The sequence below is a fragment of the Protobothrops mucrosquamatus genome, unplaced genomic scaffold (genome assembly GCF_001527695.2).
Source record: "Protobothrops mucrosquamatus isolate PMUCROS unplaced genomic scaffold, P.Mucros_1.0 scaffold655, whole genome shotgun sequence".
NCBI lineage: Eukaryota > Metazoa > Chordata > Lepidosauria > Squamata > Viperidae > Protobothrops > Protobothrops mucrosquamatus.
The window spans coordinates 394,718-452,849 of record NW_015386944.1 but is presented as its reverse complement, the minus strand read 5'-3'; the positions used below and the strand labels follow the sequence as shown (position 1 = coordinate 452,849).

The 58,132-nt window shown below is 59.1% G+C and overlaps 5 protein-coding genes across 5 annotated transcripts in view; 2 read left to right on the top strand and 3 right to left on the bottom strand.

Moving 5' to 3' along the window:
- Positions 1 to 6,455, bottom strand: part of MAPK8IP2 (mitogen-activated protein kinase 8 interacting protein 2) — a 25,115-nt gene extending 18,660 nt beyond the window's left edge. Inside the window, exon 1 of the mRNA XM_015817914.1 lies at positions 6,391 to 6,455. Coding sequence (XP_015673400.1) covers positions 6,391 to 6,455 — 65 coding nt within the window. The remainder of the gene's footprint in view (positions 1 to 6,390) is intronic.
- Positions 6,456 to 13,333: 6,878 nt separating this feature from the next.
- On the top strand, positions 13,334 to 21,784 carry CHKB (choline kinase beta). Its single transcript, XM_015817913.1, is given in 13 exon segments — positions 13,334 to 13,354; positions 14,248 to 14,289; positions 14,292 to 14,386; positions 15,252 to 15,360; positions 16,029 to 16,142; positions 17,371 to 17,504; positions 17,712 to 17,816; positions 18,156 to 18,214; positions 18,340 to 18,427; positions 19,458 to 19,566; positions 21,100 to 21,206; positions 21,465 to 21,546; positions 21,728 to 21,784. Coding segments are annotated over 13 exon segments (1,122 nt in total).
- Positions 21,785 to 28,777: 6,993 nt separating this feature from the next.
- On the top strand, positions 28,778 to 37,874 carry CPT1B (carnitine palmitoyltransferase 1B). Its single transcript, XM_015817923.1, has 18 exons — positions 28,778 to 28,918; positions 29,357 to 29,496; positions 30,050 to 30,227; positions 30,409 to 30,510; positions 31,095 to 31,232; positions 31,386 to 31,463; positions 31,570 to 31,677; positions 31,801 to 31,885; positions 32,654 to 32,849; positions 32,981 to 33,166; positions 34,060 to 34,165; positions 34,329 to 34,445; positions 35,049 to 35,213; positions 35,297 to 35,431; positions 36,022 to 36,174; positions 36,746 to 36,859; positions 37,543 to 37,635; positions 37,785 to 37,874. The coding sequence occupies exons 1-18, from the start codon at positions 28,778 to 28,780 to the stop codon at positions 37,872 to 37,874; spliced, it is 2,325 nt and encodes a 774-aa protein (XP_015673409.1).
- A 553-nt stretch (positions 37,875 to 38,427) lies between these two features.
- On the bottom strand, positions 38,428 to 43,688 carry LOC107289216 (rheacalcin-1-like). The gene is made up of 6 exons (XM_015817922.1): positions 43,642 to 43,688; positions 40,508 to 40,582; positions 40,236 to 40,330; positions 39,660 to 39,797; positions 39,431 to 39,536; positions 38,428 to 38,579 (listed from the first exon to the last, which is right to left on the bottom strand). Exons 2-6 carry the CDS (start codon positions 40,563 to 40,565, stop codon positions 38,485 to 38,487), a joined length of 492 nt encoding a protein of 163 aa, XP_015673408.1. The 5' UTR covers positions 40,566 to 40,582; positions 43,642 to 43,688; the 3' UTR covers positions 38,428 to 38,484.
- Positions 43,689 to 52,308: 8,620 nt separating this feature from the next.
- LOC107289206 (protein FAM71F2-like) lies at positions 52,309 to 56,849 on the bottom strand. The gene is made up of 6 exons (XM_029284495.1): positions 56,730 to 56,849; positions 56,267 to 56,445; positions 55,473 to 55,734; positions 53,468 to 53,583; positions 52,764 to 52,828; positions 52,309 to 52,535 (listed from the first exon to the last, which is right to left on the bottom strand). Exons 1-6 carry the CDS (start codon positions 56,847 to 56,849, stop codon positions 52,309 to 52,311), a joined length of 969 nt encoding a protein of 322 aa, XP_029140328.1.
- Between the last annotated feature and the right edge of the window lie 1,283 nt (positions 56,850 to 58,132).

Genomic DNA, 58,132 nt, shown 5'->3' with positions numbered 1-58,132 from the left:
GCAGGCAGGACTGGCCTAGGGGTATTTTAAAGGGGTTTTAAATTAAATTTTTAGTAGAAGCGGCCAAATTTAAATAGTTATTTTTAATCTTTTTAAATTTTGTATTGTATCACTGTTTTAAACTGGCTGTAAGCCGCCCTGAGTCCTCCGGGAGAAGGGCGGGGTATAAATTTAATAAAATCTCAAATCTCAAATCTCCCCTTCAAAACGCCCCCCCCTTGATTCTGGGGGGGGGCGAGAGGGCCCCCAGCTTCCCAGACCCCCCAGGCGTTCTTGTGGCATCTGCCTCCCATCCTGGCCTACCTGAAAAGCCGACAAGAGCCCTGATCTGAAATGCACCTGATTGACAGGAGCTGCGGCATCCCCTGCAATTCTCACAACAAGGAAGTTCAAGTGACCCGCGGACTTTTAGCCAATGACAATCAGGACTTCAGCTTTGCGCACTTGCTTATGTCTGAAAACCCACAAAATCAGCCACAGCTGCAATTTTATTTGCTGAAACCTGCCTTCCTCGGATGTTGCTCCAAAGGTTCAGAGCAGCCCGTCCGTTGCAAACACCGAGTTGGGAGCACCAGGGACCGGTCCCTGGGGAGTGGCAAAGATGCTTTTCTCCGCTGTGCCCCTGTCCAGTGGACACAAAGCCATCTGCTGGGCTGCTGCAGCTTCACGGCAGCCTTGACCCCTCCTGACCAGCTGCTGTCTTCAGGGAAGGGAGGAGGGGCCCTTCCCAGGCCCACCTGCAGCTCTCACAGAGAGGCCCTGGGCCAGGGGTAGGCAACCTTGGCTCTTTTATGACTCGTGGACTCCAAGGTTGCCTACCCCTGCCCTGGGCACACTGGCAGGGCACACGTGAGCCAGTGGGTCTCCACCTCAGGGCAGGGCAGGGCCAGCAGCAGCTCAGCGCCAAGACCGGGGAGGCTGCCCGAGGGCAGGGCAGGCCGTGGTGTGCGCAAGTGCCAGCGGGCAAGGCTGCCAGGACGAGGACCAACAGAGCGGGAATCTGCAGAAGCTCAGCCAGGCAGTTGCGGGGGGATCCTCAGGGGTCAGGTCATGGCATCGGGAGGACAGCACAACCACCCTCGTCCACAAATTGTCGTGCTTTTGCACATCTGCTTCTGGGTCCGGCTAGACCAGGGGTAGGCAACCTTGGCTCTTTTATGACTCGTGGACTTCAACTCCCAGAATTCCTGAGCCAGCCATGCTGAGGGGAAAGGGAGAGGTTTCCAAGCTGAGCCATGCTGGCTCAGGAATTCTGGGAGTTGAAGTCCACGAGTCGTAAAAGAGCCAAGGTTGCCTACCCCTGCCCTGGGCACACTGGCAGGGCACACGTGAGCCAGTGGGTCTCCACCTCAGAATCTCCGGGGGGAGATTCTCTGCCTGGCTTCTCTGCTCTGGGCCACTTCCAAGGGCTTGCCAGGCCCGAGCCCAAAGGTGACACCGTCAAATCCAATCCTCTGTTTGCTTAGGCCCAATGGACAGAATCTTGCCAGGCTAAAGTTATCACCTTCTAAAATAGCGGATGTGAGAGATTCTACAGTGTGGCTACCCTGGATTTCTTTCTTCCTCCCCATCCAGCTCGGGACTGGGCAGTTCCTTGTCTTGGGCCGCTCTCTGGAATGGGGGGCCCTCCTACCTGGGAAACTGTGATGCAATTGCCGAGACACCCCCCCCCCTTCTCCTTCTCCATAACAAAAGCAGAACATGGCTTTGAGCTCTCGGATCTATTTCAGTTCCCTGGAATAGCATGATGGGAACTATAGTAATGACCCTGTCCCTCCCGTGGGTGTAACTTTCAGTCATCAATTCAGTGGGGAGCAACCCCTTTCAGCCCCCACACGCCTCGGTTGGAATCCATGGGGGAAAACATGATGCTGCCTTTAGAGCAGGGGTGGGAACGATGGCCCTTTTATGACTTGTGGACTCCCAGAATTCCTGAGCCAGCATGGAAGAAGAATTCTGGGAGTTGGAGTCCACAAGTCATAAAAAGGCCATCGCCCCCCACCCCTGCTTTAGAGGCTGGTGGACAAGCCATGATGCTCCATCAGGCGCCAACAGAGAGAAGGCCCTGCCAGCCCTGGGGGGGTGAGGGAGGGAGGGGGTGCCAGAACCCCTGGGAAGATTGCAGGCCCAAGTGCCCCTGAGCTTCGCAGGACTGCAGCCCCCTTTGCAGGGGGTGGCCAGGAAGAAGAGGACAAGTGCAGCTGACCCCCCCCCCCCAATCAAGATGCCAATACTGATCCCCCCCAGGGTCCCAGGTGGGCGGGGTTGAGAAAAAGTCCTGATCTGGGACCCTTGTGCCTCTCTAAGATGAAACTAAAAATGAATTTTTATTATTTATATAATTCATTGGCTGCCTATCTTATCACAGGGTCACTCTGTGGCATCACCAGGGGAAACCCTCTGGATAGGCTGAATAATGATTTTAGGGCCGTTTCTGGGTTAATTTCTTTTAAATTATTTCAGAATTCGTTGTCTTTTAAAGAGCTGTTGGTTTATTCGTGTCAGGACCTCACAATGAAAATAAGGCAAACTATATGAGATAAAATTTAAAATATAAAGTGCAAGATTAAAATATGTATATATTAAACAGATCTTGCCCAGAAAGTAGCAACATTAATTGTGTCCTGTCACACTGCCATGACTGTGTACACTGATCGGGACACAAAGGGCAGGAATTCATATGTGTGGCTGTCCGCACGTCACCGCAATCACAAAGAGCAGAAGTCACCAGACAGCCCCGTTTCTCTTCAAGAGCTGCCGTGGGTAGAAAGATCGGCCAGGAGCCGAGATGCCAAGGCCCCCCGCAGAAGAATCCTAAGGAACCCCCCCCCCCAGCCGCCCAAGGAGTCGCCAGCCCCGCTTGGGTCACAAACTGACCCAGCAAAGCCTGCCGGTATTCACCCCTCTGGGTCACCTTGACCTGTGCCCACCTGAGCAAGCACTTCCCCCCTTGCCTCAGCGCCCGAGTGAGGGGGGAGGAACCTCCTGAAGGGATCAAGGGGGAAGTGGGCCACATCTCTGCCCCCCCTGCACAGAATGGCCCTCCCCGGCCTGGGAAACAGCAGTTCGGGGCTGTCCGGTGTAATTCATGGATGCTTTGAGGGCGATCAGAGAAGCAAAATTGATGCTTGAAGGTTTCCCATTAAAGCACATTTAGCTGAAGTAGGTGACACAACTGACTGAAAAGCCAGGTTCATGCAGCACACGTGAGCCCAAATGTGGGTCATCTGAATGCAGTTGCTGTGAAACCTGCAAGCCCCAAATACATAAACTGGATTTCCTGAAGCCCCCAACTTCCAACTTCCAAGAGACAATTTCTGCTTCAATCAAAAACGCTTATGTTTCCCCCATTCCTCCATGCTCTGAAGCTCTCCAGCTCCTTCTTCCTCTTCCTGGTTGCCCCAGGCCATGTCTGAATCCACCCGTGGGGCTCCTGGTCCAGCACCCCCTTCTTCACCATGGGTAGATTCAGACATGGCCTGGGGCAACCAGGAACCTGCCTCCTGCTATGCCCCCCCCCCGGCCAATAATTTTGAGCAGAACGCCTAGTGGCCCCGGTTGATTGATTGATTGATTGATTGATTGAACGAACGAAAGAATGAATGAAAAGATGGGCACCCAACTGACCAGCACTTGCAAGTGGGTAAGGTAATAAAACAGCCGCAGCACCCAGGAAGATAAAAATGCAAAATATCAATGTCCCAGTAAGTTCACAGTTTGCCCTGCTGGAGAAGAGAAGCTTTCAAAACCTTCCTAAACAGCAGAAAGGTCAAGACGCTGTTCCAAAGGGCAGTGATCCCCTTGGGATCGACCAGGGATCCAGCAATGCCTCTGCAACCGCAGTAAAAATCTCTCCTTCCTGATCCTGAGCATCTTGTCACAGAGAAAGTCCCGATCATTCCTGGCTGCCCTGTTAATGGGTCAAGCACGACACGCAGAGGGGCCGAAGGAAACGTTGACATTGACCGCCCATTCAGTATGCTGTCTAAATGTGGTCTGGGGCTATATATGTACTATGCATATAGACACGTATGCATCCCATACAGACCATGGCTGACCAGGTTCTGTCTTTTCAGCTGTCCCAGACCCGGAAAAGAGGATGGGAGAATCTCCCCCTTCATCCTTAAGGGTCTTCCTTAAAGGGCCGGCAGACGTTTATGGCCAGAGCCTTCTGCCCTCACACTGTCCTCCCCCCCCCCACGCCTCAGGAGAAAAAGGCCAAAGACAACTCAAACCTCCCCCCCCTCTTGCAGCACCCACTTCTCTTTCATCAGAACCAGGGAGCCCACCCCCTCAATTGTACTCTTGCCTTCAAAATACACACACACACACTCTCTGTGGCCCCCTCCGGATGCCTGGTGACCCCAGATGGCCTGCGAGTTAAGGAGGCCAGGCCAGCTCCATACTGGGAGGGGTGCAGTGGGGTTGCTCAGTCCAGCCCCTCCCCCCAACTCCCAAAGATCTGCCAAAGACTCCACTATCCGGGCTTTCATCTCATTTCCTCCCCTCCCCCACCTCTCAATTTGTGCCAAAGCAGATCTCCAGGATCCTTGCTTGTCCAGAAGAGATCCCAGAAGGAGCAAAGGGGAGGGGGAATCTGGATTCCCCTGACAACATTCCTGCCTGTCCCATGGATTCACTTAATTGATTTTTCCCCCAGAAGCCGATGGGGCCCTGTGGGTGGCTCTCCCTTGATTTTATCCCACACCTGGCTAAGCAGAGAAAGAGGCCTGGGGTGGGCTTGAACGGGGCTCCCTCTGGTCGCTCCCCAGCCTCCCCAACACTTCAGCTTCTAGCCGTGCCCTGGTTCTTTGCCGCCGCCCCCCCCCCCCCGGTTCCCCTGCAGCCACGTCTCTGGGCGAGGGCAGCCTCTCCCCAGAGGGCCCCTCCGGAGAACAACCAGAGCAGGCCAAGAGGCCTCTCCCGTCCCCCCATTGCAGAGGCAGCATCTGGGCAGCGCCTGGGAAAACCAAAACGCCGGACTTGGCTGGCCTGATCCAGCCAGAGGCTTTCGGGGTTCTCACAGCCAGCCCAGGATCCATCCTTGGGCTCCCCCTGCCCAAACAGGCGCGTGCACACACACACACACACACACCAGATTTCCAGCTACCAAGGATTGCCCTTCCCTGTAGAGATCCTGCTGGGCTTGGGGTCCTTCTCCCCAAATACGAACCTCAAGAGGGAGGGCGGCATCTGGGGGTCACCAAGGAAAACTCCTCCACAGCTTGGAGGACCAGAAGACCAGCCGAAAGAGGTCCTGCTCCTGCCCCAATCCACGGCCAGTGCCCCAAAGGCCCTCTCTGGCTTTGAAGAGGGAGCCCCACAAGGCAGGGCTGGCACTGTGCGGCCTCTGTGCACCCACCGTGGCTGGGGGCTGCAAGAGGGGCCGCCGCGAGGCTGCTGCTCATCCGGGAGAGCACAGCTCAGAGGTAGCCCTGGCTCCCTGCCAGACCGAGCCTGGCGAGGAGAGAGAGAAAGGAGAAGCCGCCTCCCGGGGGGGGAGGGGAGGGGAGGTCTGCCAGCTGCCCAGGCTGCCTGTGGGTGGGGCGGGCAGCAGCAGGGCTCCCTCAGGCCCCTCAGGACCACGCGTGCCTAAAGCGCCCTCCCCACAGCCAGGAAGGCTCGGCGCTTGGCCTGGTGCCCCTCCGAAGGAGGGTCCGGATAAGCGTCCCTCCCCTCCCCGCCCCCCAGGCCCAAGCTCGGCCCTGGGCGGGGAAGGAGCGCAGGGCGCCGGAGCAAGAGCCGGGGGGGGCTGCCGCGGGCGGGGTCCCGCTTCTCCGAGGCCGCTCCAGAGCCGCCCGGTCGGGGCCGAATTCTCCATGTCAGGAAGGGGGGGGGCGGATGGGCGCCGACGAAGCGGCGCCCCCAAAGCCGCGAAATGCCTCCGCCGCTGCGGCCTCCAGGCCGGAGGAGAAGCAGCTCCGCTCTTTTTCTGGGCCCACCACCGCCGCCCCCCCCACACCGACGGCAAGCGAGGGAGGGAGGGCTGGACGGGCCCCGGGGGGGGGATCAGGCGGAGCGGCCCGAACCGGCCTCTTGGAAGGGCGGGCGGGCGGGCGGGCAGGCAGGGGGCGGCCGGAGACCCCCTTGGCCGTGGGGAGGAGGGACCCCAGGAGCAGACGGGCCGTCCCAAGGCGGGCGCGTCCAGGGCCCAGCTGCTCCCGAGGAGCCGCCCAACGCTCGGCCGAAGGCACCGTCTCGGCCGCCGCTCCCAGGCCCAGCTGCTCCACCCGGGGTGCGGACGTGCCCCGGGAGGCGCTCGAAGCCGCATCGGCCAGGCGTCGCTCGGGTTGGAGCCGCGCTCCGGGAACCCCCTCCCCGGCCTCTCGGGCTGCCTCCGGGCTCGCTCCTTCCGCGGAGGCAGGGGCGGCGGCGGCGGCGGCGTCTTACCTGCAACTGGGCGGCGAGAGCGAGTGGAAGGTGGAGAGCGAGAACATCTCCGCCCGATCCGCCATCTTCTCCGGGCGCCGCGCCGCTCAGCCGAGCCGAGCAGGGGCGAGCGAGAGGCGAGGCGCCGCGGACGAGGCGAGGGGCGGCGGGGCCGGGCCGGTCGGGGCGGCGGCGGCTCTTCACTGCGGGGGCTGCCCGGAGAGGCTCGCAGCAGCAACCGCAGCAGCAGCAGCAGCAGCCATGGCGCGCTCGCGCTTCCTCCGCCCGGGCCCCGGTAAACAGCGCGGGGGGGTCTGCGCTCCCCTGGCTGCGGCGGCGGGGGGGGAGCGGGCGGCGCAGCCAATACCCTCCAGCCCGTCGTGCTCCGGCGCGGCGGGAGGAGGAGGAGGAGGAGGAGGGGCGAGGCCGAGCGAGGCTCCACAGCGCCCCCTCCCCACTGCGGATGCGCGGCGCGACTCCTCCAGCCTAGCGGGCCGGGGGAGGCGGCGGCGGCGGGAATGTCCAGCCCCTCCCTTTCCCCCCCCACCCCGGCGGCAAAACAAAGCGGGCGCCCGTTGCCCGTGTCGGGCGCCCGGTTGCAGAGCGAGGGCGCCCCCGGGCGGGGGAGGGGCGCGGGCGGCAGAGCGGGCGGCTGGCAGAAGGGAGCTGTCCGCGCCGCTGGTGCTGAAGGGCGGCCGCCAGGAGCCGTCCCTGGAACGGGCGCCGAGGGGGGCGACGCGGGCGGCCAGGGGGCGCTGGGGAGGCGGCTCTCCGCCTGCCTTGCCCCGGGAGGGAGCCCGCCTGGGGGCGCCGTGCGGGCCCTGGGTAGTAGAGCGAGGCGCCGAGGGCAGCAAGGCTTTGCCCGCTCCGTTCTCCGTGGAGCCCGAGCAGGGAAAGCTCCCCGTCCTGCGAGCAGCCAGCGAGGGAGGAGGAGGAGGCAGCCGCCGTTCCACAACAGGCCCTGGCGACCTCTGCCCGGTATGATGCCAGGCTTTGCACAGAGGCAGCCCAAAGAAATCTGGGCCGAGCAGGGTGGCAGGAGGAGGCCTCCCTCCCCAAGGAGCCAATTAAAGGATCTCCAATTAAAGGCAGGCCCAGCTGCTCCTGGGACTGCTGCTCCGCCCAGACCCCGGGTTGTTAAGGGTGCCTAAACTGCCCTCACTGTGGGCAAGCCACCGATCCAGGGCCACGCACCAGCACCAGCTGCTGGCTTCCCTGGGCCAAGAGAAGCATGGACAAAGAGCCTTCGCCAGGCTGGTGCCTCCCAGAGAGCCCACCAGCTAATCGGAAGTCCAAAGTGGGCATCTGGAGGGCAGAAGGAAGTGGCTCCTCTAAGAAGGGGTGCAGCACCTGGTCCTCCAGAAGGTCTCTGCTGTGCCCGTTTCTGCGGCACGTGCCACGTGGGACTGGTGTGCCAGGCAGGGGTCAAGATTCATGGTTTGCACACTCCCCTCTGAGGTGGTCTCGGCCAGCGTCCCAGGAGCAGAGACCCAGCACCTCACTCTGTGCCCATGCCGGTGAACAGGGGCAGGGGGTGGCCCTCCCCAGGACCAACCATACAGCAGGGGGGGGGGGAGAGTGTAAGCATTTATCCCAGTGCCTCGGGAGAGTTCAGTTTTGAATGACGGTGTTTAATGTTTTTAATTTCTTCACCACCCAGAGTTCCTTTTGGCAGATGGGAAGATACATGCAGTGGTTTAATAAATAAATCTGTCAAGCAGACCCACCCCTTCTTTATAATTCTGTAGGGCAGGGGTGTCAAACTCGCAACGTCACGTGACGTGTCGTGACTTTTTGTCCATTGCTGGCAATGGGGTGGGTGCGGTTTTGGCATGACGCATCCAGCCGGTGGGCCAGCAGTTTGACTAGGGTTGGTCTAGGGTGTCCTGAGATGATAACGCAACACATTGTGGAAACTTGGGAAACTGCAGTTCAGAATGAAGGAGGCGACTCCTGCTTCCTCTTCTGTGCTCTCCTACATCCTCCATTCGGCCTGCCCCAGATACTCTTCCTCCTCATCTGGGGGTCACCGACTGCTGAGTTTCATCTCCTCTTTGCCCGCCCCACTGATGCTCCTGGGCTCCCCCAAGGCTTTCGGCAGATGCCTCTTGTGCCCTGCTGCTGCTGCTGCACTTGTCGTGTGTTTTTGTTCTTAGCCTGCTTGCCTGCCTATCTGGTCCACTCAAGGCAGCGAATATGCCTAAAACTCCTGCCTCTCGTTTTCCCCACAACAACCCTGTGAGACGGGTTATCACAGTCACCCCAACTTCCTGTGCACCAAAGTGGATATTTAAGCAAGTCTTAAAATCGCCAAGGTTGGACACCCCTGTTCTGGGCCAAGACACATTTTAATTCGATACGATTTAGGGTGGTCTCCAGGTACAAAACGTCCCGTTTTCCCCGAGGAGGCTCCTTTCGGCATCCCAAACTTTTCATTCCACCAAGTGGCAAGGTGCCCCCAAGACCTTCTCCGGCCATCACAATGCTTCTCCGTCACAGAGGGGGCTCTCCTCCTCCTCCTCCTCCACCTCCTGCCAGCAGAAGGTCCATGTAGGCCCCACTGACGAGTTCCTTCTCCTCTATGCCCAACTGGCCCATCAGTCGCCGGGCCGTGTCCTTGCCTTCCTGGGGGCTCTGTTGCTCCTCTAGCACCACCTGCAAGGACGGAGAGGGCGATGGGATACGGTGCTCTCACACACACACACACGGCAAAGAAAGGGAGGGCCCTCAGCCCCCGTCTGCAACAGGCTGCCTTGTGAAACCAAATACATTTGCAGGCACATGAGACAGACCAGGGTCTCCAAACTTGGCAACTTTAAAACTGTGGACTTCAACTCCTAGAATTGCCCAGGGTTAAAAAGCAAAGTCTTAAAGTGGCCAAGATTGGACATTCTTGCCAAGGTGGGCCAAAGTTGGTTTCTTTGAGAGGCTGGCTTGTACAGCTACATCGTCATCATCCTAACGTTTTTCCCACAGGTGCTTTGCGGGTCAACGAGACCATCTTGCGTGATTGAAGGCAGCCTCGAGGGCCTGATTGGGCACTTTTCATACCTGCATTTACTGTACAGGTAATCCTCGAATTAAGACAATTGACCCCAAAATTTCTGTTGCTAAATGAAACATTTGTTAAGTGAATTTTGCCCCATTTTAATGACCTTTTATGGGAGTTGAAGTCCACAAGTCTTAAAGTTGACAAGGTTGAGGACCCCTGCTCTACCGTCCACCTGTAGAGCTTCAGGGGTCTTTTGGGCTTGCCCACCCCCTCCTCTTCTTCTCCATCTCTCCCTTCCTTCCAGTTCTTCAGCAGTGTTACCTTCCTTTCCGCTCTTCCCGAGAGACCACGTGTTCCGGGCAGGAAAACCTGACACCTGTTTCCTTCACAGCTTTTTTCTCTGACATGTTTACCACCTCCAGGCATGGTTTGACTGTCTGGGAGATCACGTGACGGAGCGTGTTTACCTGCTCTCTTCTGGCCCCAGGGAGAAAGGAGGAACAATCCAGGGAAACGTCGATGCCAGCTCTGGGATCCGGGGCTGGGAGGAACACCCCTCCCCACTGCTGGAGGCGCTGGGCAGCTGCAGCCCCAGAGAAAGGGAAGTGGGGGGGATCTTGGGGCCAGCTAGATCCACCTCCCAGGGGTAGGCAACCTTGGCTCTTTTATGACTCCTGGACTTCAACTCCCAGAATTCCTGAGCCAGCACAGCTGGCTCAGGAATTCTGGGAGTTGAAGTCCAGGAGTCATAAAAGAGCCAAGGTTGCCTAGCCCTGCATCTCCCGTTCAATGAATGAACTCCAAGAACATTTTTGACCGACGGCTGTCCAAGCGATTTCTCTCTTCGTCACAACTATCTTAGCAACTCAGCATCTTCCCACATCCCACCTCTTACCTATATATATATTTAAAAAAAAAACTCATCTCAGTCCTGCTGTCAGCCAATAGTTTACTGAGATGTCATTTATGCATTTTTGTGTGGAACTGTACAATTTTTGGCTGATCTTTGATAGTAATAGTTTGAAGTAGTTTGCCTTCAGAAGTTACGGGTGCTCCATCACTGGAGGCTGTTAAGAAGAAACTGGACTGTCCCTTGTCTGAAATGGCATACGGTCTCCTGCTTGACCAGGGGGTTGGACTAGAAGACCTCCAAAGTCCCTTCCAGCTCTACTCTGATTGATTGAAAGTGGAATTGAACCTGCGGCAGAATTTCCAGCAGCCAAGGAAAGTGAGAAGAGTGAGTCAGCCTGTCTGCCTGTCAGCAACTGTTTGGCCTCACAGTCCTGTCCTGGACTCTCGATTCTCCCCGAGGACAAGACTGTCCCCGTATTCCCCCCCCCCCATTCCTGCACCGATCTCCCTGCGGCTACCAGATCTCCTGCCTTTGCTCCTCTCCTCTCCCTGGTGGAGAGATCCGGGGACCAACTGCTGCAAACCCCACTAGGTGAACCCCGCTTGCTCTGGGGCTCAGTCACGGAACGGAAAGGCTTCCAAGCGCTGCTCCTCACCTCCAGCTCCACAAAGTCACCCAGTCCTTCCACCCGATCCACGTGGACACGGGTCTGGCCCACCCTGTAAAGACGGCGCTCCTTCTTCACCACTCCTTGCTTTCCAAGCGCCTGAGACAAGGCTTCCTGTGTGGGGAAAAACGCAGGCAGAATAGCAGTAGCATTTGAACTTATATACTGCTTCATAATTCTTTACAGCCCCTCTCTAAGCAGTTCACAAATGTCAGCCTGTTGCCCCCTGAACAATCTGGGTCCTCATTTTACCGACCTCGGAAGGATGGAAGGCTGAGTCCACCTTGAGCCGGCCAGGATCGAACTCCTAGCAGTCGGCAGAACTACGCTGCAATACTGCATTCTAACCACTGCGCCACAACGGCTCCAGCATGGCTTTACGCCAATTTACCAACTAGCGGTCAAACAATGAATTGCACGTCCCAGTCCCCCTTCTATGAGACCTCAAGGCCCCTTCTCTCTCCTTCCGGGGACACGAAGCCCAAGGAATCCCCGGGAGCAGATGAGCTGCCGTGGGAGATAAAGGTGATTTCTGCTTTGCTTCTCTCTCATCCAAGAAGCTTCTTCGGTTCTGAAGAACGTCTCCAGAACTGAAGAAGCTTCTTAGATGAGGAGTGAAACATTTTCAAGGAAAAAACGAAGAACGTCCAGTTGCCCTCTGCAAAGCACCTTTGGGACAACCATGACCTGGATGGAGGAGAATCTCCATAGAGAGTGGGAGATGAGGGAAAGCGGGAGAAAACACCCAGATGCCTCAGTGGCTGATGCACGTGCCTGGAGCACGTGGTCGGCCCTGGAGGAAAGTGGATAAAGCAGGTGAGGTGGACCCTGCCTGGGCTGACCTAGCTTCCTCTGACCATCTCCAGGAGGGAACAAGTACACAGGATGACCTTCTGACCCGGCTTTCCATGGGGAGACCCATGGGCCCTTCCAAGCTTTAGAGGGCTGCCGGCTGCCCCACCACGTGTGGAACTGGCCTTACACAATGTATTTTGGGGTTGAATGTTGGGAATTGGCTGACCTGGAAAAGCACCTCAAATATCCACGTGGATGCTGGAAGCAGAGACGAGTCCTGCTCCCCTCCAGAATGACTGTTCCGTCCCACCAAAAGCCTTGCCCCCCCCCACACCAGCCCCCCCCCCCGGGCCATTCCCACAGCAAGCAGCCCTTCCCAGTCCATGAGGCGTTACCACAAGTCCTCCGGGGTCATCGGTGGGAGAGACGGTGAAATGAGAGAGCTTGGGGGCTGTGGAGTTTGGCCGGTCATAAAACACCAGCTGTCCACGGCCATCCTGTGAAGAAAAAAACCGGTCATCCACAGTCCGCCTCGCTCAGGATCAGACTATCCCTACCAAGCAAAATAAGCAAATTAATCTTGTTTTATGGAAACTGGCCGGGTAGACTGTAATTTAAGGAGGGGCTGGTGGTTTGAGGTGGAACTTGAGAGAAGCTGATAAGCTTTATTATTTTATTTACATTTATTATGAAACTTGCCACCCATCGTTTCCAAAGCGACTCTGGGCAGCTTACAACACAAAAAACATTAAGTTCATCAAATGTACTTGCAAAATCCCAGCCAGATCATTCTAGAGCTGTGCTTGCCGAGAATGATGCGAGCTGGAACCACAGTCAGAAACGTACGAAATATGAAGGTCAAATTTAAAAACCGGAGATTCCCTTAAGGGGCAAAATGGGGGGAGCAAACTGAGCCCCCCCCCCCTTCTGCTTGGCTGGCTGGTTTACTCACTCGGAAGTCGCGAACCTTCAGCCGTCCGTGGGGAACAGGAAAGAAGGTGTCTGTCTGAAGTAGGAGAGAGCCAGGGGATCCACTCAGCTGCTCCGCCCTGCTGATCAGTTGGGCCAGATCCTGCACCCGGGCCTTGATCTCCACATTTGCTGGCATCTACAAGACAACCCGAGATCAAGAGAAGCCAAGGGTGGGGCCCTTGCTGCTCCCTGAGCTGGGTTGTTGTTTCCTTGCAGACATTTCACGGCCCACCTAGGTAACATCATCAGGGCTAGAAGGGAGATTGGGGAGAAGAGGAGGGGGATTCTGGAGTCCCTCCTGCTCTCTGAGTTTGGCTGTTTCCTTGCAGCCGTTTCACGACCCAACTAGGGAACATCCTCAGGGCTAGGAGGGGAGTTTGCTCTCTGTTTATCTACGAGTGCAGGGGTTCTCAACCTTGGCAACTTTAAGACTTGTGGACTTCAACTCCCAGAATCCCTCAGCCAGCAAAGCTGGCTGAGGAATTCTGGGAGTTGAAGTCCACAAGTCTTAAAGTTGCCAAGGTTGAGAACCCCTGCACTAGTGGCTTGCCCTGTTGGTTTTGGTGGGCATGTTTTGTTGTTCCTTGATTAGCCTGTAATTTATTGTATCTTTGTTTGTTTGAGTTGGCAGTTCCTTGCTTGGGGTATAAACAGAGAGCAACCCCTCCCCTTTCTAGCACTGAGGATGTCCGTCCTCTTCTTCTCTGCAAGCCAAACTTCCTTCTAGCACTGATGATGTTCCCCAGCTTTCTCCCCCACCCCCTTCCATCACTGATGATGTTCCCTAGTTGGGTCATGAAACGTCTGTAAGTAAAGCCACCCAGTTCAGAGAGCACCAAGGACACCCCCCCCCCCAGTTCAACCCGGGGCTATAAATATTTCCTTCTACTGAAGCCCAGGAACTTTGGGGGGATTCCCCTCCGGGAGCTCAGCCCACACACCCCCCCGGGGGATTTCTGTTTCTTCAGAGCCCCCAGATACAGCAGACACGTGCAGGTCTCGGCTGGCTCCACGCCCCCTTCAAGAGGCCCCGCCCCCTAGCGGAGGGGGTGGGGAGGAGAGGCTGGTACGACCGGCCGACTCAGCGGCAGGCCTGGCAGGCTGCGCAGTTGGCCCGGCAGGGCGGGGAAAGAAAAGAGCTGGGAGGGACCCTGGAGGTCTTCTAGTCCAACCCCCCTAACTGAGCCGCCCTCTTGGGGATGCGCATCGCCTCCGCAGCGCCTCTTCTCCAATTCTCTTCACGCGGCTCGCCCCCATTCTCGAGGGAACGCACCACCAGTCCCTCGTCGGCGCGTTCGCACAAACAACGGTCCACGTGTCGCAACCGCTCCGTCGTCCTTCACCCTCGCCGGCGTCTGCCGCTGCGGATTGGCGCCTCGCTCGCTTACGTCACGCCTCCCGATTGGCCACGGCCTCCGCCCTGCCCCGCCCCGTCTCCTCTGGGCGCGAACCGCCACGCGCCTTCCGGTGGGCGGGCGCCGGCGCGGGCCAATGGGAGCGCGGGCGGGCGGGGCGTAGGGTCGAGGGGCGGGGCGGCCATCGGTCAGCGGGCGGCGATGGAGGCGCCGGAGGGAGACGGGCCGGAGGGGGACCGCGCAGCGCCCCATCGCTCGCCCCGCGGCTGCCCGGCCGTCCCCGCGCCCACCCGCCTGCGCGCCTTCCTCTGGTGCCGCGAGTTCCTGGCCGGGGCCTGGCGCCGCCTGGCCGCCCCCGAGCAGCTGGGCATCGTCCCCGTCAGGTGAGGGGGAGGAGCCCCGCCCGTGACGTCACCGCCCCGCGCAGGCGCGCCGCCGGCGGAACGCCCGGCCACTGGGTCGCCGGAGGAAAGACCGCGGCGTGGGGGAGGGGGCGCCGGGCAGCTCCCTCCTTCCCTCCCTCCCTCCCGTGGCCGTTCCGGGCGCTCCGGGAGAGGAAGCGGCGCGGGCCGGGCGGAGGGCGAAAGAGACCCTCCCGGGCGTGGCTGGCTGGGGATGCTGGGAGTGGAGGTCCACAGGGGCCCGCGGTTGGGGTGCGCTGCTCCGAGGCCCCGGGGTCTGCTTGCCCGGCCCTGGGAGGGGCCGCCACCGGGCGCTTTCACACCGCAGTAAGGGAAATCCAGGCAGTCCTCGACTTACGACCACAACGGAGCCTCAGTGAGTGTTGCCCCGTTTTACGACCTTTCCTGCCACAGCTGTGAAGTAAAACCCTGCAGCTGTCCAGGTAGTAACTCGGTTGTTAAGCGAATCTGGCTTCCCCCTGGACTTTGCGTATGGGACGGTCAGCAAAGGGGATCGCGTGACCCCCGGGATGCTGACTGCAGCCGTCGTAAATGTGAGTCAGTTGGCAAGCATCCGAATGCCAATCGGGGATGCCATGGGGATGCCGCAGTGGTCACGAGTGTGAAAAGCGGTTGTAAGTCAGTGCTGCTGTAACTTCAAATGGTCACTAAATGAACTTGTAAGTCGAGGACTGCCTGTAACAGAGTGGGGAGGGACCCTGGAGGTCTTCTAGTCCAGCATTCCCTGAGAGGAGTCGGATGCTGCCTGTCCCTTGGGGGGGGGCTTGTCCCGTCCCCCTCTAGCCCACCCTCTCCTGCCCGGTCTGACGCTGCTTCCCCCCCCCAGCGGAGGGCTGAGCAACCTGCTCTACAAGTGCTCCCTGCCGGACCAGGTCGTGACCACCGAGGACGAGCCGCGCCAGGTGCTGCTGCGGGTGTACGGAATCATCCTTCAGGTGAGCTTCGGCCGGGCCTTCTGGAAACTTCCCTTCCGGGCCCCGGATGACCCTCCCGTCCGCTCCCAGGGCCAGAGGGGATCCCGGTCCATGGTGTCGAAAGCAGGAGGGTGGCATTCCCCCCCCCTTTTTGATTCAGCCAGGGGTCCCCCACAAAGCGGCAGCTTGATTTATTGGTTCCAGAACGTTTGTATGGCCTCTCAGCGGGCCCTCAAAAGCCCTCACCTAATGACCACAACTGAGCCCAAAGCTTGCGTTGCTAAGCAAGATGGTTGTTAAGTGAGTTTTTGCCCCACTTTATGACCTTTCTTGCCATAGTTGATATTTTCCCTCCAGCCTGTCTGGAGAATCGTCTTCGGTTTTGCGCAGCCCTGCGTGTGACTGTCGGTTCCTCAGCTCCCTGCCTTTCCTGTTGACGCAGGGCCCCGAGTTCTAGTCCCGTGAGAGAAGGGCCGTTCTCGCTTTGCATTTGCCACGAGGGGTTTCATGCCTTCTCGCGCATCTCCCTCTGAGAGCTCCATGCAATGAAATTTCATTTTAATGTATGCCGATTAGCATACATTCAAAGTGACAATAAAGTTATTAGTCTTATTCTTCTATTTTCTCTCTCTCTCTCTCTCTCTCTCTCTCTCTCTCTCTCTCTCTCTCTCTCTCTCTCATGCACACAGGGGGTCGACTCACTGGTTCTTGAGAGCGTCATGTTTGCCATCCTGGCGGAGCGGGCCCTGGGACCACGGCTGTATGGCATCTTCCCGCAGGGACGCCTGGAGGAATACATCCCTGTGAGTGTGCCACCCCTTCCCTGGCCTGCAGGACAGGCCTCCAGAGCAGCCTGGCACTGCCACCAAATGCCACCTCCGGGCGCACTTTGATCCTGCCGGGATCCCTTTCTCTTTCTCCTTTGTCTGGAAAGGTATAGGGGTTGGACTAGAAGACCTCCGAGGTCCCTTCCCACTCTGTCATTCTGTTATTCTGAATCCTGGAATCCCATTTTAGGAAATTGGGAGGAATTAAATGGGGATAAGCATGGTGGGGTGGGTGGGCAGAGGGGCTGCCAGCGTCTTCTGCCTCTGGATCCGGAATTCAGCTTCTGGTTAGCACCCATCCTTGCTTTAAGGTGCTCAGGCCGCAACCCCCAGCAGTGGGACAGGGCTCCCCTCACAAGCCCCACACAAGGGGTCCCCAGAGTTGCTGCAGAAGACGCATGTTGTTGGGCAGAAGTTTCAACTTGAGTCCAAATCAGACACCGCTCTGCTTTGCAAGTTATCTTACTTGTTTTTACTTTATTAATCCTAGAGAGGCCATCCGACTCCAAGCAGCTCTGGGTGACTTAGAATCTAAAAAGTGCAGTGGTACCTCGGTACTCATCGTTAATTGGTTCCGGGGGGCGGGGGCTGATGAGCAACAAAAACAATGAGTACCAAACAAATTTTTCCCATAAGGAATAATGCAGGGAGTCACAAGTTCTGGCTTGTGCGTTGAGTGCCAAACAAACGATGAGTACCGGGACAAAACTTTCATGACAAAATGCACTGAGTAGCAAATTCAATGAGTTTCAGAGCAGTTGAGTCTCGAGGTGTCCCCCCCCCCCCGTAAGGGAGGAAACCCCACAAAGCCATAAAAACAGGCCAGGAGGGACGCTCCTCATCTGGAGAAACATCTGCAGTATAAGGAGAAGAACGGCAACCAACAGGCTCATTTCTCACAGCGGGGCCTTCAGAGACTTTAGGAATCTAAGCGGTGGGCTGTTGTGTTTTGCCCAAAGCACACAGGCCTCGTTGTGGCTTTTTGTGATGCGTGTCATTTCTCTCCCTCCCACCCTCTCCTGGCCTGGTTTCAAGAGACTTTGGGGGGGCTTATAAATCAACGTACCCTCGGGGTCTCCCAGAGCCTTCGTGACCCTCTGCGGCCTCCTCTCCTCCCCCCTTTCCCACGACTGTGAGCAGAAGGGGCCCCAGCTCCCTCCAGGCCTCCCGTGGCCTCAGGGCTGCCCTGTGTCTCCATCTGCAGAGCCGCCGGCTGCTCACGGAGGACCTGCCACAGCCCAGCATCTCGGCGGAGATCGCGGTGAAGATGGCCCGCTTCCACGGCATGGTGATGCCCTTCAACAAAGAGCCCAAGTGGATGTTTGGGACCATGGAGAGGTGGGTCGCCCTGGCCGGGCCTTGGGCTGCAGAGGCGGACGGGGCTGGAGCCGGCAAGGGCCGCTCCCCGGGCAGGTGGGCTAGCCCCTCTCCCCCTCCCAAGGACTCCAGAGGCTGCCTGGGAAGGTGTTTGGGCCTCTCCCCCCGTCCTCCTCCCCCCCCTCCCAGGCAGCGGAGCCTCTCCTCATCCTCCTCCGTTCCTGGCAGGTACCTGAAGCAGATCTCCGAGCTCACCTTTTCCCAGGAGGCCCAGCGGCACAAGCTGAACCAGCTCAAGGCCTACAACCTGGAGGCCGAAATGCGCAGCCTCAGGTGAGCAGATCTCCAGGGAGAGGCCGCCGGTGGGGCTTCCAGACGGGGCCTCTGGGCCACCCTTTGCTTGGCCCGCTTCCCTGCCGGCTCTGCAGCAGCCACTCCCCCTTTCCCCCCCATGGGATCGGGAAAGTGCTGCCAGAGGGCAGGGGGCTTCAGAGGCTGGGACCCCCTGGGTTTCACGCCCCAAGGGCAGTTTTGTATCGAAAGGAGGCCTGTCGTGAAGCCGCCCCACCCCCCAGTGGCTCCAAGCGGCCCTCTCATCTTGTGGCGCCCCTCCCTTAGCGAGAGAAGGGGGGGAGCCCTGCAGAGCCACTTCCCCGCTTCCTCTTTTCCTAGGACGCTGCTGGAGGCCACGCCGTCCCCCGTGGTTTTCTGCCACAACGACGTGCAAGAAGGTGAGGGGGGCCCAGAGGGTGGGAGGGGATCCGGGCCCTTGGCAGGAGCCCAGAAGGAGCCCCCCCGAGGTCCTGGCTGGTCTGATGGACAACTCCCCTTCCCCCCCCCTTCCCTCCCCACGCAGGGAACATCCTCCTCCTGGCTGGCCGCGAGGCCTCCTCCACGGACCGGCTGATGCTGATCGACTTTGAGTACAGCAGCTACAACTACCGGTAGGCCGGCGGCCCCCCTCGCCCTCTGGGTGGCCTGGGCAGGAGAGCGGGCAGACCGAGGGGGCCTTTGCTGGGCGAGAGAGGATTCGCAATTTGAGTTCTTCCAGGAAGTTTCTCTGCTCTCCGGTCGTGCTTTCCGTGAAATCCTCTCGCCAAATTCCCACAGGCCCAGCCTGGCCTCACTTGTGAGGGACTGGCTGCTGGTCACAAATTGCCCAATTATATTTTAACATGACGGCTGTCTCTCCACCATAGCCTTAACTGGCTTGTCGAAGTGACCCGCTTCTTGGATGTGTTTTTATATTGCGGTAGAAACTAACCCAACAGTCTGGGTTTGTATAACATGCTCTATCACGCACACAGGCACACACACAAACCCCGAACAAAGATTAAAAACAAGCCTAGTGTGTTGATGTTCCGGCAAGTCTTTAACTGACCTGATTAAAAATGTTGTACAAACGCAGCAATTCTCTGAAGCTGCCCAGAGGATTAGCTTAGCGCCTGGTGACAGATTCAGAGAAATGGGTTGTGGGTGTTGCTTAACTTACAACGATAATGGAGCCTCCCCATCACAGTTGTAAGCTGTGGCAATCGGAAGAGAGACTGGTTATGTATCCGACCCAAATTTACAACCTGTTTTGCGGCGGTCATTAAGCGAATCAGTGGTTTGCAACGGGTGCAGTAAATGCTGGGTTTCCCGCAAAACTGTCACGAAATGCGGTCATGTGACTGCGGGATGCTGCAAGCGGCTTTCGACGCAGCCGTGTCACTTGAGTGCCCAGAGTTCAGTCGTGGGACCGCAGAGGGAGGGAGGGAGGGAGGGAGGGAGGGAGGGGCAGCCCTGGGAACTTTGAATCCAGCTCGTAAGTTGCTCCAAGGTAGGACCTTTATCACTCTGAACAGTCGCTGAGCAATTGGTTGTAAGTTGAGGGCTACCTGTGTTGTGTAGATGGAGAAACACAGAGGTGTGCTAAACAATCCCAGTGCTTAGCCTCCTCCTCTTCCTCTTCCTCTTCCTCCTCCCCTGCAGGGGCTTTGACATCGCCAATCACTTCTGCGAGTGGGTCTACAGCTACGCCCACAACGAGTGGCCGTTCTACAAAGCCAGCCCGGAGAACTACCCCAGCCCCGAGCAGCAGGTAATGGCCTGGGCTCCTGTGGGGAGGGGAGGGCTGGCTTGGAGGGGGCTCAGGAATTCTGGGAGTTGAAGTCCACAGGTCGTAGAACAGCCACAGTTGCCCATCCCTGGCGTAGAGCCTTGTGGAATCAAACGCAGGACCCGAACCTCGGGCCTCGCTGCAGTATCTGCTGGAGTATTTATTGGAGAAGTAACAAGAGGGGCTCCTACAGTCTAAAGCCTGCACACATATTTATACATTTCAGGGAAGGAGGAGAAAATAGCACAGTCATACGTGTGCATAAGTAATAGGTGGTGAAAGCACACATATGCCTAATAAGCAAACCTCAAGTTACTTTCTTGCCCGTTTGTGGTTTCTATCCTCAAAAAAAAAAAGATGATTGTCTTAATAGCAAGAAACACGTTGCACACATGGCCGTAGAGGTTTTGACGAAGCAGATGCAGAACGGAGGATTCCAAGGCTGCCCCAGTTAGCACCCATCCTTCCTGCCTTTCTGCCTTGCTAACCTGCTCCCGTCCCTCCAGGAATTCATTGCCCTCCCCGGCTCAGAGGCCCCGCTTGGCAGGCACCAGCAAGGACCCCGCAGGACTGGGCAGAGCTGGTGTCTAGGAAGCCTTTGGAAACTGAGTTATTTCAGCTCAGCTGGGCTCCTGAGCTTGTCTGGACTTTTGGAACTTGAGCTACGGAGCTTATAATTTGATCTATTGATTAGTTCTGCTTTTTACTGTGGGAGTCTTAATTCAAGTGCCCAGTTTTTCCTTGTTCTCGATGAGTGGAACTTGCCCAGGGTGTGTTTGGCAGTTAACAGAATAACAGGAGTTGGGTGGGGCCTTGGAGGTCTTCTAGCCCAACCCCCTGCTCAAGCAGGAGACCCTGTATCATTTCCCACAAACGGCTGTCCAGCCTCCAATGATGGAGCGCCCACAGTTTCTGAAGGGAAGCCGTTCCACTGACTGATTGTTCTGTCAGGAAGTTTCTCCTTAATTGCAGGTTTGTTTCTCTCCTTGATTAGTTTCCACCCGTTGCTTCTTGTCCTGCCTTTTTCAGGGGCTTTGGAGAATAGCTTGACTCCCTCTTCTTTGGGGCAGCCCCTGAGATGTTGGAACGCTGCTATCCTGTCACCCCTGGTCCTTCTCTTCATTAAACTAGACCTCCCCAATTCCTGCAACCGTTCTATGTTTTAGCCTCCAGTTCCTTTAGTCATCTTTGTTGCTCTTCTCTGCACTCCTCCTAGAGTCCCCACAGCTTTTTCGTATTGTGGTGAGATGCTGGGTGGGTGCAGAGGTGACTGCAATTGGGTCAATTGGGCACCTAGCACCCCCTGGGCAGCCTCTGCCTGGGAGTTGGCAGGGACAGGTGAAGAGAGTCTCCCTTCCTTCCTTCCTTGTGGTTGAGTTCCACTCTCACCATCCCGGATTTATTTCGGCACCAATTGTCCACGGGGTCCCAGGCGCTTCGCCTAGGGGCAGGCAGGAGGCTCCATTTCCGTAGCAACCGAAGGTGACTTGCCTCACCTGTCTCCTCTTCCTTCAGCTGCACTTCATCCGGTGTTACCTGGAGGAGACAGGGGGGAAGGCTGCCCCACCCTCGCCGGAGGAGCAGGAGCGCCTGGAGGCCAAGATGCTTCTGGAGATCAGCCGGTCAGTGGTGGGGGTGGAGGAGGGGGGTGGCCAGAACTGCTGCAGGAGCAGCCGCCAGTGGCATTTCCTTGGGTTGGGGTGGAGAGCTGGGGCTGTTCCCTATAAGGGTGAGGGGAGGCATTACAAGAGGCTTCGGTCTGCCCCTCATTTCTCTGGGAAGTGCTGCTGACTAGAAAAGGGCTGCCTCTGTGGGGCATGAATGGCAGAACCCCCCCCCCCATCCTCAGCTGAGTCTTTCTCCTTCTCCCCCCCTCCCAGGTTCACCTTGGCCTCCCATTTCTTCTGGGGCCTGTGGTCTATCCTGCAGGCCAAGATCTCCACCATTGAGTTTGGCTACCTGGTGAGTGCCGAGGGCTGGTTCCCTCCCTCCCCCCGGGCCACCAGTTCCACGACTGCTGGTCCGAGAGCCCTTGCGAGGGGCATCCCACGGGGCCTCAGGGCGCTGGGCTGCCCCTCCCTTTTCCCAGAGCAGAGTGGGTCTGGCAGGAAACATGGGTCACTTCGGCCTTCCCTCCTGCCAGGAATATGCCCAGTGCCGCTTTGAGGCTTACTTCCAGCAGAAGGCCAGGGGCGAGTGACCGTTGGCTGGCCAACAGCCAGGAGACCAGCCTGACTGGGGCAACATATCGGACAGGTGGGGCTGAAGGACCAAGATTGGGGGGCTCTTGCAAGCCCTCTTGCAAGACGCGCTGTCTGCACATGAGCTTCGGGGCCACTTGGAGATGCCCGGATTTATTCAGTGAACCTAATTTTGGGGGGCTCCTGCAAGCGCATGCGGTCAACCTCAGTATCCTTCTGGATCGGCTGTGGGGATGAGGGGTGGGAGGCGCCGTGCTCCAGGGGGGGTCAACGCCTTCCTCAGCAGTCGGTTGCGGTCCAGGTGGACGGAAGGGAAGGATATCATGTCTGCAGCCAGTCATGTGGGGAGGGGGCCCTCCGGGCTCCATGCTTCACCCTCTCCTGCTGAACATCTGCATGAAACCGCTGGGCGAGGGGGTCTCCCAGGCCAACAGGAAGTAGGCGACGGGCAAGTGAACGACCCGACCCCCGTGTGAACTTTGCACCTGAGGGCCTGGTTGCTCCCACCTGACAGTATGCCAATGATACCCCCTCCCCCCCCTCGTTCAGGTATGTTCCCGTCCTTGGTCTTGGAGGGTTCTGCATTTCCCCATTCCAGACTGGGGTGCAGCCTGGGGGTCCTTCTGCCACAAGAGAAGCCTTCACACTTTTCATCCTATGCGCCAGTTGCCCCCTTTCCCTTCCCTTCAATCACTTGTGGCCTGGTCACCCCAGAGATTACTGTAATGCGCTCTGCATGTGGCTGCCCTTGAAGACTATCCAGAAGCTACTGTGCGCACAGTAATGGGCGCCTTTCAGGCACCCCTCGGTCACCATTGCGACGGGCGCTGTACCGGCTGAGAGTCGACATCCCGAGTGCTGGTCACTGCCTCCGACACTCTGCAGGTCAGAGAGCCGGAGGGCCTGCTGGTCTCCGGTCGTTTCTGGATGGGCATGCGCCCCCCCCCAGAAGCACTGCCAGCTTGTAGGACCTGGGAAGCCTAGCTTCTTGGGGGGCCCCACCCCAGCCCCCTCCAGGGACAAGGACGGTGGCCCCTCGCCTGGGGCTCCAGAAAGCTTTGAAAACCTGGCTTTGATTCCCGGCCAGGGGCTGCTTATGATGCTCGGTGGGCCCCGTTTCCTCCTGCTGATTCTGTGGTCGATTTTACTCTGGGCTAATAAATTGAAGAATTTGTGAGGGACTCTGGTGACACCCTCCCCCCCCCCCCCGAGCTTGCTTGCTGTCCGTTCTCAGGGCAGCCCGTCACTTAAGCACTGAAATGCAGCTGTTGATGAAGGCTTTGCACTCTCGGTCAGAATATTGTACAAAATAAAAAAAAATGTTTATTTGTAGAAAGCATGCATGTTTTATTTATTAATTAATAATAAAGGTTAAGCTACTGGAGGCAACTCCAGGTGGCTTAACCTTTTTAGCTTCTTGAAAAAAGGGGGGGCTGAAGGTAGAGAGTTCAGAAGTTACTGGGGGGGGGATGGTGGAGTGGGAGGGAGGGGTCTTGCATTTGAGATCCAGCAGCAGCATCCTCTCCGCCAACTGGACCGGACCCCGGGCCTGTTGCAGGAGGAGGAGGAGAAGGACCCGGGTGCCCAAAAGCCCCGAGTGGATCGGGAGAAGCCCAGGCAAAAACGGCGTGAGAGAAAAGGTTGCTCATTTCCCAGGCCCGGGTTGAGAGGAGAGACCGACTAGGGTGGAGATTAAGGGGCCACCAGGTGAGCCTGGCACCAGGTGAGCTGAATGCCAATTCAGTGTGGCTCCCACCAGGCCTGGGAGGGGTGGAGGAGACCGGGGGAGGGGGCTTCCACCCACAGATTTTCTCAGTGGACCACAAACTCTGCCCGAGGGGATCCCCGTTAACGCCCCTATTCCAGCCGAGCTGCTGCTTATCCCTGCCACTGTCCCCAGCGCCCTCCAGGGATCGCCCAGCCCACTTCTGAGGCCCTCCGAGAGTTAGAGGGCTACAAACAAATGTTCCACCTTAGCAACATAAATTTTGGGCTCAATTGTGGTCGTAAGTCGAGGACTGCCTGGAGTTGCGTTAGCAACAGAGCGCGTGCAGGGATGCACTCAGGCCCCCCCAAAGTGGACATAGCCCCTTCGGCTGGCAGCCCGGCAGAGGATGCCCCCCTTCAGCAGGGTCTTCAGATGAAGGCCGCAGAGCCTCTGGTCCAAACAGACCCCAGGCCCACCAGGGCCGTTTGACAAAGGAAACGGCCTGAATAATGGCAGGCGAGACGCAGGCAATCCTCGCTTAACGACTGCTCAGTTATCCACCGTCCAAAGATACGAAGGATCTTCCTCTGAGCCCGTTTCGGGCGCTTGGCAACAGGGTCACACTGATGACCCTTCCGAACGGTCACGTAACTGCAATTTTGGGCAGTTTTTTGCCCATTTCTATGTTTGCTTCGGATTCCCAGCAAAAAGTAAAAGGGCTTCATTTAGCAACTGAGGTGTTTGCTTAATCGCCACCACAACTGTAAAATTGGGCACAGCTACCTGGTGGTCCACTTAACAATGACCATCACGACTTAACAACCATAATTCTGGGCTCATCACAAATCGAGGATGACCCCCCCCCCATCTTGGCCCTGTAGGATGACCTGGGGCTCCTTTGATCTTCTGGATTTCAAAGAAACGAGCGGGGGGGCATCGGGTGCAGCCTGAGCAATCGCCCCCCCATGGGGGTCTTCAACGGGTCACGAGAGGCACCGAACATTTTATCCAAGGAGGGGCTGCACCTCCTGCCTCGAAGGTGGCGGCACTACCCCCCCCTCCCGGCGCCCTTTCAGGAAGGACTTCAAAGAAAGACTAAAAAACCGGGCGGAGCAAAACATCGGCCAGAGGAGACTGCAGTGGGCGCTTTCATGGGGGACCCTGGCTGGTCCTTTGGGGGGGCTGCAGTCGGAGGGGGGGCTTTCAGAGCCTCCAAATCTGTGAAGAGTTCAAGGCTGTTTATGCCTTTGCCCCCTTTAGAGGCTGGGCATCCTGGGCCCCAAAACTGGACAGCTGCAGTTCGGACAACCCATGGAATCCCAGCTGGGGTCTTTTGGAAAGAGGAGGCTGGAGGGCGACAGTCGCCTGGCCAGAGAGGAGGGGGCTGGGGGGGAAGGCTGGCTGGCTGGCAGCAGGGGGGGGGGCAGCCCAGGCCAGCAGCTGTCCTCCCCTCCTCCCGGCCAGGCGCCCTCTCACCCAAATCCCAGCCTCTATTTATAGCCTGGCGGGAGGGCCTCCCTGTTCCCGCACGCACGCAGCAGCCTCACGTCCTGCAGCTACGGAGCGCCCCAATTTTGCCCTTGTCCTGCCAGGCAGGGAGCCCATCCCTGTTGCCAGCCAAGGAAGCTCTCGCTTGGCCTCTGCCACCCAGAACCCCGCTCAAGCCATCGTTTAGCTTGGTTTGTTGGTTACGCAACAAATGATAATGAACGGAACCATGGCTTAGCCTGAGTCTAGTGGGCACATCAGGATGAGGGGCTCTGCTGGGGGGGGGGCTGAGCGACCTCCCTTTCCCTACCAGAGGGCCTCCCCTCAATGTGCAGCTGACCTTTAACCTGCAGTCAAAGGAGCCAGTCGCAATTTCCCGTCCTGATAGATTCCCTGGGCAAACAGTTAAGCAGCTTCTTGCAAACTGGAAATTTCTGTCACACGTTCACACCACCGATCGGTTTCCCCCGTTGCAGCTCACTCGCTTACCCCGTTTGCTGCATTGACAGCACGCACGCAGCTTTACACCAAGAAGGGGCAAAGCGTGCTGGGCAGATGCATCTGCTGGAGCTTTGTGCCCCGGCCTGGTTCAGGCTGTCGTGTGAACCGCCCAGGATGCCCGGAAGAGCTCGTGGCCTAGCCCAGCCTAGCCCTAGCCAGTGAGCAGATAACTGTTGTTTCCTGAGTGACTCCGGGAAGGCGATAAATCAGAAAATAAAAACAAAAACAAAAACCAAGCAATGCTTCCTAGCCAGCTGAGCATGTCGTGTGAATGTGTCTGCTGGGCTTCTACTTGAACTGTTACGTGTTGTGCGAACCCGCCCGGAGAACGCAGAGAAAGACCCGCCCGGTGACCCGCTCCTTGCCCGGGAAGGCTCTGCGTCGGCCTGCCGGCCGGTCCGAACCCTACAATCCGGGGCCGCATGCTTCCAGGCCGGGGTCCCGCCGGCGCCCCCGGCAGGCGCCGAGCAGAGGAGATCAGGCCCGGAGAGGGGCGGCCGCAGGGTCTCCCACTTCCCGCAGTACCTCGAAGCAACTCTGGCTCGTGTCGTGGGAACGGGGACCGCCCGCGGCTACGAGTGGCCCCGTGGCAAGGAAGGCGCGGCCAGGCGGGGCACCGGGCCTTCTTCGCCTTTCAGCCCTGACCCGCGTCTGGGAGCGGGCTGCTTTGCACGCGTCCCCGCCTAGGAAAGTGGGGCGAAGGGGCGAGTCGAGGTGCACAGAGCCGGGGCTGAGCCGGGGCGCGGGGGGGGGGGGCGGAATCGCGGCCAGGGCGACGGTTGGGCGGAATCCTGAGACCGCCGCGCGCCTGCACAAAGGCGCGCCAAGGCCCCTGGAGAGCAGGATGGGCGCAACGGCCCACTCCACCCCTGCTTGGGCCCCGCCGAGCCCGCGGTGCCCGGGCCCCGCTGCCCCCGCGAGAAGCCCCCTCGGCCGGGGAGGGATCTGGGGCGCAGAATGGGGAAGAGGCGGGCCGGGCGGCGGGGGCGGCGACGTGGCGGAGGCGGCCAAGGGCGGGCAGGCGGGGCGATCCCCGGGCAAAGGCGCTGCGAAGCCTCCGGGGCCCCCGACCGCCCCCCCCCCGGTCGCGCTGCTCTGCGCTCCGCGATTTCAAACGGGCGCTCGAGGCAGCCGGAGAAGCGCCGCGCCTGCAAGGGCCGCCCCGCTCGGGGCCGGCTGGTCTTTGATCGGGAACCGCGCGTGGAAAGCCTCGTGGGTGCCTCGCCTCCTTCGAGCCCGCCAGGACACCCCGCCCCCCCCCCCGGCAGACTGCCCGCTTCGCCCTCGGAGGCGGCGGCGGCGGCGGAGAGGGGGCAGCGGGGCCCCGTTGGGTGCTGGACGGGGCGGCTTCCCTTCCGTTCTCCTCTCCCCCCCCCGCGGGGGCCGAGAATAGGGGGAGGGGCTGGAGGCGCCGCCCGCTTCCCCTTTCCAAGTAGGGCAGCCGCCGCCCCCGCCGGGTGTCCGGTTACAGGAGGGCCGCCGCCGCCGCCGACCGGGGGGAGGGCCGCGGTCACGGGGCCCCCGCCTTCTCCCGCGCGGACCGAGCAGCCTCCCCGTCCGGCCGGTGAGCTCCGGGGCTGCCCAGGGCGGGGGCGGGAGTGGGGCCCTTCGGCCCGCGCGGGGTGGCCTGGCGCGCCCGGGGAGGCAGGAAGGGCGTCCGGGCAGGAGCTCCAGCCCTTCAGCCCCCGGAGGCCCCCCGAGAAAGTGGCCGCCCTCCCCGCCGCCCATCACTGGTCCGGGGCCCCGGAGTGGGGGTCTCGGGAGATGCCAGTGAGTCCCCCCCTTCCGAAGTCCAGATCAAGCCTTCCCCTGGGGGCTCCTGCTGCTCCAAAACCTCCCTTCCCCTGGGGACCCCGGCTGCCCGAAGACCCCCTCCCCGCCGCCCTTCCTTGCCACAGCTGCAGCCCCCCAGGCTGTCTCCGTGGGGAGAGCCGCTGGAGGGGGCTTTCTTAGGACAGCTGCACGGGCAGAATCGGGGGCGGGCTGGGGGGGCTACCGGAAATCCCTGGAGTCCAGAATCAGAATAGAGCTGGAGGGCACCTCCGAGGTCTTCTAGTCCAACTCCCTGCTCCAACGGGAGACCCTGTACTATTCCCCCCTCCCCCTTCCCAAGTCCAGAGCAGACCTTCACCTTGAGGAGGCTGACCTTAGGGGCCGGCCTGGACTTCCTGAGAGGGGAGCCTCGGGGCCGAGAGGGTGGGGCTGGCTGGGTGACGGCCCTTGGCTGATCTCCAACGGGGGAGGGGACCCAACACCCAAAAATCCCACGCTGCCAAGGAAAGCCCATCCCAGAAGTCTGTGGATTGAGGAAGGGTCTCCTGGATATTGCCAGGGAGGGGACACGGAGGGTTGGGCCACCTGCTGCCAGGCTCCGCTCCAGCCCTGCTCCGAGGAAGCCGGCCGCCTGGCACCCCTGCCCACAAATGCTGGGCCCCGAGCCAGCTCAGCTGGAGAGGCCCCCTCCATTCGCACCCAGCGCGGGGCCGGCTCCCGAGGCAGCAGGGCTGGAGCGGAGAACTCTGGCTTGTTCTTAAATATAGTAAATAATAATGATAAATTCCCAGCATAAATTCCCTGGGGGGGGGCTGTCTTTCACCAGCAGCCTCCGAGGCCCTTTCCCCTCCCGGCTGGTGGGCAGAGAGAGGGGGGGCACCCACCCACCCTGCCCCCCCTGCCCCTGATTCCAGCATGGGATGCCAGCCTCACGTGACGGAACAGCCTTGCCGGCCAACTGGCTCCTTGTGTAAACAGTCCTGGGTGGCTGCAGCTCAGCTGGCTGGGGGGGGGGAGGTGAGGGAAGCCCCACGGGAAGGGAAGCTTTGCCCCCAGGCCCTCATGGCGACCTTGACCCCGGACCCTGCGTGTTCCCCACAGGTCTAGGGCAAAAAGAGAGAGAGCGAAGGAAGCCTTGAAGCTCTTCTCCCCCCCCCAAGAGTGCCCCCTTTTTCCAGGCTCTGCCGAGGGGCTGCTGCTGCTGCTGACCCTGAGCCTAAAGCCGCCTTTCCAGGTTAGTGGGATGGGGGGGGGGCGGGAATGGGAAGGTTCTGGCTTCCTGGCATCGGCCCACGGAGCCTCCAGAGCCGGGACCCGTGGGACTACATGGCCAAGAAGGGGCAGCACACGGGCTGTACGGGTGGTAGGCCTGCAGCAGAGTCCCTGCCCCAGAGGACTCCAGGTTAGGGGAGCGAGGGGGCAGAAAGTGGGGGCAAGCTAAGGCGCACCGCTTTGTGTGGGCCTCCCAAGGGGAAGGGCCACCAGGTGAGGACCCCTGCCCCGGTTCCCCCTTCCAGGCAAGATGGCGGAAGCCCACCAGGCCGTCGCCTTCCAGTTCACGGTCACCCCAGACGGGGTGGACTTCCGGCTGAGCCAGGAAGCGCTGAAGCAGATCTACCTGTCGGGCCTCCATTCTTGGAAGAAACGGTTCATCCGGCTGAAGGTGAACTGGGGGGTGGCCACATGGGGGGAGCCCCCACATCTCTTCACCCCACAGGTCATACTTTTTTGTGGCTTGAGGGTGAGCGAGTGGCCGGACCTTGGCCTGGCTGCCTTCCTGGGAGCCCCCTCCCCTCCCCTGGCAGGCTGAACATGGGGGGGGGCACAGCCCATCCCAATCGCTGGGTGCACCCCCACTTCGGCCAGGGACCCCAGCTGTGTGGTTGCTTGGCCAGCTTTTGGAAGGCAGAGAAGGGGCAGGTGAGGTGGCCCTAAGCCTGGGGGGTCCTCCCCCCCTGATACTAGAGACACCCGGTTGGGGGGATGAAATGGGGGCCGTGGTGGCTCCCAGGCTCTGTTGTCAGGGTGGTCTCTGTCCCGGGCGGGAGGTGGGGGCTTCCGGTCCTCCAAAGACCCCCCTCTGACAGGGCCCATTTCACAGAACAGCTTCCTGACCGGGGTGTATCCTGGCTCCCCCTCCGGCTGGCTGGCCATCACCGCCGTGACCGTGGGCAGCACGTGGGTCCACGTGGACCTCTCCCGGGGGGTGATCAGCAGCATCCAGAGGCACCTGCCCACCAGGTGAGGGCCAGTCCTGACCCCTCCCTCCTGGGCCCTAGCAGGAGCTGCACCCGGAGCAATGCAGCTGCCTGCTCTCCGGCCCTTTGCAGGGGGGCCTCCTGGGGGGGGGATGGTTGGGCTCTGGGAAGACCTGGGGGTCCTGCAGCCGTAATCCCACCCCCTCAAGGGCTCAATGCAGCGTTTGGAAGGGGGGTTGAGGCACGGGGGGGGGCAGGGGAACTCCAGAAGGCAGCCGTGTCTTCCCAAGGCCGTGTCTGAAGGGGGGGCCTATACCCCCTTCCTCAAGGGCCCTGCTTCACCCCTCTTGACCTCTGAGCATGGAGGTTCTCCCCCTCCTTTCCTGGGACACAACTCAGCCCTCCTCAGCAGGGCCCTTGGGAGCTGTAAGGAATCTCAGAGGTCATCAAGCCCACCCCACCCCACTCCACCCACATACTGCACTCTCCTACACCATCCCAACGGATGACTATCCAGCCCCTCTTTGCAAAGCTCCAGTGAGGGGAAGACCCCCCCCTCCAGCCACTCACCTGCTCGGACCACCGTGTCCCTCCAGCTGCAGCTGCTACTTCAACCTCCGCCAGCAGACCCTGCTCAGCGCCCTGCTCTTCTCCACCGGCCTCTGGATCCTGGGCATTTGGCTTCGCCGCCAGATGTTGAAGCTGCTGCTCTCCTACCACGGCTGGATGTTCGAGCCCCACGGCAAGACGAGCTTCAGCACCAAAGCCTGGGTGGTGAGGCCCAGGGGGTCCGGGGCAGGCCCCTCTCTGGCAGGGGAGGGGAGCCTTGCCCCTCAGCTCCCTCTTGCTCCCCGCGAGACGAGGGGGCCGGGCTGGGGGCCTGAGTGGGGTGGGGCTGCCCGGGGCAGAGGCCCCTGCCCCTCCCCCTGCCTGCCTGACCGCCGTCCCCTCGCAGGCCCTGGTGAAAGTCATGTCCGGGCGCCACCCCATGCTCTACAGCTTCCAGACCTCCTTGCCCAAGCTGCCGGTACCCAGCGTGGAGGACACCGTCCGTAGGGTGAGAAGGGCTGCTCTCCTTGCCCACCCCGTCCCACAGCCACCGAACACGGGGGGGGGGAGGGGGCAGCTGCCCTGAGCTGTGGGTGGGCCTCTTGGCGCTGTGGGGAGAAGGGGCTGCTGCCTGGAGTGTGGGCCAGGAATGGGATGGGGGCAGGGAGGAGCCCTAAGTGGGTTCTCCGTGTCTGAAGGGGGGGGTCTGCCTGCAGCCCCCTGCTTCTTGACTCTTCCTGCTGGGAGGGAGGGGGCCGGGTGATGTCCCAGTTGCTGCTTCTGGCTGGGCCAGGCCTGGGAGCTTCCCTCAGTGGGGCCAACAGACCCCAGGCGTGTCATGCCCCAATTTGAAAGGGGGGGGCTCCCTATCCCCAGAGAGAAGAGACCCCTCCTCCCAGTCCGGTCTGTGGGGCTAAAGCAGAGGCTGCCTGATGCAATGGGGCTTGTGCTCGTGCGGGGGACCCACCGGTCTCACCCCCCCCCTTCGGCCACTGGGACTGTGGGCAAGCAAGGGGGGGGTGTCTCTGGGCCCAAGAGGGGCTGGGGGAGGGGGGGAGCCAGTAGTGGACCTTGATGCTCTGTTGCCGGCAGTACCTGGACTCTGTGCAGCCCCTGCTGGACAAGGAGAAGTACGAGCAGATGGAGGCCCTGGCCAGGGACTTCCAGCAGAAGTTGGCCCCCCGCCTCCAGAGGTTCCTGCTCCTCAAGTCCTGGTGGGCCACCAACTATGTGAGTAGCTGGGCTGGGCTGGGCTGCCCCCCCCCACCGTCACGCCCCAGCCCAGCTGCCCCAGCCAGCATGGGCGCCCCACTCCTTGGAACCTCCCCTAGGAGACCCCCACCACCCCGGCAGGCTCCCCCCAAGGATGCTTCTGTGCCACAGGTGAGCGACTGGTGGGAGGAGTACATCTACCTGCGGGGGAGAGGCCCCATCATGGTCAACAGCAACTACTACCTCATGGTGAGTGGCAGAGGGCTCCGTGGGGCAGAGCCCGGCAGAGGGTCCTTCCTTGCCTGCCAGGTAATCATCGGCTGCTTCCTCTCTCCGCCACCCCCTCCCCGGGCAGGACTTTCTCTACATCACCCCCACGCCCATCCAGGCAGCCCGAGCCGGCAACTGCGTCCATGCCATCCTGAAGTACCGTCGCCAGCTGGACCGGGAAGAGCTTGAACCCGTGAGTAAAAGTGGGATGGGGGGGCTACAAGAGGCCTGGCTCCCCACACAGCACCTCCCCAGAAGCCTTCTAGAGGGAAAGGCGTCCCCGAAGGAATCCCGCTCGACCCGTTTCTGCCCACAGGTGATGGCGCTGGGCGTGGTGCCCATGTGCTCCTATCAGATGGAACGGATGTTCAACACAACGCGCATCCCTGGCAAAGAGGCAGGTGGGCGGCGCTGGGGGAGGGAGACGCCCCTGCAGGTGGACATTCTTCCTGGGGGAAGAATAGCCCTGGGCCTCTGAGGGGTCCCAGGCCCCCCAGCCCCCTGACCCCCCCCCCGCAACACAGGTGGTCCTTGGCTTACGACCACAAGCCAGACCTTAGGTTAAGTGAGTTTTCCTCCTTTTTTTCTCGCTACGGTTGTTAAGTGAACCACCACGGGTGATAAGCTAGTAATCCGGTCGCTAAGTAGAACTGGCCCTCCCACTGACCCGGCTTGCCAGAAGGTCGCAAAAGGAGACCGCGTGGCCTTGGGACGTGCCAACGGTCATAAACACGAGTCAGTTGCCAGGCGTCCGAATTTTGGTCTCGTGACCCTGGGGATGCCGCAAAGGTCGTAACTGGAAAACGGTCATAAGTCCCTTTTTCTGTGCCGTTGTAACTTTGAACGGCCACTAAATGAACCGTGACGGCATGTCGAGGACTGCCTGTAATAACAGCTTTGGCCTGAAATCAGAAATGGACCCAAATGGAGGGGGGGCTTAAGTCCCTTTCTGTCCAAACTTTGGCCCCGGAAGGAGGCCGGCCAGCCCTTTTCAACAGAGAAGCCGGAGCGTTGACTTTTGACCCGGAGACCCCACACCCTGGCTCTCATCTCAAGCCCCTGAAGGGGGCAAGAGGGGCCGGAGCAGAACCGCTGGGTCAGGCCCCATGGCCCTTCAGGGACCGTGGGGGGTGTGGCCTGCCACTCACGCCCACCCCCACGGCCCCCAGACTCCCTGCTGCACCTGGTCGACAGCCGGCACCTGGCCGTCTTCCACCGAGGGCGCTTCTTCAAAGTGTGGCTGTACCAGGCGGGGAAGCAGCTGCCCCCCCGGGACCTGGAGATGCAGTTCCAGCGCATCCTGGACGACCCCTCCCCTCCGCTGCCCGGGGAGCAGAGGCTGGCGGCCCTCACCGCAGGGAGCAGGTAGCCCTTGTGGGGGGGGTAGAGGGAGGCCCCCCGCCGCGGGAGTCCGCCTGCACCCTGAGCCAGGCCGGAGAAGGGGCTGCTGGTCCGGAGGCGCAAGTGGCACCCAGGCCCCCCTCCTTCTCCCTCAGGGTCCCCTGGGCCGAGGCCCGTGCCAAGTTCTTCAGCCGGGGCAAGAACCGGGCCTCGCTGGACTGCATCGACCGGGCCGCCTTCTTCCTGGCGCTGGACGAGGAGGCGCAAGGCTACAGCCCCGAGCGGGAGGAGAGCCTGAGCGACTACGCCAAGAGCCTCCTGCACGGGCACTGCAACGACCGGTGAGGGCAGCCCTGGCACCGGGGGGGGGAGGGGCAGGCCTTCTTTACCTGCCCCCTGCCTTTCGCTCCCATTGCCAATTACTTGGGGTTGCGAGTGCTCCTTCCTTCGTCCTCCGCTAAGCTCTGTTGCTAAGTGAGACGGTTATTAGTTGAGCTTTGCTCCATTTTACGACCTTTCTTGCCACAGTCGTTAAGTGAATCCCCACAGTGGATAAGTTAGTAACTCGGTCGTTAAGTGAATCTGGCTTCCCCCACTGACTTTACTGGTCAGAAGGTCGCAAAAGGGGATCACGTGACACCCCTGGGACACGGCGACTGTCGTAAGTCAGGAACCGGTTGCCGAGCATCCAAATGTTGATCTCGTGACCCTGGGGATGCTGCAAAAGTCGTAAGTGTGAAAAATGGTCATACGTCACGTTTTTTAATGCCGTCATAATGTTGAATGGCCACTAAACTCACCATTGTAAGTCGAGGACTGCCTGTACTTCTGTTTTCCCCCACAACAACCCTGTGAGGTGGAGAGGGCCGGGAGAGAGGGACTGGCCCAAGGCCACCCAGACGGCTTTCACGGCTAGGGCAGGACTAGAACTCGCCGTCTGCTGCTTTTCAATTGAATGCCTTAACCACTAGACTGAGCTGTCCCCTCTCCACCCTGGACCCCACTGTTTTCCTTTAGGGGCCGCCCCCCTCCCCGGATACTGTGGGGCTGGGCAGGGCCCCTCCCCTCCCTCTGGCCCTGATGAGCTTCGGGCAGAGAGCAGGAAGAAGGCGGGGGAGGGGGTCATCTTGGTCCTGGGAATTCTGCACCCCTCCCCCCTGAGACCCCCCCCTGGAGAGGGGAGGGCTGCAGGGGTTTCCCGGAGGCCCTGCCAGCCTTGGGCTCCCTCCCACAGGTGGTTCGACAAGTCCTTCACGCTGGTGGTCTACCAGAACGGCAAACTGGGGGGCAACGCCGAGCACTCGTGGGCCGACGCCCCCGTCATGGGGCACCTCTGGGAGGTAAGCGACCGCGTCGGTCTCCCTTCAGGGGTCCCTGCCGAGGCCCCAGGAAGGGCCACAGCCTGTTCAGTGCTCCAGCACTGCTTGGGGGGCAGGCTGATGGGATTGGGAGGCCAGAGCAAGCTGTCTAACCCTGGGGTGCCCTTTCCCTCCTCCCTCCCAGTTCATGCTGGCGGCAGACCAGCTCCAGTTGGGTTACTGCAATGGCGGGCACTGCCAAGGGGTGCCCAACACCGATCTGCCCCCTCCTCAGCGTTTGGTCTGGGACCTTCCAGAAGAGGTAGGTCTGGGGCCCGTCCAGAGGGGGGGGCCCAGTGGTAAGGAGGTGGGTCCTTCCCTGAGTATCACACACACACACCCCGAGAATTACCCTGCCTAAGAAGCAGGTGGGAGACCCCACGATGGGGATGTTGTGTGTGAAGGTTGTTGAGAGAACGAAAGTCTGCCCAGCAGTTGCCTTGGGTAGGATGGGGCCCTTGAGGCCATCCAGTCCAGCCTCCTGTTGACTGCAGGGATCCCCGTTAAAGCCTCCCTGCCAGAGCCCACCCCCACCCCCCCGATCCGAGGGGCAAAGCCCTCCCTTGTGGAAAGCTGGCACAGACTGGCTAGCTCACCAGAGAGCCACGCCGGGTCAAGTGGGGCGCTGTGGTTGTGGGAACCCCACCGCAACTGGGAACCCCACCAGCCACAGGGTGGTTCATTGACTTCTTGTTGTGTCGTGCCAAGACCAGGATGGCGCTTTGCTGGCACAGGGCTGGGCGTGTGCCTCGTCCTCAGCTCCTCTCAATTTGGGTGGAGAAGTTCGTGCACGGGGAGGGAGCCCCCCCCGGCTCATGGATGCCAGGCACCCTCTCAAGCTGGCTCTCCCCCTCCCCCCCCCCAGTGCATCCAGACCATCGATGCCTCCTACGGCGAGGCCCAGGCGCTGGCCGATGACGTGGACTTCTGCTGCTTCTGCTTCTCCACTTTCGGCAAAGGGCTCATCAAGAAAGGCCGGACCAGCCCCGACAGCTTCATCCAGATCGCCCTGCAGCTGGCCCACTTCCGGGTAGGGGGGGGCGGGGAGGGAGTGCCCAGGGGCGGGGAGGTGGAGGCTGTGGGGGTGCCAAGGCCTTTGTCTTCCTCCCCCAGGACAGGGGCCACTTCTGCCTCACCTACGAGGCCTCCATGACGCGGCTCTTCCGCGAGGGCCGGACGGAGACGGTGCGCTCCTGCACCAGCGAGGCCACGGCCTTCGTGCTCAGCATGAGCGACCCCAACTGCAGCGTGAGTGTCCCCCCCCCGATGCCAGGCTCCATCCTGCGCCCTCCGCAGCCCCACCCCTGCCTTCCGTGGGTGGTGGGTTGGCGTCCCGGAAGCCCCAGAGCAGCCAATTTGAGGTGCAGATTGCCATCTGCCAGGAGGGGTATGAGAGGGGCTCTGGGGGATCCAGCGGAGGGCAGCCTGGTGGTTGTCCAGCTGTTGTGCAGTGGGCAGAGGCAGGGATGAAATCCGGGGCGCTTCAGATGCAGCTGCCTGGGGCTCTCCAGTCCCCCCTGGTCAGGGTGGGGACAGGCGGGCAGTGCCCAGGGGAGCCCGTGATGCTTTTTTAAGGGCTCAGTGGGGGCATGGAAGTTGCACCCAGATTAGGCCACTCAGAACCTGGGGCCACCTAAGCAAGAGAAGCTCCTTCGTAACTTGGAGGACGATCGGGGGAGGGGGCTTCCAGGGGGCTCCCAATGGAGGCGGGGTCAGGATAGAGAGGGGGAATTTGGGCAAAAGTGGCTCAAGCTGACCTCCAGCGCAGGAGACGCCCTGCAGAAGCCAAGTGGCTGATTTGGCTGGGCATCAACCCCCCCCATCCGGTCTCCCCGTAGCCCCTGGACCGCCTGCAGCTCTTCCGGGCGGCGGCCGAGAAGCACCAGCAGATGTACCGCCTGGCCATGACGGGGGCCGGCATTGACCGGCATCTCTTCTGCCTCTACGTGATGTCGCGCTACCTCGGGGAGAAGTCGCCCTTTCTGGACAAGGTGAGGGGCCCCTGGCCGGCTTGGCCGGGAGTCACAGGCCCCGAGGGAGAGGGGCTTCTGGGGGGGCCCTGGAGAGGAGGAGGCATGGGAGCCCTGCCCCCCCCATTGCCCCCTTCCGCAGCCGCTCTGCCGCCCCCCCCGGTCACCCAGCAGGTGCCAACAAAGGGGCCACACGGACAGCCGGAAACGGGCAGGGGGGGCAGTGGGCCCCAGAAGGGAAGGATCCAGCCCCACAGGTTTTAGGGGAAGCCCCTGCCTGGCTGGACTGTCCCAGAAGCAGCGCCTGTGGGGAAGCCCTCCTGAGCAGAGGCCCCCAGGAAGGGCTGGGATGCACCGAGGGGCTGGGGGCCAGGTTTTCTGGGGCTCCCCCAACCACTGGGCTGCCAGCAAAGCAGCACCCCCTCCTTGGGAAGCTGGCCTGAAGCCCCCAGGCTTTTGGGAGGGGCTCACCTGCACCAAGGCCAGCCTGAGGGGGGGGACTGGGGGGGAGGTGGTCGCCCACTGGGCTGTAGCTTGAGAGGGAAGAGAAGCTGACCTGGCTGGGGGGGACCCCTCCTCTCCCCCCTCCCAGGTGCTGTCCGAGCCCTGGCGCCTCTCCACCAGCCAGACCCCCCAGCAGCAGATCAAGATGTTGAGCCTGGAGGCCTATCCGGACTACGTCTCCTCCGGCGGAGGCTTTGGGCCGGTGAGTAGGCCGGCCGGGGGGGAGGGGGAAGCAGGGAATGGACGGAGGCTGTGTGGACAGACGGTCAGTGCCAAGGTCCTAATGCCCCGAGGGAGGGAGGGAGGGAGGGAGGGAGGGCAGCCAGAGTCAGGAGGGGAGGCGGTGACCGAGGCTTTAAGCTTTAAGCTTTCCCTTAAAGTTCCCACTTGAACTTGGGGGGGGCAGGAGGGGAGGAGCTTGCCCACTTCCCCACCCCACCAACCCCTTCATGGGGGTCTCTCATCCAAGAACGGAAGGCCTGGCCCCTCTGGGCTTTGGGGATGGGCCAAAATCAGCCCAGTGTGTCACCTTCTCCTGGGATGGGGAGGGCTTTGCCCAGGGAGAGCGCCCCCCTTCCCTCCCTCCCCTGCCCCACAACTGATATGGCTAGGAGGCTGCCTTGGAAGGTGGGGCGCGGTGCTTTGCTTCTTTGGGACGTGGCGAAATGTGGGCCACAGACAGAAGAGCCGGAGGGAGGGAGGGGAAAAGATAAGAGGGAGGGAAGAAGAAAGGGAGGGGAGGGGAGGGATATGGAGCCCAGAGGCAGGGCTCTGGCGAGGCACGCCAAGGGGCCGTCCTAGACGCCTCTGCCCGGGGCCCCCCCATGCCCAGCGGCTGGTCTCTCCGGCCTCAGCCTGGCCCCTCGGGGTCCCTCCCTCCTGCAGGTGGCTGACGATGGCTACGGGGTCTCCTACATCATTGCCGGCGAGAACCTGATCACATTTCATATTTCCAGCAAGTTCTCCAGCCCCGAAACGGTGAGTGTGCCCGAGGAAGGAGCCGTGGCGGGGGGCAGGCTGGGGCAGAGGAGGGCCGATGCCAGGGAGAACCCCCTTCCCCAGCCCGCATCGGTCGGCTCCAGGCGCTGCCCCTCCTGCCCTGAGTGATGCCTCTTCCGCCCCCCCAGGACTCCACGCGTTTCGGGAAGAACATCCGTCAGGCCATGGTGGACATTGCCGCTCTGCTGGACGTGCAGCCCAGGCGAGTGGCCCGCTGAGCTGGGGGCCTTTGCTGAGAGCCCCACGGAAGCGGCAGCCGGCCTCCTCGGAGCTAGCCAGGCCGGCCGGCCACAGCGGGCGTCGTCGAGGCTGGTGCCAGCCGGCCGACTGCGTCTCCTGCCCTGCGGAGCTGCCCTGGGGGCGCCTGGTGGGCTGGCAGGGAGGGGGCGGCAGAGCGGTGACCCTGTGATGTCCCTTATAAAGGAGGATGCCTTTGGGGACCCCCTTGTCTGAAGCGACCTGATTTTGCCTGGGCTGCTGCATGTTGTGAAGCTCCAGTGGGGGGGGTGGGGGAGAGACCCCACTGCAAAGGTCAGGCCAAATCCGGAGGCATCCGTGCAAAAGGGCGAAGCGACCCTTGGAGGGCAGATGGAGGGGGAGGGTGTTGGGTCTAGGAGGGGGTGGGATCTCGCCCCCCCCCAAAAAAGTGCAGCAGGCCCAAAGCAATGAATGAAGAGGTCCTTTGCTCAGAAAAGGTTTATTGCAAGGCAGGCAGGCGTTGTGGGGAGAGAGAGGCCTGGGGGGGGGAGGATGGATGGGGGGGTGGGTGGAAGGGGGGGGAGGTGGACAGGCAGCTCTGGGCTTTCTCCTGGGGGTGACAAGGCAGACTCAGGCCTGGCTTGCCTGGGGGGCGGCTGCTGCCAAGCTTTTGCAGAGGAAGGGGTTCCGGTCGTAGCAGGATTCGTCGTCCCACAGCAGGAATCCTGGAAAGAAAAGGGGGGGGATCAGGTCTGGGGAGGGGTTGGGGGCTGCCAGCCGGCTTTCCTGGGAAGGGTCCTCGCCAAGCTCAGCTGGACCCTCGGCTGCCAGTTGGCCTTTAACCACCTGTGAATGGGCACCTGCAAATTTGGTCCTCTTGCATCGTGCCCCCCCGGAGGCTCCTTTGGGCAATCCTCCTGCCCAGCAGCAGATCATCGATGCCCCCCCAGGACCCCCCTACTTTAAGGAGGCTTCTGAGCCTCAGGTGTCTCTGCAGCCGGCAGGGGCCCCGCTTAGCGCCCAGCGTGGCTTCTGGCCTCCCCCTTTTTCACAGGTGCCAGTTGGGCACACGCTGTGCTGACCAAGACAAAGCTGCCCCCTGTGGGTCAAGAAGTGGGGCTGGGGGCTTCAGGTACAGGTACTCCTCGACTTAGAACAGTTACAATGGCAGTGGAAAAAAGTGACTTACGGCCGTTTTTCACACTTATGACAGTTATCAGAATTCGGACACTTGGCAACTGACTCGTATTTATGAGGGTTGCAGGATCATGTGACTCCCCCCTTTTGCCACTTTCTGACCAGCAAAGTCCACGGGGATGCCGGATTCACTTAATGACTGACAAGAAAGGTGGTCAAATGGAGCAAAACTCACTTAATAGCTGTCTCACTTAGCAACAGAAATGTTGGGCTCATCTGTGGTCGTAAGTGGTGGCATTGTGCTATCTCCCCCTCAGGTTTTGGGAACTGGGAGGGGGTCTTCAGAGACTGGTCAAACGGAAATTTTGCCCTATTTCATTCCGAGGGAGGGTCTGCGCTGTCCAGAGTGGAGCCCACTCCCCTGCACTCCGGCCCTTACCGTAAGAGTCCTCCAGGGCAGCACAAGAGTCCCAGCGGCGGCGGTAATGTTTCTCCCAGGCGGTGTAGCCCACGGGGGTGCCGTCCACCCAAGTCCAGGTCTGGCTCTAAAGGCAGAAGCCAGGACATGGGGACTGGTCACTTGGGGGAGGGGCCGGGGCCCGAGTGAGCTGTCCCGGCGGGCAGAGGGAGCAGGGCCACCACAAGCCATCACCACCCCGGTCACTCACGTGGGATGGAAGGAAGAGCCCCAACCACACGTCCTCGTGCTCCCACCACTGAGCCTTTTGCAGGAAGTCGGACACGGCTTGGTGCTCCTCACGGGTCTGGATGGAGGCCAGGTGGCCATTGTGGCTTTGGCAGAAGGCCTGGAGGCGGAGAGAGGCAGAGAGGCTGTGGAGGAAGCCGGCTGCCTGGCCTTGGGGTGGCACTGGCTGGGGAATTCTGGGAGTTGAAGTTCACCCATCTTAAAGTGACTATGGTTAAAGCAAAAATGGCCAGAGGCTGCAAACCGTCCAGTGACGCCTCGACCCTTGAGGTCAAGTGGGCAGCAGTTCATCTTCCCAGTGGACACCTGTGTTTCCCTGCCCAGCAGCTGATGGGCTCTCCAGCCCCCTCGCTCAAACTCACGGGCTCTGATTCAGTGGGTGGTGGGGAGACCACCGTGGCACAGAGAAGCTGCAGTTCCTCACAGTTGCTCCCTTCCCTGGCACCGCTGCAGGCTCAACCCCTGGCAGTGCCACCGGCCAACTCCCAACGCAGAGGGCCCAATCCCAGCCGGGCCCCTCTCCCCTGCCCTGACTCACCTCCGCCTGTTGCCAGTTCATCTCCTGTTCAAAGTAGCCATAGCAGTGGCCGTTGTAGGCGAGCCAGCCGCTGGGGCAGGGGTCAGCCTGGGCATCTGCGAGGGCAGGAAACGGGTGAGGCCCCGAACGCCCACAGGTTGGCTTTGTGTTCCCCCCACCACCATCGCTCAGGAGATTGAGCTGTAGGACCCATAAGAGAAATGGGAGAGCCCCCTCCTCTCTTTCGGTTACAGGGGGGTCTTCCCTGCAGGTTGGAGGGAGAGGTCACTCACTGGCCGCGAAGGGTGCAAGCACCAGGCCAAGGAAGAGGCCAAGGCTGAAACTGGCCATCCTCTGACTCTTCAAGGCTGCAGAGAGAAAGAGAAGGCATGAGGGGAGGGGACGGGAGGGGGAGGACGGCAGCCGCAGTGGGATGGGGAGGGGACGCCTCCTTGGGAAGGAGAGGTGGGTGCCCCTCAACCACCCACCGGGCCTTTCAGGGATTTCGTTGCTGGTAGAAAATCACAAAATGGGATACGGCAATCCCAGACATTGCCCAGATCAAAAGGGGCTGCTTCTGGGCTGGGAGGGGTCACTTTTCTCATCACTTTGAGGCTGAATGTGCCCCGTTTCCGCTGGGCTTCACACACAAAACTTTGCAAACTCCATGCACCAAAACACAAAGGGTGAGCTGGGTCTGCAGGACTGGGAAGGTGACCCTTTTCTATGGGAAGGGCACATGCCACACAAACTCATTTTTTTGTTTTAATACCCTGTATTCTGTGTGGGCGCCTGGCAATTACCAGGAAAAAGAGAAGAATAATTTTTCTCTTTTTACAAAGATGCAAGGCAACACACCCACGATTTGCCCGCCCAAAGATTCAATGTGCAAGCTGGCTGCATTACAGCTTTCACACATAAAAAAAAAATCCCTTTCAGCCTTCCTAGTGATGAAATGCAACTAGAAAAGTTCACATATACACGCCCTTCCTCATTCAGAGAATACAACGTGAGCCGAGTGTGCAAATCGCAACTGCGGAAAGTTATATTTCAATCCGTGCAAAAGCTGCCACAGCTTTTAATCAAGAAGCTCCTGATTTACTCCTGACTCTTAGGTGGCACAAGGGCAGAGTCCTGAAAAGCAGGCACCTGCGGACATCCATAAGGCTCCAGGTAAAACTCAGTTTTATCTACACACTTTTGTTTCTGCTGCCTCTGAGCCCAACTCTGTAGATGTAATTCAATAACCTAGAAAATCCAATTCCACACTATCTTTGAGTCAGTTCCAGAAACTTGTGGCTCTCTTAGCTTGGTGGTTTTCTTGCACGGATTTTGTGACCAGCTAGCACTGACAATGTTACCTAGTTGGGTCATGAAACGTCTGCAAGAAAACCACCAAACTCAGAGAGCATTAAAGACCCCAAGCTCAACCCCCAGCTACAAATCTTGTACTCTTGTCGGTTTTCAGAAATTACCCACAATTTTATCATTTCTAATCAATGTTCCTGCATGCATTTAGTATCTCAAACCTAAGACGGTCTGAAAAACATGCACAGCCCTTTGGTGATATAGTAAAATGGCATATACGACACTAAGTGCTTTAAATGACATTTCTCAAAATTCTCTGTTTACATCCTTCCTGCCCTCATTCGAATTATGGGAAAGGGTCACCTGTCTCCATTTCTTTCCTTCGCTCGAAATTTACCTGCCCAGGTATCACAGCAGCTGATTTTTTTCTGCACTCCTGAGGACTACCGTAAAATGCTCAACTGAGATAACCGATATAATTCCACACCTTAACAATCTTTTATTTCAACTGCCCTCCACTTAGCTGCCATGGGACCTTGATCCACACAACCTTGTACATGACAACTCATACACAGAAAGTGTTGCTAAATTATGGGATTTTTTTCTCCCCCAAATAAGCAAACGTGAGGATGTTTGCACACTCGGCTCATGTTATATTCTTTGCAGAATATAGGAAGGGTGTATATGTGTGTGTACACACACACACAGACATATATATTGACATGGATGTCAAGTAAAGGTCGCCCTGGGCGAGAAGTCTCAGCTATACGCACATCTACATTTAAACATGAGGCTGGCTGTAAGAAAAGCCGCAGCCGGCAGAGGGACGGGGCGGGGTGTGTGTGTGTGGATCAGAGTTCTGAGGAACAGGTGAAAAATGCAGTGTGAACTTTTCTAGCAAGGGTGTGGAATAGATTTCTTTTTAATGTATGAAAGTTGCAACGCAGCCAGCTTGCATATTGAATCTTTTGGCGGGCAAATCATGGGTGTTGCCTTGTATCTTTGTAAAAAGAGGAAAATGCTTCTCTTTTTGCTGGTAAGCGCCAGCCGCCAACGCAGAATCCAGGGCTTTAAAGCAAAAATGTGTGTGCGCGCGCGCGCGCGTGGGACCCTTCCCTTCCCATAGGAAAGGATTGTCTTCCCGATCCCGCTGCCTGCCGCCCCCCCCCCAACGCCTCCACAGACGCGCCGATCCCTGACCGAACATCTCGCTGCCGCCGCCGCCCCCCAGCGCCTACACGGCTCAGCCGAGCCCCCCCCCGGGAGGCGCGGCTACTTGTCCCTTGCAGCGAATTCCCCCCTCGCCCGCCAAAGCGGAGGCCGGGGCAGAGGGCCGGGGCTCCGTGGGCGGCGGGGGAGCGCCGGCAGAGGCCAGCCGAGTCTAAACGCCCGCGGTGGGTCGGCTGTGGCTGGAGGGCGGGGGCGGCGGGGGCGCCAGCAGGGGGCGGAGGCGAACCGTCCCTCTCGGGTCCGAGACCCTCCCGCGCTTCTCTCCGAGGTGCTGAGGTGCAGCCGCTGGCCGGCGGAGCCCCGACGGGAGTTGATCTGGGGCTGGCAACTAGGGACGACCCCGCCCTTCTCCCTTCCTGTGGGCAGAAAGGGCCGGGAACTGGGCCGCCGGGTGTCCGGAGGGCGCTCAACGCCGGAGGCGCCGGGCGCAGCCTCGAAGAGCTCCGTTCCAGCGAGGGTCTCGGGAGGGGACCCGCTCTTCCGCCAGCGAAGCCCCCTTCCAGGCAGGAAGCGCCGAGTTCCGTCCATCTGGTAGGAACCAAGGCTCGCTCTGGCGCCCCCCAAATGCGTCTCCCCGACCTTCCTCGCTGGGGGCGTTTGGAGAAGTGGGGCGGGGGCGTCTCTGCAGCTGGGAAAGCCAAGGAAGAGCCCCCCCCCGCCCTCAAGCCCAGCGCGCCGACCTCTTGGCCGGGCTTGGCGGCTGCGGCTAGTGGGGGCTGCGCGCTGGGGGTCGCAGCTGCCCCCTCCCCAAGGCAAGCCTCTGCTGCTGGCCACTCGGGGACCCAAGCGGGGAGGGAGGCTTCGCGAAGGAAAAGCGGGTCCTCCTACTCGTCCCCCGCGCTCGACCCGCGGAAGGCGCCGGGCGTGGGAAGCGGAGGGAGCCACTCACCGGTCCTGCGGCGCCGGGAGGAGAGCAAGCCGGGCAGCCGAAGCGGAGAGAAGAAAAGAGGAGCGGCTTCCCCGGGCTTTATAAGCCGAGCTGCCCCCGCCCCTCCCGGGCAGCTATCGGTGCCGCCCCCGCCCCGCACGGGGAGCTCCGACGGGGCGGTCCCCTCCGCCAACCCTCCGCGATCGCGGCCGCTCCTCGGGAGCCCCGTGGGGGGCGGGGGGGCGGAAAGGAGGGTGGCTGGAGAGCCCCCATTTCCACATTCGCCCCCACTGTCCCCCTCCCCTTCCCCAGGACTGCTGGCCAAGGCAGCCCAAAGTGGGGCTTTTCAAAACGAGAAANCCCCCCCCAAACGGCACAGCATGTGCCCACCGTATTCTCCAAGGGTGGGGTGGGGGCTCCCACTCTATTTGACGTTTGGGGTGAGCTGGAGTGTCACTGTGCAAGGGTGACGGGGGGGGGGGAGGCCTGCAAAACTGCCCATCAGGCTGACCGGCTCTTTGGTGCGTCCCAGGTGACCGGTGTGAAGGGGGAGGGCAAGGCCCTGAGGTGGCTTAACAGCGGCCTTGTCCATATATCAAAATCTTATCCAAAAACCTGCATTACGTCTAGCCCTGTGCCCCAGAAGTGCTTTTTCAAAAGGCAACCGGGCTTTGTTTTTCCTTGATGACATTTCGCTTCTCCTCCAAGAAGCTTCTTCCCTTCTGAGCTGAAGAAACGTCTTCAGGGGGAAACAGAGTCCAGTTGCCTTTTGAAAAAGCCCCTTTGGGACAGCCATGACCTGGGAGACTGAGAATCGCCAGAGACCCTCAGCCCTGGGCCTGGCGGGGTCTCCTTGGGGCCCAAATTTCCCTCTCCGAGGATCAGTGGGCCTCTTTTTGACGTTCCATCCGCAGAAGTTCCATCTCCTCTTGGATCATGTCTCTCCTGGCTTAGAGATGAACTGATGGACTAATATTGTTCATCCTCCCTCTCGGCCTGTTCCTAACTGAGCTCAGGTGTTGTGTGTTTGTGCTTCAGCTGGAGAGGCACAACATCTCTGCACGGAGGTGGTGCAGAAGGTCCTCTGTGACTTCCCCTCCGGAGCTGCCCTCAAGCCAGGAGGGATCAAAGCTTGGCCGAAGGTGAAGGAACGGGGATTGGCCTGCGAATCCTACCAGCCCCGCCATTGCTCCTCATCCGCCACCCTCTAGTTGGCCGTAGTTTCCTTCCAAACGTCAGGATGCAGAGTTCTCTCCCTTCTCAGGTGGCAAAACTCACTTAACAACTGTCTCGCTTAGCAGCAGAAAATCGTGCTCATAAGTCGAAGCCTATTTGTATGTCAAGAATCTTGAGGCTGCATCAAAGCAGTCTAGAGCAGCCCTTTTCTAGCCATCCTGGCCAACCGGGCGCCACGGATATTAAGCCAGGCCGAGTGCTCTGACACCACAGCCTTCTCCATCCACCGGCACGCTGCAAACAATATGTAGGCCAGAAGCCTTTGCAGTATCCTCAGTTAATCTTTATTGTCCCTTGTGGAGGCAGCCCAGATGGCCGAAGTAGCTGGTTCTTGTGTGAGCAATTCCAAGTATGTAAACTATTCACAACTTTAAGCAGTCAAAGCTGCTGTTTTGGCTTCCTTCTCTTCAAAGAGCTGTAAACAACCCTACTTGTTTTCAGTAATGGAAGGGGACTCAGCAGCTCTTTTGGACAAATCCCCCCCAGAGTTCCAGGCAGTTTGATGGGGTTTACTCTCAAGCAAGGCTAAGGGAGGTGGCAGCCCTAGAGCAACCCAAGGCAACAAAATATTGCAACCCCCCCCCCCCCGAAACAGTAGCTCAAAGCTCTGCCTTTCCAGCTCTTCCTGACTTGGCAAGGAGGGCGGATGGGGGTTCTGTGCGCACAAAAAAGGGGGAGGGGGGGAGAGAGGCAGAGTGGGAAACGCCCCCCTCCCGTCTTTGGCACCGAGACCTGCTGGCAGGAGACCCACCCAGGCCTTCTGCTGCCAGGCCTCCCATCGCCTGCCATGCCTGCGTTCGGATCCCTGCTGAGAAAACAGGAGGGGGAGAGAAGGGGGGGCGGGGGTCTTTGGGGAGCCACATCACAATTGCAAGCACCCCCATTCTTTTCTTTTTCTCTTCCCCGTTTCCCATTATTTTCATTTTTCTTTGTAGCTCTGTATTTTATATTTTCATAAACTAATAAAATATTCAAATACACAATTGCAAGCACCCCATCCCATGACGTGGTGCTTGGATTTATTTGTTTATTTGTGTATTTGTACCCTGCCTTTATTGGCCTGTTGGGAGAATCAATCCAGCATCTCTGCTTGCTCCAGAGAGAGATCTTGCCCCCCCCCGCTGCCCCCACCCCAGAAAGGGCGAAGGAGGTCCAGTTCTCTGGCCAAGGGAGCCAGGAAGGCACCCAGCTCAGGCCTTCCCAGCAGGACAGCTTTGCTGCCTCCTCCCGCAGATAAAATTCCTCCAATTCTACTTGGCAGGAGAAGAGCAGGAATGCTGCACTTTACGTTGCCAATTCACAAAACTTGTGCTCAAAACACAACTCCGCGGCTTATGTAAGCCCCAAACAAGAATGCGCAGCACAAACACACCCCATTTTATCCAGCCAGATGCCCTTTTTGCTAGTGCAATAGTGGTCATCCTTGGCCACTTTCAGTGCTGGCTGGGGAATTCTGGGAGCTGAAGTCCAGCCACCTTGGCTGAGAAACACTGCTGCAGTGTAACTGCACAACAGCTGGACTCTCGGCAGCCTCTGAAGCCAGGAAGGGTCCAGCTCAAGAGGTGCTGCTTGATTCGGCTTCGGGAACAGCTGGGTTGTCCTGGCAGTTTTAAGGTGGGACAAGTTCAGCTAAAGGTGGATGGATTTTCCCAGCTCTTTTTCCCCTCCTGCTGAGAGGCCAGCTCCTTCGCCCTCTGCCTGGGGGGCAGGACGTGGTGGGGTGGGCCGGGCAAGTGGAGGTGGGTGCTTGAAACAGCCTGCTCAGCCCCCTGCCCACATCCATCTGTCCAGCTACCTCTGAACATGGGCATAGCACCTCCTGAAAGAGTCCAAACCCAGACTGGCTCACTAGCTGCAGGTTCAGGGGGGAGAGTTGTGGGGTGAATTGGGGGAGACCCCCTTTTTGGGGTATCAGCACTACTTCACAAGGCCAGGACTCTCCAAGAGGACTACAAGTGGTCCCTGACTTACAATCACAATTAAGCACAAATTTCCATTGCTAAGCAAGGCAGTTGTTAAGTGAGGTTTGCCCCCATTTTACAGCCTTTCTTAAAACAGTTGTTAAGTGAACCACTGCAATTGTTAAGTTAGTAACCTGGCTGTTCAGCGAATCTGACTTCCCCATTGATTTTGCGGGTCAGAAGGTCAGAAACGCTGATCACGTGACCCCTGGACCCTGCGACCGTCATAAATATGAGCCTGTTGCCAAACCTCTGAATTTGGATCACGTGACCATGGGGATGCTGCAATGGTCGTAAGTGTGAAAAACGGTCATAAGTCCCTTTTTTCAGTGCTGTTGTACCGTCATTAAATCGACGGCTGTAAATTGAGGACTACCTGGGCTCAGTGCTAGAACTCCAGATCCCACCAGTCAGGAAAATCAGGAGCAACAGAAACACTCTCCCCCCACACACAATTCTTTGCTCCCTCCCCTCCTCGAGAAAGAGACCAGCAGCCAAATAGTGAAGGAGGCCGAGGAGAAAGTGCCCCCCAGGGGTTTCTCTCTGGGCCCCCCCTTTAACTGGAAGGAGGCGAGAGCAGATGTCTATGCAGAGTCTCTGTCATCCAGATTGTCCCAAAAGTGCTTTTCCAAAAGGCAACTGGACTTTCTTTGTGTTTTCCTCTAAAACATTTCGCTTCTCATCCAAGAAGAACCAAAGAAGCAAAACATCTTCAAGGGAAAAAAACCGAGAGCATCCAGTTGCCTTTTGGAAAAGCGTCTTTGGGAGAGGCAAGAACAAAGCTGAGCCTTGAAGCCAGGTCGCCAAAGGTCCTGGCGTCCCCGGGGGAGAGGCTCCCCACCCCTCACCCCCTCCAGAATGCAGCACAATAATTTGGATTTGGATGCTCCACAACATGTTTGTGCCAAAGTTGGAGAAAGTGTGGGAGATAAATGCTCTCCCTCAACGAGGCAGCTTCCCCCAACCTGATGTGCTCCAGATGTGCTGTTTCGGGATTCTAGGAACTGCACACCAGCAAGCCTGAAAACCATCCCAACATTAGCTCCAAGTGAAAGGTGAGGAGAGGGGAAGGGGGTGTGGGTTCTGCCCCTGCTGGAAGGGTCCCTGTCCTCCCTCCCCATAGATGAATCTCCTGTAGCAGAGAGAGGCAGGAGGGGCTGATTAAAAGATGAGTAAATGTCTGGAGACTAAAACATACAAAGAGCAACGGATGCAGGATTTGGGTTTGGCCGGTCTAGAGAAAAGAAGAAACTGGGGTGACATGATAGCAGTATTTGCAGTATTTGAGGGGCTGCCACAAAGAAGAGGGGGGGTGTCAAGCTATTCTCCAAAGCACCAGAAGGCAGGATAAGAGGCAAGGGATGGAAGCTGATCAAGGAGAGAAGCAACCTGGAATTAAGGAGAAACTTCCAGACAGTGAGGACAATTAACCAGTGGAATGGCTTCCCTTCAGAAGTTGTGAGCGCGTCATCCCTGGAGGTTTTTAAGAAGAGACTGGACCGCCACTTGTCAGGAATGACATGGGGTCTCCTGCTTGAGTCGAGGGTTGGGCTAGAAGACCTCCAAGGTCCCTTCCAGCTCTATTCTGATTCCGAGTTGGTTTTGTGCTGAAACCATGGAGATTTTCAGGAGAAGGCAGATGACTCGTCCTGAGACCAAGACCGCTTAGGCGGGAAAGGGGCAAATGCTGGAATGCACCTGTGAGGTGACCCAACCTGCCTTAGATATAGAAAAGGAAGATGGAGAACGGGGGGGGGTTGCCTATTTCTGAGGCTGCTGAGGAGGCGTCACCCAGGCAGGGATGGCCCTGCCTGACCCAGCCTGCCACGTCTGGAGATTCCAGCCTGAGGACGGGGAGGAAGGCCAGAAAGAGACGCCTGGAGCAGCTTGTGGGAACGGCTGGGGCCCATCTTGTGCGATCCAGATGCCTGAACGGAGGAGGGAGGCTTTGCTTGGCAGGGAGACAGCCAGGAGAAAAGCCAGGGGGGGCTGGGTGACCTTCCTGGCCCACGGGCAGCGCCTGCCCCCTCGTGCAGAGGGGCCTGGGGGCACTTTGTCCCCCCCCACCCCCTTCCAGAACCACAGGGTTGCTTCCAAAAGCCAGGAGGGGGCCTTGGAGCTGAGCCGGCATGGTTTCCCCCCCCTCGGCATCCCCCGCACAGCTGGAGTGGGGAGGGGGCCATCTGGACCCCACAGCCCAGCTGCAAAAGCTGCACAATGCATTAAAGCTGGAGAGCTTTGTAAATCCCTCTCGGGGTCTGCACAGACAGCCGCCCTCTCTGGCCTCCCATTCATCTGGCTGAAGGGCAGCTACTGGCCTCGTACTGGGAGCCCTGGACTTATGACCACAACTGAGCCCAAAATATCCGTTGCTAAATGAGACGGTTGTTAAGTGAGTTTTGGCCCATTTTACTACCTTTCTTGCCACAGTGTTTAAATAAATCATTGCAGTTGTTAAGTCACACAGTTTTTAAGTGAATCTGGCTTCCCCCCTGGACTTTGCTTGTCAGAAGGTCCCAAAAGGGGATCACTTGACCCCGGGACGCTGCGACCGTCATAAATACGAATGTTTCCAAGCCTCTTGAATTTTGATCACGTGACTGTGGGGATGCAGCGACGGTTGTATGTGTGAAAAACAGTCACAAGTCATTTTTTCAGTGCTGCTGTCATTTTGAACGGTCACTAAATGAATGGTTGTAAGTCGAGGACTGCCTGTACTTGCCATTTGCCCAAAGGAAAGGAGGGGGCAGCAAGAAAAGCTACTGGGGAAGGGGGAACTGACCCAGGAAGCCTATTGTTGTTAATGGCTGCCATTGACCCTCCTCAGCAGCTTTTCATCTGCCTGGATTTCAATGTATAGAAAGTCCTCGACTTATAACAATAATGGAGCCTGCCCATTATAGTCTGTCAGGGAATTACGCAGCCAGCGTCCCAATGAAGTGGGAGAAGCTGACAGGAACTTGGTAGTTTTATGTAAATAAATATATTTCCCATCTATCTCTCTCTATCTAATCTATCTATCCACGCCTGCAGCAGGCGAGGCAAAGGGGAGCCTCGTCCTGAGGTAAATAAATGGCAGAGCGCAAAAGGGCTCACAGGGGGGGAAAAGGCGGGAAAAAAGGGAAACTCCCCCTCCACGCCGAGCAGCCAATCACAGCACAGATCACTTCACGCAGGGGCCTGTCCATCAACCCAGGTGTCCTGGCCCCCACCCCTCACAGCCCTTTGCTGCTCCAGCTGCCAGACCAGAATATCTGAACATAGTCATAAATTGTGACAGTCATAAAATGAGTCATCACACAACCCACCCGATTTGTATTTTATTATCTTTTTTGCAGTGATCATAAGTGAAACTTTATGCTCATTAAGTGAATCCATGGTTGTTAAGCAAACCCATGGTTCACTACAGGACACTTTTACCCCAAAATGAAAATAAATGCGGGTTTACCACAGGAATGGTGTAAATCGTGGTCATGCAACTGTGGGATGCGGCAAGTGGTCATTAATGTAGGACGGCGGCTGAGCACACGAAATGCGGTCACGTGACCACGGGGTGGGCAGCTGTAGGAACTTCAGAACCGGGTCATAAGTATCTTTCTGGGGGTCCCTTGTAACTTTGAACAGTCAGTAAGTGGCCTTATTTGTATATAAATTCAGATGAGAACAAATGAGGAGGTTTCTTTTGGGGGGCTGAAGTTTCTCGCTTTGCCATTTAATGTGGCAAAGAGCACTCTGTTTAGATTACAGGGGTAGTCAACCTTGGCTCTTTTATGACTCGTGGACTTCAATTCCCAGAATTCCTGAGCCAGCTTAGCTGGCTCAGGAATTCTGGGAGTTGAAGTCCACGAGTCATAAAAGAGCCAAGGTTGACTACCCCTGGTTTAGAACAAGGCTCTTCAAACTTGGCCCTTTGATGACTTGTGCCTGGCTGAGGAATTCTGGAAATTGAAGTCCACAAGTCATCAAAGGGCCAAGTTTGAAGAGCCCTGGTTTAGAAAGTGGCCAGCAGTCGACCGTTTTTGCTGGTTAAGTTCACACAGCAAAGGCGGGAAAGCCCGTGTCCCTGTCCCTCGGGGGCCTCCCTCAGCCGCCCACCTGAAGATGCAGCGGTCAGCCCTGCCCCAGCCGGGCCCTCTTGGCAAGCAAGACTCTCCACTCCATTGGTAGCCAAAAGAATACTTTTACTAAAAGCCAGGTGGTTACAGTAGTTCATAGCCAGAACCGAGGTTTTGCGGGGGGGGGGGGGAAGCTTCCCAGTTAACTTTCCCGTTCCCGTTCGACACGCGCACACACACACCCTGCTACTGTGTCTCCCGTGTGTCCAGTTAACAGTCAAAGAAGTTGTTTTGGCAACCGTCCCTGCAAAAGCGGGCTGGTCTGGAGCGATACATCCTGCTTCCCACCCAAGCGCCTGGCCCTGGGGTGATGAGCGGAGGTCTCCGGACGGCACTAAAGCTTCATTTCGGTTGCCCTGGCTCCCGCCACTCCTCACACACACACACACCAGGTTTATGGCAGGCTGGCACCGGGCGAAGGATGGCAGTTCTGACAGCAGCAGCAGCAGAGCAGCCAGAGCCCCTCCGGGGTGCCCCGTCCTCAGGGGGGGTCCTTTCTGCCTGCTTTGAGCGCCCCAGCAAGCAGAGGTCAGGCCTGGCTTCAACGTTGCCCCTAAATTGGTTTGACCTTCCTTTGGATTAGTGGGGGGGGGTTGGAGGGGAAGGGGGGGAGGTCTATGGCCAGGGGGGCTTTTCCAGTCATGGGGAAAGCAGCATCTTCCCCTTTCAGTCACCCTTCCCCAAATTTGGACTCCTTCATCGGGGGAGGGGGCTCGCTCAGCCCTTGCCTCCAAAGCCAGGCTCCCTGGCCAAGCCCCCTCCTGGACCCCCAAATTCTTTCTTCCTCCCTCATCTTCTGGGCTAAGCTCTGGATGGAGCCACCCAGAAGCTGCTCACCCCCAGCTTCGCCCCCCCAAAGCAGAGCCCCTGGAGAGGCGGGGGTCTGCCCCCTTGGTGGGAACTGCCACGTGCTCTGGGCAAATGAGGGAGCCCTGACAGCTGGGGGGGGCTTGGTGCACCCCAACCCACTCCGAGGGCTCCCTCAACAGTCGGGATACCGTTTCCAGGGGATGGGGAGACAGAAGAGGCCGGGGGGGGGCGGGTAGGAGGAAGGCTGGAGGGGTATTAGAAGGCCCCCCCGCCCCCCCTTGGCCGCGTCCACGTCCTCCGGCAGAGCCAGCTGCCTCCCCCTCGCCTCGGCCCTCCGCGGCCCCGATCCAGGCCCGGGCGGCGCTGTCCCCGGGTCCGCCCCTCCCCGCATCCTCCTCGGCTAGCGGGCGCCACGCCTGGGTCGGGTCCAGCCGGTAGCTTTATTGATCCGTTTTGCGCTTTGGCCCTGCCAGGCGCTTCTGGGCCCGCCCGGGCGGCGGCGGCGGCGGCGGCAGCGGCGGCGTGTCCGGACGTCCCGTCCGCCCCCGCCGGGGTCCCGGCCCGGCCTATTTCCAGCCGGCGGCGGCGAGGCTGCTGAGCCGGCAGAGGGGCTGCAGCCAGGTGGGCGTCTCCTGCTGCCAGAGGCCGTGCACCCTCCGGTCCATCCAGGGCGCCAGCTCCGGGTCCGAGTCGGCGGGCCGGGCGTCCAGGCGGCACCTCCGCGGCTCGGTCCTGGGCAGCCGCCCCCGGCACCGCGCGCACACCAGCGGCGGCGGCAGGTCGTAGAAGAGAACTGCCGGGCAGAGCAGGGCAGGAGGCGGGGGTCGGCCTCGGGCGGGGGGAAAGGGGGGGGGGTCCCGGGCCGCTGATCTGGGGCGCCCCCCGGCGGCTGTCCTGGGCCACTGCAGGGGCGCGCCGGGATGTGGGCGCCGCCCGGCCAAAAAAAAGGCCCCGCTGCGTCCCCCGCCGCCGCCGCCGCCCCCCGTCCCGGCGCCCGGGGGTCCCGGGGGGCAGCGCTCACCTTTAATGTCGCTGGAGGGTCCCGACGAGCTCTCCAGGCTCTGCTGCTGCGCTTGGAAGGAGACTCTGGCGCGGGAGGAGAGGCAGGGCGGGTCAGGAAAGGGGCCCTCCGGGGAACCCCCGCCCCCCCCGGCCCCACCCAGGGTCCCGTCAGAGGGGAAAGCGAGCCAGGGCTGGCGCTTGCTTCGCCAAAGCTCGTCCTGCGGGAGGGGGTAGGTTGACCCTCATCAATTTTGCTCAGACTCTGCGCGTTTACCGGGTGTCTGTCTGTACCCGCCCCTGGCTACCCCCCCCCCCGCCATGCCTCCTTCCCAGGACGGCCCACGGCTTCCGAAGGGCCCTTCTCAGACAGGTGGACCCTCTCCTGCCGCTCAGGATGTAAATTCAGATTAAAGCAACTTTGGTTTAAAAAAAAAATAAATCTCCGATAAAGGGGAGTCCAGCTCCTGTTCGGAGACCTCCAGCTCTCAGGGTGGGGGGGGGGCTGCCCTGTCAAACCACTCTTGTCCCCAGCAGGGTGAACCTGCCTTGCAGAACCTGCCTTGTATCTACCTTTCCCTAAATTGTTGGCCCAGATGAGCAAGAAAACAATAAACCAACTTTAGCATGAAGTCTGTAGATAGGAGCTCAAGAGAGAAGTCTACACAAAACTGACCGGGGAGGGAGGGCGTGGGGGGGGAGGGGCTGGCTGATCAGGCCACTTACCTCCTGGGCTTCTCCTGATTTTGCCTGAGTCTTGGGGAGAACTGGGAGGGGGCGCCCGACACCTTCCTGCCCATTCCCATTATTATCCCTGGGCTCCTCATCACCGTCTCAGAGTGCTGGGGGGGGGGGACAAGAGGTGGATTGTTGGGATTTTCTGCAATGGTCAAGTAACTTTGCTTTGCATTAAATAATCATATGCTAGGACGCTATGTAGGAAAGTAGAACCAATTGTATGTTAACCTACTTAGTTTTCTGCCCTGCAACAAGTGTGTAACCAATTATATGATGGCATGTACTTATTTCCTATACATGTAACCAATTATATTGACACCTGCACACTTCCTCATGTATGTTGCAAAATAAAAGAGGAACACAGGATATGCCCTTGGTTCACTCGTCCAGAAGAGAGCCTGTGTGTTGTCTTCTCTTGTCGGTCAAGATTCATGAGTGACCCCACCCTAATGTGGCAAGCCTGAAAACGCCACAGAGGAGTAACCAATGGCCTGCTCCCCCAAAGGACTACAGATCCCCTACCCCGGCTGCAATCCCATCCCTGGGAGGTGGAAAGGAAGGTGACAACCGAAGTCAGGCTGGCTTGCACCACGGCTGGCTTCAGCTGAAAGTGGGTGGGGTGTCTGATCTTAGTTCAGCAGCAGCCAGGACCGGCCCGTCTCGTTAAAGAGATGGGGACCCAGCGGAGGAAGGGGTGCTGTCAACAATATTTGTAGCTCAGGGTTGAACCGTGGGGTCCTCGGTGCTCTCTGAACTGGGCTGTTTCCTTGCAGACGTCTCATGACCCAACTAGGTAACATTATCAGGGCTAGAAGGGAGTGGGGTTTGTGGAGAGGAGGAGGAGGGAGGGAGGAGAACTGTGGGGTCCTTGGTGTTCTCTGAACTGGGTTGTTTTCTTCCAGTCGTTTCATGACCCAACTAAGGAATATCATCAGTGCTTGAAGGACATAGGGTTTGTTCTCTGTTTATACCCCAATCCAGGAACTACCAACTCAGACAAACAATCTAAGGCAGGGGTAGGCAACAGCCTAATGAAGGAACTAGCAAGACCACTCCCACCAACACTGACAGGATAAGTGACTTGTATATAAAGCCCCCCCCCTCTCCCTTTTAGCACTGATGATCTTACATAGTTGGATCATGAAAAGTCTGCAAAAACTCCACCGAGCTCAGAGAGCACCAAGGACACCCCCCCAACTGGTGCTGTGCTGGCAGGATGGCTCTAGATGGCTGGGTGAGAGAGATTCTTCCGGAATACTCTCTGAAATCAAAGGCCTCTGCACCCAGCCAGGGAAAGAAGGGCATCTGGCCGGCCTTTAGAGCATCCTTCTCCTGCCGTTGGCTCCTTCCAAGCCCTCCACCGTCTGCAGGGACATTGTTAACCAGTTGCACCTTCTCCAGCGGCCTCCCCAGAGCGGCCCTTCGGCTGAGTATTAGTACCGATTTATTAAGCCTTAGTAAGGCCACCTCTGGAATCCCGCATCCAGATTTGGTCACCACATTACAAAAAAAAGATGTTGAGATTTTGGAAAGAGTGCAGAGAAGAGCAACTCAGGTGATCAAAAGCCTGGAGGTTAAAACATACGAAGTAGGGTTGCAGGAGTTGGGTATGGCCAGTCTAAAGAAAAGAAGGACCAGGGGGTGACATGATAGCTGTATTCCAGTATTTGAGGGGCCACCACAAAGAAGGGGAGGGAATTTATTTTCCAAAGCACCAGAAGGCAGGACAAGAAGCAATGGATGGAAACCAATCAAGGAGAGAAGCAACCTGGAACTAAGGAGAAACTTCCTGACAGTCAGAACAATTAACCAGGGGTAGAGAAGTTGCCTCCAGAAGTTGTGAATGCTCCAACACTGGAGGTTTTTAAGAAGAGTCGGGATAGCCACCTGTCTGAAATGGCATAGGCTCTCCTGCCTGAGCAGGGGGTTGGACTGGAAGACCTCCGAGGTCCCTTCCCGCCCTGCTCTGATTGGAGCCGAGGGGACCGCATACCTCGGCCACGGGGCTGATGCTGGAGGCACTGCTGCTACGGCTGGAGACCAGGCAGTGGTGGATGGGGATGGCCGGGTCCTTGGTGGTGGTGGAGAGGCCGTTGTGCAGGATGTTGGTCAGGCGGCTCCAGAGCGCAAAGACGGCCTCTGGGTGCTCGTGGTGCAGCTGCAGGTAATACACCGTCTTGGTCACCGTCTGGAGACGCAAAATGCGCTGGGAGGCGCTGTGGACAGAGAGCTGGACGTAGCGGAGGGGGAGCAGCCTGGGCAAAGCAACGGAGGCAGTCAAGGACAGGCTGGGCCAGAAGCTCGGGTGGGGGCGGGGCAGGGCTGGGAGATGGGCAAGACCCCCTTGGGGTGGGCCTGGGAAGGGGGGCCTTGGCTGCTCCCTTTTGCCTGCAGCGCCCCCCCCCCCAAACGAGACACCTCCCAAGTCTCAAAATTCTGCTCCCCGCAGCCACTTTTGGTTTATTAGACCCAGGAAAGGATTCGTGGAATGAACCACGATCCAGGTAACCCTGGGCACGCAGGCCATGCCAACGCCGCTGATGCTGGACATCGGCCCCAGTATGGACTTCAGGCTGCCCAAAACGAGGCTCTGGGTGGTGTCCCAGGACCCGGCCCTGCAGCTGCATGTGTGAAGCAACCTGGCCGAGTTCCTCCTCCTCCAGCTGTGGGGAGGTGCCCTGAGGCAGCCCAAGCCCCTCTGATGCCAGCCTGCTTCCCCTCCTGATCCGGCCCAGGCAGGGACAGGCCTGGGCCAAGGTCTCCCTCCTGCTCCTGGGCCAACATCACCTGGTTAGGTCCATCCGCGACATCTGGGGACCGCCAGCGTGGAGCCTGCCAAGCGGGGCCCGGTGATTGGCCATCAGGAGCACGTTGGGGAGAGGGAGGCAGGGATCCGAGGAGGTCACTGCCAGAGTCACAATGGTGGGCGTGTGGGTGATGTCCATCCATTTCCCCTTCTTTGTGACCTGTGGAAGCCGTTTCCCGCCCACCCGAGAGCCCTGGGTTAATTAAAGGGCCAGACCCGTCTATTTTCATCAAATCCAGTCACCCCCTTGTTCCCACCAGGGGGCGCAACGGGTGAGGGTACCCTCCTCACTCAGCCCAAGGCTTCCCAGTGGCATGCCCAGCAGAAGGGGCACCAGCTGCGCCCTCCATCATCTCTGCCCAAGGGTGAAGGCAAAAGGCTAAGTGGGCATCTTTGGCACAGCCCCCGGCCCGGCCTGCCTCCTGGGCCTGCCCCACCGCAAACCTGAACGAAGTTGCTCTCAAAAACAGCCGAGTTGGGGAACAGGTTGTAATCTGGGGAGCGGATCAGCTGGCAGAGCAGCCCCCCCTCCAAGCCGAGTGCCTTGCCAACATCTGTACCCATGGGGCGTGGGGCAGCTGGGCTCAAGGAGACAGGCATGCCCAGGCCCTCCCTTAGCTGGCCAGGCAGCGGGGGCCAGCACTGACTCAGCGAGGGGGGGGGAGCTGGCTCAGCAATCAGTGGAACTGGTCAGAGCAGAGCTGCGTGCATCACCGTGGCATTGGGGTGCCGCCTGGAGGAGGCTGTGATGTCACACTGGCAGAGGAAGTGCTGGCTCCATTGAGATGGAAGCAGAGCCCAGAGACCAGCCTGGTGCACTAGAGACTGCCAGGCTGGCAGGGAAGGCCGATGGCGCTCTCTCTGCCCCCCTCCGCCCCCCATTGACACACCCCTAATGGGCATCCATATAAAGTGACAATAAAATTTTTATTCTATTCTATACATCCTGGCAATTGGTAAAGGCCGGTTTACACAACAGGTCGGGCCTCAGCTCGGGACAATAAAAGGTAAATTCTGCGCTTGGAGAACGTAGGCCGTGTTTAACCTAAGAAGGCGATCAGGTCCAGTGCTTAACACCCAGTATGGAAGGGACCACAAGGATCATCTAGACCAGGGGTCCCTAACCCCTGAGCCATGGTCCAGTGCCGGACCGTAGCCCGTTCAGAACTGGGCCAGGGAAGTGGGTGCATCCCCTCTCTCTCCCCTCCCCCCCGCCCCGCTTCCACTGGTCTGTCGAGTTGGAAAGGTTGGAGATGGATTGGGTAGAGCGATGCTAGCTGGGGAATTCTGGGAGTTGAAGTCCATGAGTCTTAAACTTACCAAGATTGGAGACTCCTCATCTAGACCAACCTCAAAAGACAATTTGTTCAGCTTCTTCTGGCTGAGAGGGTGAACCCACAACCCGCTCCCCTCTGGGGTAGGTCTTGCCTACAGGAAGTTTCTCTGTAGATGTGGACAAAATCTAAGTAGAATTATAGAATAGAATAGAATAGAATAGAATAGAATAGAATAGAATAGAATAGAATGGAGCTGGAAGGGACCATAGAGGTCTTCTAGTCCAGCCCGCTGCTCAAGCAGGAAAACCTATACCATCTCTGACAAGTGACTGTCCAGTCTCTTCTTAAAAACCTCCAGTGGTGGAGCGCCCATTTATTTATTTATTTATTATTCCAATTTGTATCCCGCCCTTCTCCCGAAGGACTCAGGGCGGCTCACAACATTATTAAAACAAAGAGAGACCCACACACCCCACCGAATAAAACCAAATTAAAACCAAAATTTTAGTGTTGTGTGATTAAAATTTCTAAAAAACCCAATTTAAAAATCCTCCCTAGGCCAGGCCCGCT

What these genes read in the sequence shown, in the direction of transcription:
- CPT1B (XM_015817923.1), top strand. Translation starts at nt 28,778, where the DNA reads ATGGCGGAAGCCCACCAGGCCGTCGCCTTCCAGTTCACGGTCACCCCA. An exon ending in ACAGCAACTACTACCTCATG is followed by an intron (nt 31,464 to 31,569) that starts GTGAGTGGCAGA and finishes CTCCCCGGGCAG; the next exon opens with GACTTTCTCTACATCACCCC. An exon ending in TCTGGGACCTTCCAGAAGAG is followed by an intron (nt 34,446 to 35,048) that starts GTAGGTCTGGGG and finishes CCCCCCCCCCAG; the next exon opens with TGCATCCAGACCATCGATGC.
- LOC107289216 (XM_015817922.1), bottom strand. Translation starts at nt 40,565, where the DNA reads ATGGCCAGTTTCAGCCTTGGCCTCTTCCTTGGCCTGGTGCTTGCACCC. An exon ending in GCTTGCACCCTTCGCGGCCA is followed by an intron (nt 40,331 to 40,507) that starts GTGAGTGACCTC and finishes CTGCCCTCGCAG; the next exon opens with ATGCCCAGGCTGACCCCTGC. An exon ending in TGAACTGGCAACAGGCGGAG is followed by an intron (nt 39,798 to 40,235) that starts GTGAGTCAGGGC and finishes CTCCGCCTCCAG; the next exon opens with GCCTTCTGCCAAAGCCACAA.
- LOC107289206 (XM_029284495.1), bottom strand. Translation starts at nt 56,849, where the DNA reads ATGGGTACAGATGTTGGCAAGGCACTCGGCTTGGAGGGGGGGCTGCTC. An exon ending in TCGCGGATGGACCTAACCAG is followed by an intron (nt 55,735 to 56,266) that starts GTGATGTTGGCC and finishes TGCTTTGCCCAG; the next exon opens with GCTGCTCCCCCTCCGCTACG. An exon ending in AATCAGGAGAAGCCCAGGAG is followed by an intron (nt 52,829 to 53,467) that starts GTAAGTGGCCTG and finishes CTCCCGCGCCAG; the next exon opens with AGTCTCCTTCCAAGCGCAGC.